At 39.7% G+C, this 72,089-nt stretch overlaps 3 protein-coding genes across 6 annotated transcripts; all 3 read right to left on the bottom strand.

The window, feature by feature from the left end:
• Nucleotides 1–773: 773 nt before the first annotated feature.
• Nucleotides 774–3,110, bottom strand: LOC306759533 (gamma-interferon-inducible lysosomal thiol reductase-like; the record flags this gene model as incomplete). Its single annotated transcript, XM_079245201.1, has 7 exons — nucleotides 774–839; nucleotides 915–983; nucleotides 1,176–1,328; nucleotides 1,754–1,846; nucleotides 1,932–2,003; nucleotides 2,098–2,286; nucleotides 2,970–3,110. The coding sequence occupies 7 exons, from the start codon at nucleotides 3,108–3,110 to the stop codon at nucleotides 774–776; spliced, it is 783 nt and encodes a 260-aa protein (XP_079101327.1).
• An 8,016-nt stretch (nucleotides 3,111–11,126) lies between these two features.
• On the bottom strand, nucleotides 11,127–24,632 carry LOC306759532 (phosphatidylinositol 3-kinase regulatory subunit gamma-like; the record flags this gene model as incomplete). Its single annotated transcript, XM_079245200.1, has 11 exons — nucleotides 11,127–11,316; nucleotides 11,427–11,588; nucleotides 12,565–12,636; nucleotides 15,309–15,485; nucleotides 15,571–15,713; nucleotides 15,795–15,917; nucleotides 16,311–16,491; nucleotides 17,255–17,353; nucleotides 17,509–17,611; nucleotides 18,225–18,365; nucleotides 24,383–24,632. The coding sequence occupies 11 exons, from the start codon at nucleotides 24,630–24,632 to the stop codon at nucleotides 11,127–11,129; spliced, it is 1,641 nt and encodes a 546-aa protein (XP_079101326.1).
• Nucleotides 24,633–34,094: 9,462 nt separating this feature from the next.
• On the bottom strand, nucleotides 34,095–71,854 carry kank3 (KN motif and ankyrin repeat domains 3). 4 transcript variants are annotated; one of them, XM_079245065.1, is made up of 12 exons: nucleotides 71,818–71,854; nucleotides 51,071–51,145; nucleotides 49,952–50,038; nucleotides 47,829–49,607; nucleotides 47,632–47,740; nucleotides 47,182–47,421; nucleotides 45,628–45,718; nucleotides 44,978–45,197; nucleotides 44,341–44,483; nucleotides 41,121–41,321; nucleotides 39,582–39,683; nucleotides 34,095–34,923 (listed from the first exon to the last, which is right to left on the bottom strand). In XM_079245065.1, the coding sequence occupies exons 3-12, from the start codon at nucleotides 49,986–49,988 to the stop codon at nucleotides 34,861–34,863; spliced, it is 2,985 nt and encodes a 994-aa protein (XP_079101191.1). In that variant the 5' UTR covers nucleotides 49,989–50,038; nucleotides 51,071–51,145; nucleotides 71,818–71,854; the 3' UTR covers nucleotides 34,095–34,860. The 4 variants fall into 4 exon arrangements, with proteins under 4 accessions (XP_079101191.1, XP_079101188.1, XP_079101189.1 ...); XM_079245062.1 differs by lacking the exon at nucleotides 34,095–34,923 and having other exon boundaries at nucleotides 38,824–39,683; XM_079245063.1 differs by lacking the exons at nucleotides 34,095–34,923; nucleotides 71,818–71,854 and adding an exon at nucleotides 58,873–58,926 and having other exon boundaries at nucleotides 38,824–39,683.
• Between the last annotated feature and the right edge of the window lie 235 nt (nucleotides 71,855–72,089).

Below are 72,089 nucleotides of genomic sequence, written 5' to 3'. Positions count from 1 at the left end.
TAAACTAGCCCATCATTTTTCATGATTTCTAAATGTTTAAAGCTGGAATACCTGGAAGTTTCATTCCTTCCCATCAGTGAGTTGTCCTGTCCAACATGTGTCTGCCATAACGCCATGTTAACTTGTGAATCTGGTCAGTAAACTGATTCATCAGCCCAGTTAGCTTTCAGCATTCAGGCTTCAGACATGTTTAAACCACTTTTCCCTGCCAGACAAGTCAGCATGTTAAATTCAGCACTGCGGCTCATCAGGAAGACAGCGCCACATTGTGACAAACATGTGGAAGCGCAGGAGACTCCCAGCTTTTGCTCCATGTTGTCCTGATGTTGCCTTCATTACTGTCCATGCAACCCCCTCCCCAGCCTCTGTGTTGTGCAAATGTATAATATTTATTGAAATGTGTATGTTGAGACAAAGTACTGTAACATAGGACATTTGATTTGTTCCTGAGCCTAAAAATCAAGTATACTTTACAAGTATGTGTACACCTGCCACTCCGTTTGTCAGAGCATTTTTTTTTATTATTTTGCATTTTAGGCCAAAAGAATCTTGGGAGTTTCAAATGGGAAAATGCCAATAAATGGGGAAAACTAAAAAGTTTCAGCCCACATTCTTAAATTTTACAAAGTAAATGTCAGCCAAGAGCCTCATTTGACAAGATTTAATTCAGTTTGACATTTTAAGAAAAAAAAATAATGACTTTGCAAAAAGCTTTGCATGATTCTGTAAACAGTAACATTTAGCAGATTTCCTGTAAGGCAGATGTTGCAACTTCATGGTGAGCAGAAGCTTCTGCTTAGTTGAACTGGAGCGCCAGTACAGGCTGGAGGCTTCACCCCCTGTAAGGCAAGGAAAGTGTATTTATACAGCACAATGAAACCAAAGTGCTTCACACACACAGCTCTAGACCTCACCTTGTAAAGCTCACAAACCAAATGGAAGAGAGAAGACATTGCCTTTGCTTCATTTTCTTCTGAGTATTCCTGCAAAACATCCATAATGGTATGGTTATACCCCCCTTTTAAATTCCAGTGGATGTCATTCAATTCAAACTGAGCAGATTTAAATTTTCTAGATGGACCTAAAATTAGACGGCAAAATGCATTTTTGCACAGTAGCAATAAAACAGTTGAATACACCAACCTAAAGTGGATAGTCATGCATTTGTGTCTTACCCCATCAAAAGTAACCCATGGGACATGCGTGTGGGCAGGGTTCAGTGCTCTGGTCATGACAGCATTGGCGTGCATCAGCTTGTATCCCAAACGCCCATTTACACAAGAGTCAACACTGGACCAGGACACAGAGGGGGCATACAGCTGGAGACACTAGAGACAGGACGGAAACGAGTCCATTTGACCAAAAAAAGAAAAACAAAAAAAACAAACAGGTAATGTACTGGCAGGTACATTATGTTACTTAGAACTTGACAGGATCTCAGACATTACAATCTTAATGAAACCACCTGCTCCATGATGCTGGCATCAGGACGCCTCATTACAGCTGCTGCAGGACTGGTTGTCCCCTTTAATCACCACCATGTTTATATTTTACTGTCCTTCTGCATAAATCAGTTTACCAGTAAAACTGGCAACTACACTTCATCTTTACTGAAATTTGGTCGTTCGTCTCTCTCCCCACCCCCCTTAAATTTGCATGTTAAGCAGCCACAGGGACACTCAGTTTCTCCCTCCAGGATTCATTTTGTGTATTTAAGTTACTTTTGGAACATGATTAAACTTGTGATACTTACAGGCTGTGCGGCATTGAGAACATGTGCCGATGACTCCATGCAGTTGATGATTTGAAAAGCAAGAGAGGTTCCCACCAAGTGGATGACACATGCCTGCAGAAGTGGGACATTTATATCACTTTCAGCATTTCTAAAAATGTAGTAAAGTGCTTATAATTAGATATATGAAAGTGCAAACCTCAATCATGTTTCCTCTGCATTCTGGAGCTCCATGCTGACAGACGAAGGGAGAGTTTGCTGAGAGAAGTTCCTGCAAGAACAAATGAAACAGCTTTGGGGACCACAAAAAAAAAAGAAAAAAAAAAAAGAAAAAAAAAAAAAAGCAAAAGTGATGATCAATGAACCTTAGCATTCCCATAAGGCACCAGTGTGAGAGACATGATGTCCTGCAGCATCATCCAGGTGGGAAACAACTGCTGGGTGATGAATACTCTGCAGTCTGGACACAGACTCTCGTAGTACAGAGCAACAGATACTGGAGCAACAGTCTGGTTTGGCTTGATGGCATTGAGCTCCATACACTGCTTCTGAACCTAGACAAAATGAAATAAGCCACTAGTCAATGTCAATTCTGGTGGTTGGGAGGAATGAAGACTGCCACACACACACAAAATAAAAAAGTTTGCAAATGAATCACCGGGGAGGAGGGATACATCTGTCCATTTTTCCCCACCAAAAGGTTTTAATAGGTTTGATGCTGATGATTATTTTAGATGCATTTACCCTCAGCTCATCTTTAAATTGATTATGTTTGAGCGATTTGACCCAGAAGCACTCTGCTGGTCACATGAAAAACCTCTGGTGCTCAATTTCTGGAGCATGACTCTCATTTAGGCCCAGAGTAAAAGAAACTGAACTCAGCTGGAAAAACAAACAGTTCCCAGTGATATTAAACCATTTCTGTAGGATATATTTTCTACAGTGAGCTGTAGGGACCACATTTCCCTACTTCTCCAAGAATTAAAAGAAATTTGCAGTGTAAACTAGAAAATCAGTCCCAACTGTCCCCCCCCCCAGTGATGTAAGAAACATTAAAAAGGACAATTAACAATTTTTAAAGTCAGTAACTGCATTAAATTCCTCCAGTTAAAGTTATTAAACCCTCTACATGAAGTCCAAGCTTACTTTGGCTTGTTTAACTTAATTCAGCTTTAGTTAATCCTGGTTATTCCAGTGGCGAATAACCACTGGATCTGTGTGGAGTCCACGCACCCACCTTGCATTCCACCGCTATTTCCAGCGACCGACACCACTGCGATGGGGGGTACCGACAGGCCGGCTTGGGGTGAGACGTCCCGGAAGCCCACCGGTCAGCGAACACGAGGAAAAGCACAGCTAGAAGTCCCGACAGCTTCATGTTGGACCCGAAGAGAAACCTAAACCCAAATCCACACGACACAGAGAAGTACCAGCGGGAAGGGCTGCTGCTCCTCCCCGGAGGAGCCTCATATCAGAGGAGCAATCAGCTGATTAACCCCAGCTGTGGAACACCCCCCCCCCCCCGCGACACGCACGCGCTCAAACTAAACTGCGTCTGCGTTGAGCATTGTGAGGAGGGATTACACTAGTCTTATTTTATTCCTGTAAAATCCTCTAAAGTCGCATAAATATATCAACAGATAGGTGAAAATATGAGGAATAACTTCCTGTTGTTAGAAGCTGGGGTGTAAAATGGCAGCTGTTATTATCCCACAAACCTCCTATGAAATATGTTTAAATTACTTCAGATTTGAGGCAAACATTTTGAAGATATGCTGCTATAACAGCAGCTGAGTTTGTGGTGACATTTTGATGAAAATGGGTAGGAAAGAACCCACTTTTATGGTCAAATCTGAAGGCTAGTTTGCCGATTTTTTTTAGTATTTTTTTTTAAAACACTTTTTAGATGTGTTATTTAAGAGGAAAGTAGTAAATATGTCATTTTGAGCTACTAGAAGAACATATCTAGATAGAACAGAGCTATTCAACTTCCCAGGAAAGTCCAGAGGTCTGCAGCTCTACAGGTTTTCAATGTATCCCTGCTTCAACACACCTGACCCAAAATGAATGGATCCAACAGCCAATGAAGTTCTGCACAATGACACATTAATCTGAGTCAGGTGTGTTGATGCTGGGATATGTAATGGGATACATGAGTATAGCCTGGTCCTGTGATGGACTGATGAGTCACCAGTGGTGACCTGTCCAGGGTGAACCCTGCCTCTCACCCAATGGTTGCTGGGAAAGGCTCCAGCTCCCCCATGACCCTTAACTGAACTAAGCAGTAAAGAAAGTGAAAGCATAATAAATGAAAGTACAGCCTATGCTGCTGTTTCAGCTTCTCAGAGAGGGCCACGTCCTCCATGCTTGCACCCACCTGTCTGAAAACTGCTTGTGCAGAACCTGATACGATGTGGAGATCTGCTTCATTTGCATCGGGTGTGTTGATGCAGGGATGCAACCAGATCCTGTAAGACACTGGCCCAAAGTACCAAACCTGAAGATACCTGGTCCAGAGCTTCACCATCCACTCCCAAAATAATATTTTTAAGCACATGAAAGGTTGTGCCATTTTGCTCTGAAAATTCTTCAGTTAAATCACAAGTTTCTGATAAATTAGTCCAAATTTTGTCTTGTCCAGCATTTAAGCAAGCAGAATGATTATCTGGATGCTGTGTTCTGCTGAGCAAATTTACTTGGCCAACTAGTAAATTTGGAGACTTTTTACATTTCTTCAGTTCCCTTCTTTGCTGTTTGAGGAAAATGGGCAACTGGAACCCTTCCCATCTCTAACTTTTTCATAAACCTTTTGAAAAACTTTACTATATGCAAACATTCAGGTCATTTTACTCTACAACAGCTTGTGGATATCTCCATTGGTGGTGTTTTACCTCTAATCTTCAACCGTGGATGACCCTTACCGCATTGTTTGTGCCGAGTCGGACGCACCATTCTATCAGACAGGATGCATCTCTAGTTAAAAAAAAAAAAAAAAGACAGGATGCATCTCTGAAAGTACTAGTAACACTATAACTGTGTTTGAGTGTGTTTAATGTTGCAAGGTTGGTTTTGCTTTGCTGCAACAGGTTGCAAAACTTCAGCTTTTTACTTGTGAGAACAGTTTCTCCCTCTTTGTCCTTTCTGACTGCATTGATGCCTTTTCCAGTATGAACGTGTCCAGTAGTTGAAAGCCTGTTAGAACGGGGTTGGCCAGCTCTGCATTTGTGGAGAAGAAGCTCAAGATGCTGGGGTAGAAGCACATCCCTTTGCTCTAATCCAGACCATTTTACTGCACATCTGAACACGTGTGATATGTGTAAAGTGATGCATGGTCTGTCTGCAGACTTTGAACTGTATTAATCCCTGTGTGTAGCGTTTGATCAGCTACTATAAAAGAACAGAAAAGACAATAAGGTTAATAAATAATACACACACTCATTTAGCCATAATCTCAAATTGATTTATTTGGGATCTGAAAGTGCATACTTGAACAATAATGTTCTGATGTGGGGTAAAGTCAGGTTTTACATCAAAACAATGTCTGAAACCAGTTTTCTTCAGATGAATTCTAAAAAGAAACAAGCTAATCTTAATTGAACAAGCTGAATAATATTGCATAATCAATACAGTAAACATTTACAGTAATAAGGTTAGTTTTTTTGTTTTTTTTTAACAACAACAGGCTTTTACAGCTAAATGCTTCTGATTAAATTAAAAAGACAAGTCCAGACAACCACAGGGGAGCGGGGGGGCTTACAAAGTCTTGGAAACATAATTTCAACAGATATGAAGTTGAATGTGATGCAGAGATGAGAAGAGGTATTTGATTATACGCACAGCTTTAAGTCCCTGGATCTTAAATATTTCAAAATCTTTACTGATCTTCTCATCTGACTGAGTCTTGGAAGGAAAAAAAAAAACTGCTAGACAGCCATGACGTTGTGGCAAGGAAGCACTACGTTACTTCCTGAAGCTCACAATTACATCAAACTCAAAACCTTTCCACGTGCCTCCTGCTGTCCAATCCAACACCGCAACATGCTAACATCCAGCACACCTTTCACTTTAACCAATCACTTCACTTCATCTGTTTCCTTTCATCTAAACACTCTACAGCGTCCTGTTTGCCAGGTTAAACTCTGAACTTCATTAGTTCTGCAACGGCACAAAATGTACGTTGTGCAAATGTTTTTGTACTCCAAGCAGCTTTTTTAAAGACTTTTTACAAAATCTGATGCAGGCAAATATGACACAATCCATGATGATATGTCCCCTTTAAACATGAAGCAGTCATGTTTCATCGGGTCTTCGTGGATTGATGCTTTCTGATTTGCTCTAATACTAAAGTGAATGCCTCTCATCGTAGTTTTAGTTGTTGACAGATTGAGGCTGAAAAGCTAAAGACTGAAGATGTTTCAGGCCATGCTCAACAAATATTGAGACACGAGTTTTGTAACGTATGAAGGTGGAAGTTACAAAAACATCTTTCACAACAAGTCCTTTTACATTTTCTGCAGAACCATACAACGCCAACGTACTTCAAAAGGACGAGGATCTGTGTAAAAAAAAAAAAAAACGTATTCCTCTTCTCCAGATTACACCTGGGATCGTTGCTATGGTACCCACCACCACATAGTTACACCAGAATTGACTTTTCCTACTATTTCTCTCAATAAATCCTTCCTGTGATCTGCAATTTCAAGCTTCTGAATGAATCTAAATCCCATAAACTGACTCAAGACTGTCAGCTAAAGTTCTGGCAGTATGTTTAATACGAAACCTGACTGATTCATTCTTCCATGCCACAGATCAATCGTATCTAGCACTAAAGTTCATCACTTCTCAGTCACTCAAAGACAACAATTTGTCTTCACTTTTCCCACTTCTTAGTGGAAGTAGCACATCCTACAGAAACTGTACTTTTATTCAGAAGTCAAAAGTCAAAATAGAAACAGCAATTATTTACTCTTCTTGTCATTTCAGTCATAAAAATAGCATCTTAGATATCAAGCCTGCAGGCTAGCCAGTACCTGGGGAGGTGTGAAGGTAAATGTGTGTTAAACAGATGTGATTATCTCTTTCTGTCGCTGCATATTGATCTAAACAGCATCTTTGTCCTGGTAGAAGTTTTTAAATCATTATGCAGGAGGTTATAGAGAATTAGTTGAACATAGAACTTCATAAGCAAAATGCTGCTGTGAATCCTGTGGTGCCAGTTTTTTATTCCTTAAAACAGTATTCAGTTCATTTTCATTCATTAGTGTTTTCAGTATTTTTCCGTGTCTGTATCATTTCAGTTTGCACAGTGCTAAAACATTAAAGTTACAGCAAGCAACAACATCTACAGAAAAGACCAAATTATGCACACATATTTAGAGATGTCTGACTTTACAGCCATCATCTTATTAAAGGTGCCACACACTAAAAACAGGTTTTATTTTGTAATTTTTAAAAAATCTGTGCTACAACATATCAATCTCATGAGCAACTTTTCCATATTTACAAACATGACATGTTCACCTGCTGTAATATCAGGATGAATGTACATGAGGAAAGTAGTATCTCTACCTCACATGAGATACTTATGTGCAAATGCTATGCTTTAAACTTAAATCCTACAAAATGCTAATCCTGGTAATCGAATCTGTTTTTGTGCGCATCAAACCCGTATAACTTAAAAAAATTTATATATAGAGAGATTCCCACAACTGAATATGTCATGTTCCATCTGCAAATTTGTAATATTAAACTAGTTCATATTATATATATATATATATATATATATATATATATATATATATATATATATATATATATATATATATATACATATATATATATAAATATATATATACATATTTATATATCTAGACTAGTGTGCATAATGTCCAAAAATAAAAAGCTAACTTGGATGATGGACAGACACCTTCATTTTAGTTTTACCCGAGTTAGAAGTTGTACTTGTACTGCTTTGTGGTTGTTGTGGCGCACTCTGTCCACAATCTGTGCTATGCAGCTCTTGACATTTTACTACTGTGCAACACTTTGCTGTAGACTGACATGTTTACAGGCACAACAAACAAGAACATTTGCTCTGTTATCACAGCTCGACTCGTACTGTGTGTCTCTCTCAGGTGAATTCAGATGCGTACAAGAAACACTACAGCAATGAGTGCCAAGCACCAACCACAGAGATCAAGAAAAAGAAATAAATTTGTACAGAATGTGGCTAACCATTGAAGAGAGGTAAAATATCTTATATAGCTGGTGGTGCAATTGTAGTACTAAAACTGATATCCAAACAGTACCAAGCCTAACAATACTTAAAAGATCTGTCACACAATGATAGCATGCAGAAATCAAACTTTTCACAGCAACAAAGCTGATATCTGAAAACTATGTGTCCAACCCCCGTCATGGCGGGTAACAGTCTGACAACGCTAACAACACCAAGTGTATGTACACGAATGACAATCAAGCACATGTTTGACCGTTAAGAGAAGTGCATTAAATGACCCATCACTTTACAAAAAAATTTCACCAAACCATCAACTACTTTTAAATATGCTACATAATAGTGTCTTAATTAATGGGCAAGACAAACTGGAAATGCTATATTCACGATTTTACTTAGTCTTTCCCTCTATTTAAAAAAAACAAAACATTTGATCGACTATAATCCGAAAGCACCACCTCATCTCCAGTCTGCACAATCAAAAGTCCCTGGATCGCAAACCTGCAACCTACCCACAGCTTGAGGTCCTGGGATAGGCCTGAAATGTAAACAGTTTCAATTAAACATTAACAGAAATGTCCATTTTCAAATAAGATATTTAGCATAATAGACACAGTGTTTCATATATTGTTTTTTATTATTATTATACCTTACACTGAGGTTGGTGATCATTTTAAAGGTGTTTGGTCGATTCGTGTCTGACGTAATCGGAACAAGGGATGTCACAGAGACACTAAATTAAAACCATTTTCAATGTAGAAAGTAACTGAATACAGAGTTATTGGCATCCAGTGATGGTAACGATGTGCTGCTTTGAGCAGCTTTTCTGAATACTGTTTATAAAATGGTGCCAGAAGAGGCTCGCAGCAGAAAATATACTTTATGGATGATACCAACATCTCTGGTTGTGTATAATAAGAAGTTCGTAACTAAAGTCCTGATGCATGTTGATCTGCAATAGTTTTAAATATCCCACTACTTAATAATGCCAGCTGATCCACATCATATAACTGGTGTGAAGCACACACAAAAAACTGTATTTTAGGATTTCGTATGGCACCAAAGCGTTGGTTCTTGTGACATCCCCGCTGTTCCTTTTACATATTATTCTGAATTTGATGTTATGCTTTTGTGACATGGCTAAATCCTATTTTTGTTCTAATTCAGGGTCATTGAAAATTTAACCTTGTGCCTCATGTTAATGAATCAACATCAAGCTTCTTATTTCAAGTCTGACATGAATTCACATCAATTTCATGCTCATTTTTACGAATAATAATTCACAAAATGCTCTTTGTTTAGGTGCATTTGGGTTTTGTAATTGAAACTACGCCTCAACACAACCTGCTGAGTTTATCAGACCACTGTCTGGAAGAGAATTATGATGGCTGGAACGAAACACTTAAAGGCACCATGAGACAATTTCCCACAGAAATGGAAACCTACAGTGCAAGCTCAAATATAATCGGTCCATTTCAGGGTCCAGAAACATGAAAAATCAGGATCCCTGTCTTCAGCCAAAAGGTTTTTTATTTTAGAAATAAAATGGTTGTTAATCTAAATCAGATTTATATTGAGACATTAACATAAGTAAGTTGCTGTGTTTGGATGCTATGTTGCAGCTTGCATGGACACAGCGATGAAGATGCTTTCAGAGGTCAGACAGGACTTTCTCACATGTAGAATCCAGTTTCAAATCCTCTAAAATCTCTTTACTGAATCCAGTTATACTGGGATGTCACAAGTAACAAGCAGAGTAACTGTAGCCTAAAAATCCGGCTCACATCTTTAATCTTATTCCCTTACTGGAAACAACTTCATCACCATTATTAAAAACAACCTGGTCTCATGGTAAAAACCTTCACATCCAACCTGCAAATAGGATGAGTAGCATAAGATGTCAATGCTCGCTTTACGTTACTTTCATAAATGACTTTTGTCTATAAAGCATTAAATAAGTGAGGTATTTCTTCAGCCAAGAACAAACTGAAGCCAGCTGGGATAAGACCACCCTATCAGGTTATTTAGTTTTGGATAAAGTGCTCAAGTGTCTCTTCACATCTCACACCGGTCACAATGCACATGTCCGGGGTAGTGTGGAGTCTCGAAGTGAGCTTAGATTCCCCAGAACCAACTCCAGCACCACTACCGCCCCAGTCACACACATGATACACTCTGGAGAGATTCAAGCTAGACTGGAACAGAAAGCTTATCATGTGAACTTGGCTGGAAGAGCAAAGTTGTTGTTTCTGTGAGATTCATGAACATGAATAGTTTGGAAATAAACCAGATTTAAGTGTTGAAACTATTCCCAACTTGTTTGGTTTCTTAATGATAATTTATTCTGTTTTTCTTTTCAGAAAAGAAAAAAGGAGCTTTGCAAATATAGTGGATTACTTTACTTTGCTTGGTAACAAATAAAAAAGTTATAAATGCAAGTAAACAGAGAGCCGAACTATAATAAGAAGGTTTGTAATCTGCGTTATGAAACTGGGATACTGTGGACCCTGGTGGGATTTCTTTTTCTTTTGTTCATTTGTTTGATTTTGTTTTAAAAACGATTCAACTCCAACAAGTTGAAAGAAACCTGTAGCTGAATGTGGTCATGAGGCAAAATCTCAGCACTACCTCAGATCTGCTACAAAAGGCTAAAATGACTGTTTAAATTAGTAAAAGCTAAGTACGTAATCCAAACTGTGCTTGCCATGATTTATGTGCAGATGGCAAGTAAATAGGATTTTAAACAATAGGAATAATCTCTTTAAAAAGAAATAAGATTAGAGCTGAGCTCCAGTTTGGCTTTTGCAGCAGACTAATAGTCTGTTGATCACATTACTTGGGGCTGGTTCAGTGGGAACAACATCAAACAACTGGGTTTGGATCCCCGTTCACCTGAATCGGTTCATAAGCTGGTGCTGAGAGCCAAAAAAAAAGGGAACTATGGCATTTGGTTAACAGAGCAAATCAACCTCTAGTTGATTTAGTCGTGTTGATTACAGCTGATCAAGTGTCCAAAATCTCTGAAAGTTGTTCAATAGTTTTAGTTGGGGGATTGTTGAAATCTTGCCATTGAAACACTAACCAGTACTTTGTTTCAGCTTGGTAGCTGTATCCATCCACAGTGCTGAAAGCGCCGTCATGTTGGTGTGCTGGTGTGTCTCAGCTGGGCTGCTGGCTGAGAGCGGGCCAGGCCAGAGTTACATTCAGCTGCTGGTTGTGTTGGATCAGGGATGTGTGGCGGTAGTGGAGAACAAGCTCTCTGAGCGATGAGTACAAGTTGTAGGGCTCAGCAAAGCCGTATCCTGTGGACGTCCTGTAGATCACACAGTGTTTCACATCCCCATCCACACTGCATGGGAGGAAACTTGTCACTTTGGGTTCCCAGTTAGCATTTTAAACATCCAAAATAAACCTAAGGCCATAAGATGTTCAGATAAGCCAAGGTGAAGATATACTCACACAACAGAGCAGGCAAAGGAGCCTCTCTGAGTCTGGCTGTCTCTGATTAAGAAGGTGCCGTCCCTTCTCCCCCTCAGCAGCTCCTCCGCCTCTTTTCGTTTCATACCACCCACGTACCAGCTCCTCTCCTCCTGGTGAACATCTTCCTCTAAGGTGTACGGGCTAGCATACAGACAGGTAAACTTAGCTAAAGGAGAAACATTTTCATTTTGACAGGAGTACATGAATTTATTTAGTTGCCACGTTGCTAGATTCACATTAAAACCATCTCAGCAGCTCTACTCACTTTGACTTCATCTGTTACGCCAACTGATCAAATTATCAATCAAATATCAAAATCAGAATCAAAATATTCAGCCTAAAGCGGCCCACCTTGATCCCATCATGAGAATTTCAAATGACTCTGAGGAGACTGGAAAAAGCCTCTATGAAATGCTTTTTTTAGTGCTTTTTCCCATATATAACCTGCTTTTTGCCTCTTTATATCCTCCTGACTACGAGTAGTTCAAATTTGTCCTCTGTGGAGGACCTTTGTAAACCTAAATATTTTCATCTCCCTAAATGCTACTGAACTAACACTTTTGGTCTTTAAAGAGGACATTTTGTGCTTTTAAATGGTACCTCATTTGTGTGTGTGTGTGTGTGTGTGTAGGGGGGGGGGGGGGGGGGGGGGGGGGGGGGGGGGGGGGGCTTTGTGAACTTTCCTTCTCTCTTCAAGAAAAATGGCCTCCATTGCAACAAGCATGTTTTATGGGAAGAGCAAAAGTACATAATACTTTTCTTTGTGCTGATTTTTACTTGAAATTTTGTAGTTATATTTTCATTGAATATCTTATAAACACATTAAATCGTTTCTTAGATAAATATAACTATATTTTACCACAATACTTAAAGGTTTAAGCAATGTCCTCCGTAGTGGACATTTGTAGTTACACATTTTTTTTCCTGGTAGTCAGGGGGATATGAACGTGTTGGAGCTGATTGTAACTGTGTAACTAACGTTTGTGTCAGGTCTGCCTTGTCTTAATGGAACTGCCTGTTTCAATAAAGCCAATGACCATATATACCAACAAAAAGATGTACTATGTTACATTTTTAGTTGTTGTTTGGTTGACTAGAGCAAGAAAAGGATACTTACTCTTCTTCTTCATCCCTTAAACCCAACCAGTCATTAATCTGGCTCTGCCTTGTGCCTTGCTGGGTGAGCCACCTGAAACATGGGAAAGGTACAGTCAGATAGTCTGCATTGTGGGGAATATTTACAGATTATTTTGTCATTTATCTTTTGAATCCCTCTGTTTGGTTAAACAAACATGTTAAACAACATGCCAGACGGGCCTGACGGCTTCAACAGTCTGAGATGGAGGAACGTACAACCATCATCAGGAACAAGAAAAGGGAGAACATTGTGAGAAGAATCTCTACTTCTTTTTTTAATCATATAATTGTTTTCCTTCATTTGCAACAGCAGATGTCGTTGTCAAAAAATAGGGTTGTATGTAATCCCGTCAGAAGCAACCAATAACAACCTGGTGAACAACAGCGAGCTCCTGATAAAAGCCCATACCAAAGATACTGGAGATCAGCAGCTGTGGCAAAACGATGGGGAACAGCTGATTGCTTTGCCTATGTTTATAACTCAGCTGTGCCGCTGGTATGTGACTGTTTTTCAGCTCAAAACGTTATCTCATCGCAGATGGAATTCATCTGGGGGGGTCGTGTTAACACATCTGAGTTGCACTGAAGCTTGGGACACGATCAGTCATCTGATATGCAGAATAGTTTTGAGACAATTCAAAAAATGACATCTAGATACGCTCTTGATGAAGTGCAATGCATTTCAGCGACAAACACTTAACACCTTGCAGTTGCTGCCTTGTCCTGCTTTTTGGTCCAAGCTGGGACTGAAATTTCTTTCATTTTAAATTTGAGGTCAAAAGGAAACAAAAAAGACACTTAAAACTTGGTAGTTTCAGGCCTAAAACTGTGCATGAGATAGCAGGAAATGCACATTGACATTCATTTTGCCTGATTTCTAAACCTGTGCCTGTATTTGCTCATAAGTCTCAATCAATGTAGAAGTCGTCAAATTTAGATCTATAGATATAAACATAAAACATGTAGATATTTCTCATTAATCAATGCATCTAAAATCATCTTTTCCACAAACAGAAATGGCAGTGAAAGCAACGGCAAAGAAGAAGCACAGTTTTACAAACACAGTACTATCTTGGTTATTTTTGCTTTGCAAGGAACTGAACTGCTGAATTTTTGGGGATTGGAAACGTGAGTGATGAGCTCTTTAAGGCCAGAATAAAAGACCCTGCAGAGGCAAAAACAAACAAACAAAAATCACCTTAGATTAAACCAAGATGCCAAAAATCCTCTCAGATTGTTTTAAGTCCATGAAAAACCTTCTGAAACTTCCAACAAGCACGAGCCATTTATCCTCATCACAGAAAATGTAGATTATCTGAAAATACTTTTTCTGTACAATTTGCCAAGTCCTCCAAAAACACTACAGCAGCACCGCTAAAGATATTTACTAAAGATATTTACAGCATGCACATCTAAATAATAAAAAAACTATTGGTAAAAAACTAAATCTGACTTAAATATAAATATGTATATACATATATATATATATATATGTAAATTCTCATACGTAAAAACTTATTTTTTCCCCTACTTAGAACTATGTTGCCTTCACTTCTGCATTTGAAGCTTAAAAAGCTCTGAACCCTCTCACAAACATGGTCTGAAAAACACGAGATGCACATTGTCACCATACAGTCTTTGTTTTTAATTCCTCTTTGTGTGGGACAATGTGTGAGCGTGGGCTTTGTGCACACACGTTTACGTATCTGACTCCTGACGTAATATCTCACAGTGAATTGGGTCAGGTGGTAAAAAGTCAGTAAAGCATGAGGTATAGAAGGAGGATCACAGGGAGCCTCAGTTAAAGAAGGCAACGTGAAACAGATTCAACAGTGTTCGCCAACGGGAATTTTTTTTTTTTTTTGTTATGTAAAATGAAGTCATGGAAAAAATGTAGAAGTGCTGCAGAAGTTGTCCACATTTCATGAAAAGAACTACTTTTCCTCTTCCCTCTGATGGTGAATATCCTGCATCAGCACCATAATATACACTTAATACATTTTCAATATGAAGACGTACATTTTCGGTACAAATAAACAGGTTGGATTTAGTTTAAAGGTACAATTAAAAGTTCAAATTCTAAATTAATATTTTCTTTTAATTTCATAAGTCAGACTTCAGGGAGTTAAATAGTCAATTACAATTTGTTCAATGTAAACACCTTGCTAGGATGATGCTAAACCAGACGTGTGTGACGAAGTTGTACAATAATAATCGATAAGTAGCTGTTTGGAGTATCATCCATATTATCTGCAAGACTCTGGCAAAGACACTAAACCCAGATCTGACTTCAGTTGGATTTCGGTAAGCACATGTGTTGAGGGTTAACCTGTGGAGTTTGTCTTCTCTTTAAAAGTTAGCTCAAAAAGCAGAACAACTGATGAAGAGGCAGATTAATATGCAGCATTGATAACCTAAATCCTTTCAGTTTGCATCCTCAGTCCTCAGGCATAAAACCTTTAAATAAAGAAAGTTTGTACTCTCTTAATCCTATGATCTTGAAAAAAGAAAACTTTATTCATTTAACTGCTTTTGCTTGGCTAACCTCTGATCTGAGACTTCTTCGGCTCAAACTGGTCAATGGAGAGTTTCTCCTTGTGGTTTAAAAGTCTAAAAGGAGCAAAAACCAACACAGGCCCTAATCTTGTAGCACAGTCGTAAAAATGACGCAGTAAAAACTTCTGTTTCAGCTATTTTTTTATACAAGAGATGAGGTAAACTTACAAAAGGTATTGATCTCTGATCTTCCGGAGCTGCACAAGATCCGGCTTCATGGTGTTCAGTTTCCTGTCAGCCTCCATGTGAGCCAGCATCTTCTTCCTCAGCTCTTCCTCTAACTTCTTCTTGCTGTCATGGATCTCCTCCACTCTTGACTGCAGCTCATCTGAGTTGCTTTGAATCCTGTGGACAAAGCATGAGACAAAATGAGGAATTCAGAGTGAGCTGCACGACTTAACAGGGACAATAAGTCATTTAAAAAACATACTTATCAGTCTTTGTGCTGCTGTCCAATGTGAGGAACATGTCGATGTACTCCTTGCTGTACCGCTCTTGGGTTTCACACTCCTCTTCGAAGATTCGAATGATTTCGCTGAAAGCTTCAATTGCTGTCCGCTTGCTCTGGAGTTCCTGAATCGGCGAGAAGCCATAGCACGATTCAGCAGTCATACAACACGTGTTTGTTTAACTTGATCATTAGACGGCTGTTACCTGGGAAGTTTGGTTCAGCTCCTCAAAAAGGCGGTCATACTCTTGGCTCTTCTCTTTGTATTGATCCTGAAATATTCGCAGCTGCTCTCCAGCCGCATTAATGTCAGCCTCCATCACAACTTGCTGCTATGGTTTTTTTTTGTTTTTTTTAAAGATAAAAGTTAAAGTATGAAAGAGGTTCAGGACCAATAAAAATCCATTGAAAACTGTTTAAAAATCCTGTGATGTATTGATCAGTAAAAGGTCTGTAATGGATCTGCCACATTAGTCGTAACAGCTTTCTCAGCTGTTGTCCCATATAATAATTCTCATGTAGAAAAACTCATTTCCACCTTCAAACTTTGAAAGAGAATTTAAAAACTGCATTAATAATACCAAGCGCCGAAAAAAAAAAAAAAATTTTTTTTTTTTATAACAGCATAAAAAGTCACCAGAATGCATAATATTTTGCAGTTGTAACACAGCACACACAGAGACACACAGACACACACACACACACAGCCCTTGTAAACCTACCTGCTGGTATCTGGACACTGGGTAAAGTAATTGTGTGTCCAGTTTGGAGTTGTACTGGCCTAATGACCTCTTCTGGTAATGCCAAATCAGGTCCACTACAGAAGGGAAGGTCAGTGGCTCAGAAAAGCCACACTTTCCCCCACGATGGAAGATTTTTATTAATCTGTTGTAGCCATCTTTTCTGCAAGTCAAGACCAATAGAAAGTAATGTGAGTAGCTCCGTTCCACCACCGGGATCCAAATCGCTTTACAGAACTTCAGACAGGAGAGTTTTTACTTTTTAATGCAGCGTGTGAAGTTAAGCTCGGAAAGATCTCAACAGCTCAGACTGCAATAATTATGTTCATGGTTTGTTTGCCATGTCAGACAAATGTGATTTGGATGAGTGGAAAAACACAAGTGAAACTTATCCTGTGTGGATTGGGTGTAGCGTTTCCAACTGCTGGGGTCTGTGCCAAATTCTAATCAACAAAGCTTTATTTATGAACCATCTGTTCTGATTCTAGTCAAACCAGACAGAAACCACTACATGTCTGAAGTTGTATGTTTAACTAGGAAAAACTACTTCAGGGCTTTGAAATTAAATTACCGACCTCTGGTTACCACATCAATTTGATCTGAGTAAAACACAGTCAAGACAGCAAATATTTGTATCAGCAGCACAGAGCTGTTAGCGATGACAATCCCTTTACCTTGTTTTTGTTATCATTTAACCCCTTTTTTTTTACATCAGGGGTCCTTTAATCATAGCATCCAGATTCACATTCAGATTCTTTATTGTTATTGTAAAACACAATGAAACTTCAGACAGTTAAAATCACAGATACACACACACAGCTATTAGGTGAGAGGTAGGGTACACCCTGGAAAGGTTGCCAACACAGACACACAACCACTCAACATTCACCCAAATTTAAACAAACAAATAAAATAAAAGTATTTACCGTAGCGTGAGAGTGTATTCCCCTTTAATCCCACTGGAAGACTCTCGGACCAGAAACGTGCCATCGGGAGTGTTTCTCATCACCTCATTTACTTCCTCTCTAGATGAAAAGACATGAGGCGAGGTCAGACAGACATCCAGCGCTGAAGTGCAAAAACTTTTAAAAAATTAAAAACTTTACATATAAACTTGAAATTATGTTGGTTTTTAATAAACAATAAATAATTCAAAGATGATGATGTGATTCATTTGTACCTGGAGATGCTCCCCCAGTACCACTCGGCTTCCGACAGCTCTTCATCGGTGTGGCACTCGCAGGCTGCCATAGTTTTGGTTGTACTGTTCTCTGGTTGAGTTTCTGAACACACAAGTTGGTACAATTTTAAGTCACAAAATGGTAAATGCCAAGAAAATAACTCTTGTATCTCCAATTATTTTCCTCTTTTAATGTTATCCATGTTATAATATTATCTATGTTATAATGATATCCATGCTATAATGTTATCGATGTTATGTTATTTAAGTTATAATGTTATCCATATTACGATATTATCTCTGTTATAATGTTATTCATGTTATAATATTATCTATGTTATAATTTTATCCATGTTATAATGTTATCCATATCATAATATCATCTAAGTTATAATGTTATCCATGTTATAATTTTATCCATGTTATAATTTTATCCATGTTATAATGTTATCCATGTTATAATTTTATCCATGTTATAATGTTATCCATGTTATAATTTTATCCATGTTATAATTTTATCCATGGATCAATAGTTTTTGCCATTCAGTATTTTCTCTCCATTCATGTATTACTGCACATGATTCATAAAAGTAAGAAACTATAGTTGAAGTAATGACCCAGAGTATGCAGTTGTGTTGTACTGCACAGACAATCCTAACAAGCTACGTTGTCAAAGTCAAACGGCCTTTTGCAAACAAAACAACGTTTCAGAGTACCTCCTCTGTCGCTGCTGTTCGGTTTCGGTGCAGGAAATACATCATCTTCCTCACCATTGGAGGAGAGGTCCCGCCTGAATCCTGTCCGTGTGTGGGACTGCATCTCAGTGTTGTTTTGTCCCTTCTCCGTCTCCAGCAACTCTAAAACATCCATCACACAACCAGCCAGCGTTACCCACTGCGCCCGTTCAGCTCAGTCTGCGTGTGACCATCTGCACTTTGAGACTGTCAGCATTCACTGCTGGCCTCCCAACAAAACTCTAGAGGGAGATATTGTGTTGCTTAGTGTTGCACCATGCAGGAGACTCTGTCCAGACTAGTGTGCTGACAGGTGACAGAGTCTGAGTGCCTAAAATACCAGAAGTGGCACTCCTCAACGCTCAGGCACACTCAGCCAACTCCGAGCTGCGACCTCGCCTTGCCTCGCCTCGCCTAACAAACAACAGCTGCCCACAGAGAGATGCCAGGTCAGCTTGAAGGACTACGGTTGATGTGTGTGTTGGTTTATTACACCTGTGTGTCTGTGCGTGTGTTAACGATTCGTTAGGGAAGCAGAGGAAAGGTGAGAGCCTGTCAGTCAGGCATTTCCTGAAATGATTATATTTATCAGAATTGTTTGCATTTAGCAGTATGTAAACACATGCTGTTACACGCATGCAGGGAGCGGCGTGCTGTTAACAGTTGATGTAAATCGTCCCTTCAGCACTTGTGACGGCATGCCTGGAGATGTTTTACATTGCTGCTGCGGACAGAGCCGTATGCTGAAGGAATCACACCTATGCAGTTGTAACATAAGAAAGCGGCTAAATACATGAACCCTGCGTCTTCGGTCCTGTCAAAACTTTACTGATATAAAATTCTAAATAAGACCTGCATCTAATAAGTCGTGAATCCAGACAGATAACTAAAACATCAACTGGTTTCCATTATAGTGATGTTCTGTAAAGCTTCATTAGTGAGTTAACAAATAATCAGCATTTATGGTTATTTTTTTGGAGCATCTGTTACATTATTTAATTTAGTTATTTTTATTAACTTAATCTTTATTTTAATATGTCACATTAAGGTTGGACAAACTGATTTCCAAAATATGCTGATACTAAAATTATGGAAAATTTGCCACAATTCCAGATACCTCTTTAGAGAAGTACTGTGCAGCATCCCGAAAGTAAAAAGGTTATTAAGTGCAGTTTCGCAGCCTTGAGACGCTGCTGGGTAACAACAGTTCCGGAAATGTACATCGTAATTATCATTGTGTCATCAAATGAGCCAGAAACACAAAGTCACAGGTTCATAAAGTTGCATAGCTCTACTTTAAAAGGCGGAATAATGTTGGAATTAATCATTTATTTTACAAGGCGTCGTCGTGATGTATCACAGTAAACCTTCCAAACAATCCAGTGAAACATTAAACAGCGTATCACAGCGCAATCGCTGCTTAACATATCCAGTTATTCTGACCGCAGACGTTTCAAGTTTAACTTCTGCTAATAATTATATTATTAAATGTTTGGCCTGTTAGCTGTGTTGTCTGTCATCTGTCTCTCCGTTCTGTCTTCAGCTGTTTTGCATTTTATCTATAAGTTCAATTTGTTATTTGTCAGCATCCAGGTAATGTTACCTTTTCATTGAGTCTTTCCAGTAAAGTAGTACTAGAGCAGTGTTTTTCAACCTTTTTTGAGCCAAGGTACACTTTTTTTCCACTGAAAAAAATCACAAGGCACACCACAAACAAGTTTCTAAAGCCTATATTACTAATATAAAAATTATCTTGACAAAGTGTCTTGAAATAAATCAGATAAACACAAAAAAAAGTATTTTTTATGACCTTTCACCTGGGCCGGGGCCTGTTGAATGAACACAGAGCTGCTTTTCAGACCAGTTAGGTGAAACTGGATTATTTCTCAGGGCACTCCTGATTATCTCCCACGGCACACTAGTGTGCCACGGCACAGTGGTTGAGAAACACTGTACTGGAGCATCAAAATGCATGACTTAAAGAGAATATTACCTGGGTGAACATGTAACGTTAACTAGTCATTTTTTAGACAGTGAGAGAGATCTGACTGTGTTAAACCTCTGTCAAAAAGCCTCCTCTAACCTCCTCTTTTCCATAGAAGACCTTACTGGTAATCTGCTGGGTTTTTAAAAGAAATCTATTTCAATTAAACAATCTAAAACAGAGAAAACAAAGCCTGTAATCCAGTAATTAGTACCTGGTCACAGGACTTACTATCAGCACCCGACATAACTTTGTTACACAAAGTGTCCTGTGTGATCTGCATCGCCCCGACTCGTACCACTAATTAACTTTCAGTAATGGATTAGCCTTGAATCAGTGGGAATAAAACCCTTGCTGACAACTCTCTGAAGAACATCTGTCATGACATCTTACATGTGTTTTATCTTACCTTTACAGACTCTCTAAACATGCTTTGGTCTTTTTCTACTCAACCGCTCATCAATGTTGACTCAGCTGACTCTCATCTGACCCGATCACAAGCTCATGAATCAAATGAAATTGCCCAAATGAATATGCTGACTTCTTGGATCTAAACCTTTAATTTCTCATTCTGTAGTACTGATACATGCTGATCAGGCTTTTAGAAAATCAACATGTTTGTGTTTGTAAGTTTGGCCTGCTTCCAGCATCCAGGAAATGACAAAGCCTTCATACAACCAATCCCAGTATGGTCCGGAACAGAGCGAGACCTTGTTTGGGACATCCATTATGTCTTTACTGGTTCCAGTAAGGGTGAAATGCTACTTTTCCTAAACTAGTTTTTACCAGCAAACTGGGGGATAAAGTTTTTTCAGCTTAACTGTAATCAGTATTTATTGATTTATTTATCGACTCATTTGGCCCCAACATCTCAGCACAATTTCTGCCATCTGCCGGTTCCTTGTAGGTCTGGGCGATTAATCGGATTTTAATCTCAACTACAATCTGGGTTTTCAACGATGATAAAAATAAAAGGGTGTGATTATTTTTCTCTTTGCAGTTTCCTCTCCTGCTGTCTTCAGCTGCTAATCGAGCGTCTCTGGCGTTGCAGCGCTGTGCTGTAAACTCCTCCCACAGCCGCTTTGCTTTCATTCAGACACTGTTGCCAACTTGGCGACTTTCTCACTAAATCTGGAGACTTTTTTTGTTAAAAGCAACTAGCGACAAATCTAGCAACTTTTACTGGAGTTATTAGAGACTTTTCTGGTGTTTTGGCGCCTGACTTGAAGGCACATATTGTCCTGCAGTTACTGTAAGGAAGGAGCAGCGGGAGCCTCTCCCGTCCTAAAGCACTCCCAGGCGGCCGGTCTCAGTCGGCTCCGGCTGCAGGTCGATGTAGAATAACTGCAGTAGGTTGTGGAAGTTCACCTAAACATAGTTTATACCATTGTCAGTGACAACTGGCTGCATTATTTTCGTACACATAGTTCGGCAAGTTAAACACTGTAATACCCCTCCTTTACGGGGCGTTACCATAGCAACGTGTTAATCAGCTGGTTCAGATCAGCCGTCTTTTAACAGGTGAATAAGAGAAACACACTGAAGCCTGACAGCGGTTGTTTGCATAAAACGTACATCGAGTCCAAAGTAAAATAGTTCCTATATAAGCGGTAAAAGCAGTAAAAGCGGATTAAGCGACTCGAAACTGTTCATTAGACGGTTATAATGCACGACACGGAGTCAAGAACACCACGACGTGCAACGTTGTTTAAAAATACTGGATAGTTGTGTTAAATAACCGCGATCTCAATTTCAGTCAAAATAATTGTGATTATTATTTTTGTTATAATCGAGCAGCTCTAGTTCCTTGTTGGCACAAATCGCACCTTCCGCAAAGCGACCTTCATATTTCATTTGACTTTGTAGAGACGCTTTTCTTAATTCAGTCTTAATTCTTAGTTTCCCCGTAAGTGAAGTAGGTTTTGAGTCCATCTTTACCAGGGATATTCGAACAACGCTGGACAGGTGTTGTGAATTTGACCGTTTTCTTGAGCAGGCACGCGATCAGGAATTTAAGTTTTCACTGTTTTCCAGCAAAGAAGCACCAGCAAGCAGCCAGGATTTGTGTGATTGGCCGCGCATAATGAAGGCCACGTCCTGCCACGAGTATGCAACGCATACTGGCTCTGCTCCTTTACTGTTTGGGTGATGACCCGGGGAAAAATGATAACCAGTGGCAGAGGAGCAGTTTGCCGATTAAATGAAGAGGTTTAAAGTTACTAAAAAATTTAATAGTTAAGCCATTGTTTTGTACACATTTCTTCAAGGTTTGTTTGCTCCACCCATGTGGTTAAAAGAGGCGTTCTCTCCAAACAAATCTGATTTAATCTGATCTAAACAGGCCACCCAGCTGATTCTAAAGGGAGTGAAAACTCCTCCCAATCAGCTCGCTGCCGAGTCACCGGGGCAGAATATGGTGCAGACCCACTTTTTCTCTGGTCGGATGTCTGATGACACCAAAAGATGTGGACTCTTGTGGACATGAAGGGTCTATGCTAGTTCTGTCCCCCTGCTTCACACAATGATTTTCTCTCCCAGTAAGGTTGGCTGGTTTAGCTACAAACTACCATGTCTTTAGACCAAAGTGAAAAGGATTCAGAAGCCTCATCTTCTGACACAGATCCAAAGAAATTTTCAGTATTAATTTTGTTTGCTTCATCATCATTTGCTTCTTCAGATTGGCATCTTTACACAACATTTTACCTAATGTTTAAAGATAATTCGCGCTGGTGCAACAGCCTCTTTTGCCCTCTGGATGTAATTGTGCGCAGACATGCATGATATATGCATAAATTACAGAAACAGGCCATTAATTATTGAATCGTAGCATAGAGAAGAGATGGGGATTTGGGGATTCTCTTCAGATTAAACTCGCACTTGCAGTTTAAGACTCATGAACAATCTCTTATTCTAATTTCCTAATGTTTTCTTTCTTTGTTTTGTTTCTTTTTTAAATAACCTTCTCTGTTTTAGATCTCTTGTCGGCGTCGTGTGCTGCCAATTTCCCCCAGAAGCAACAATAACATGTCACACAAACTCAGATGCATCCTCACACACAATCATTTAAACAATCATTAAAATCTTAATAAAAGGAACAAATAATAGAGCAGCAAACTGCAACATCTGTGATATTGTAGCTAAGATGTGGCTAACATCTCTGTTAGCCATTAACTTACCACCACAGTGGTGCAAACGTTAACTGGTAAAATCATTTTAACTCCATCAGATTGGCTCCACTGAATGTGTGCCGAAGAAGAATGATTTTTGTTGTTTTTTTAATTAAAACAAAAAAAATTCTGTTCTCGTCTCACACAGTTATTTAAGACCTTTAAATTAAAGTAAATCTTTTTTAAACATAAGTAATAATCAACTGTGGATCACGTTTACCTGCTGCATACACCAGATTTAAATTATAATTAAGTTATTAATAGACTAGTGTAGAACTTGACAACAATCTGTCATTTAAATTAGGTGTGTTACAGTAGGGAAACCTCTGCAGGACAGATGATCCCTGCATGAGCGTGCGGCATATTCACCCTCCTATGCGTTCAGGAAGAATGCCATGAACTGCAGTATTAGCTTAGAAAATTTCTCTGTGGCTCCAGATGGATTTCTGTACAAAGTAAAAACTCCCGATTAGTTATGAAAAGAGCATATTTACTAATCTGAATAAATTTCCATGTTCATCCACAGATTTCAGTAAAGCAGAGAAATTGCCCAGAGACTGACGGCGCTTTTAAACTAAAGATCCAGTTACAAGATGCTGGAAGATAAAATTCATCTGATATTTACAATGCGCTCCTCCAACCAGACCAGACTGCAGCGTCACACGGCAGATTACTCATTACAACCCATAAGATTTGAGACTCAATTTTAACTTGCAAAAATGAATTTGTGAACATGTCTGCTGCAAATGCATGTCCTTTTTTTTCTTCTTTCAAGCATCTTTTAATCTTATATTCTCACAGACAGAAGGGTCGCTTGAAAGCAGGTTTGTTCGTTTTTTATTTGTCCTTTTTTAAAGAGAGGACTTTATAGCAGTCAGATGCTTTTGTTGAAAATTTATTTGATATTGTTTCATCTGTTTGGTAGAACTCACTAAATCCATTCGAGAAAAAAAAAAAAAAAAAAGCTTAGAGGAGCACCTTAATCTTACCTTTATCTGCTGGTGGAGGCTCAGGCCTTGTATCCATGGACATTTCTGCCTGTTGGCGTGATTGGTTAAGTAGCGATGACATCATGGCAGGAAATGCAGGACAGGGCTCAGGATTATCCCCGATGTGTGAAGAGTTCTCCTCCGTGACCACAGCCTCGTCCCTGAGGTGGAGGGACGCTAGCGATGACGTTGGGAGATCAACTGGCTGAAGCTGCTCCTCTGTCCAAAGCTGGGAACTCTTAGCTGCCATTTTTACATCACTGACCGTAAAGTCCAGCTCGGTTTTATTGAGAGGGTGAAGCAGAATGTCGTGCCGCAGTGCAGTTGATCACATAATATCAGCTTACAGTGAAACTCATGGTTAAGGATGGAAAGAGAGCGGACATCATGGCTACCCAGTGTTGTTGACGCAGAATGTTTTCCTCAAACCGAACCCCTGTTTTAACGGCATCACACAGGAGGGCAATGACATTGCCGGTAGATCCCGTGTTTGCACTTGGCTGCGTATATCAGGGAGTTTCTGTGCTCGAGTACTGGTTTGCTTCAGTAATTTGCTTAAAGGGATTCATATTAGAGAGATGTCCAGAAAAATCACATTTGAGTTTTCAAGGTCCTGATTCCTTGACACTTTGGTAACAGTTGTTGAGTTGGATGTTTCTGATTTCCTCTTTAGGAATCCATGCATCACTTCCTCTTGGGAAACCTAAATCACAGAAGGAACAAACAGCAAACATTACTGAAATTATCATGATCATTTAGCAACTCTCCCTTTTTATATGAACATATTGTCACTTTCCTGTTAATACTTTATTTATGGCACCTTCACATTCCAGACTTCCTGTTCACTTTGATGCACAGTAATGTCGTGTTACAGCGAGCCTTGAAGCAGTGCAAGAACAAGTGCAGAGAGCATGCAAAAGTGCACTAAATATTCAGATCCTTGCTGTTGAATAATGAAGTAAAATGAGAAATCTAAAGTCTTTACTCCTTTGATCTGGTCCAAAAAGGGTTTGAGAAAAAACATCCGCACAAGAAACTGATGTTAACAAAATAAAAATCTATGTGGTAATGCACAATGAAAACATGGCAGGATGTAGAAAGTCTTTATGTTGCTGTTTTTTATTTTGTTGTGTCACACAGAAGAAAGTAGCACAGCTCCCGTTTCTAGGACTAGATCTACAATAAAAGTCTGTTACAACATGATTTATTCAGAATTTACTGAGAATTTTCCCAAACTTTCTCTAATAAATAAAATAATAAATTTAAAAAATGGATTAAAAAATCTTTAAGTCACATACAAACTCTTAATGATCACAACACGCAGTCATTAATAAAAGCAGACTGGAAGATATGTTTTGTAAAATGCAAAAAACAACAGACTTCAGACTAAATTAATCTTTTAGTGAAAACATGAAATATGGACTGAAAGGAATAAAAGAACTGACTGTGGTCACATCACAGCAAAGTCTACTCCGATTGTTCTGCTGGCGATCTGGACCAGCCTCTGTTTGTGTGCCAGTCTCCAGACTCCCCCATGAAGAGATCCCCACCCAGAGCTGGAGCACCTCTGCAGCCCTCTCTCCCCCTCGTACAGAAAGCATGTCTGCCTTTAACATCGCTGCTAAAACACGTATTTTTAAATATTACAATAAAGTTATATTTAATATAAAAGAAAATTGTGCGATTGTGATTAATTCAGACTTGATAAGAGATTTGGAAACTTCATGTCACTGAATGCGTCATAAGCTGAAACATTACATTTGTTTTAGATAATAACAGAGACAATGTTTAGTTTTGTTTTACATGTACTTATATACAGCGATCTATTCGGTTCTTTACCAGAAACAGAAACTAATTATTTCTGTCAATAATAAATCGTTAAATTGACAGAACACAAATCAGAAAATGTTGTAAATTAAAAATTTCTCATTTTGAACATTTTCCTCTGGTTTCAGCTTCTCAAACGCCAGAACGAAACGAAACATAACGACAGCGAAGAATCTTCAGCTTTGGACTTCCGATTAGAGGAATTAAGACATTTTGAAACGTCGACGTGGCTTTTCAGAAATTCTGAACCATTTTTTGCTTCAGATTTATTTTTTATCATGTAACTTATTGATAGCTTTTTTTTTTTTTTTTAATGGATCGATGAATCAGTGAAAATGTACATTTTTTAAATGTATCATCAGCGTCACCTTGTTATTGATCTTTGACGTATTTTTATTGAAATTGTAATAAATTTTCACCTCTTATTTGACACGAAGCTTTTTTTCAAGCATTGTCACCCTTTTAAACTAAAGAATAAGAAATGAATGAATGTGATGTTATCACACTTGGGGACTTCTGAGACTTCTCCCTGGTCCTGGTGATGATTGTACATACACATAGAAATATAATGACTGCAGAGTATTATATCATGCATTGCTTTATATGATGAGGAATTCACAGGGGGCTGCGGCTAAATCCGCCTCTCCCAAGCGACGGATTAGTCAGCGGTTTATTCTTCTCTCTTCTGTACAACATAACATGTCACTGAAGAGGCTTGATCATGGATCTCATTTGGTTGCCTTACAAGAATCAAAATGACCAAAACTTTGTGTTTAACAAAATCTTATTTTAATCCAAGTTATAATAGTTATATGAAACATAATCAACTGAATCCAATCCAAAGGCTCAACTGCGGAAGAGGAAAATGTATTTTAAACTGCAAGCGGAAAAAAACATAAAATAACGTTAGTGTAACTTTAGAAACATAATTCTCATATTCTGTCTCTAAATCTGAACGTCGAACAGTTTTTAGCATCAAATTCATTTATAAAATCTAAAAACAATCTACAAATAAATAGTAATATGTAACAAATGTAGTTCTTGTATAAACAATGGTTTTAGGATATTTGCAATTATCCAGTTGAAACAACAGAATATAGAGCTGTGTAAATTCATTGGTTTTTACCTTGATGGTCAAAAGTCGAAGGGTAGGAAATGGCGTCTATACAAAAATACTTCTAATGGTGGATAGCCATTAAGTCGCAATGGATCAACGTTGGTCAATCGCGTTGAGTAGAAGGTGATCTTTTCCCAGTATAAAATGCCAAAACTAGCACATAAGCCGAGTGTGTTTGTATTTTCATATGCATGTCCGAACAACATTTTCCATCTGGGACGATGCAGTTGGGTCATCTCTCAACACAAGTTGATCCTTACATACTGATGCTCGTCATCGGTATCGGTATACAAGGCTGTAACGTTCAGAGATCAGAAAACAAGTCTACTCAGTTACAAATCTCAAGGTGTGTTGTGCGTCCACAAGCAAAATCCCTGAAACTGATTCGAACCGTCGTACGTTCTCATAATGCTGCAGCGCTCGTCTGAAAATGTCAGATACTTCTACAGAGTTTATGACACTTGGTCATCAATTCCACCTTCCTCTCACAATGCATATAAAACACTGTTTCTGTTTTGTCCTTTTGGAGAAGTTTAGTCCCACCAATCATTGCAGCAAACCAAAAACCAATAACGGGACAACTGATGTGCGCCATATTTTCCCAACGCCTCCAAGCTTCCCATCATCCTGCAACTAAGCTTCGAATGACGAAGTGATATGGAGGCTGAACGGGCACAGAACTTTCAAAATGGCAACTTCTGGTGTAGGCATCATCCGGCCGACCTGGAAAAATGAAACATCATCGGGAAACTTAGCTGATTAGGACGCTGCGCACCTACCTGGGCTAAGACAGAAGGGACCAGGCGGCATGGGAAGCCAGCATCTCGTTGACATCCATGAAGCGGCTAAGAGACGTGGCTGGACGCACACGTGGCTCAGCTCAAACCAACCACCGGTCTCGGTCCTCACGCCATTCCGTATCCCTCCACCCCCCAACACCCTCCACTCCTCCTATCCCGTATAGTCTCTCCTCCTGTGTCCTCCATCTTTTACAGATAGTCTCGTCCTGGTTGTTCCCCGTCCCCTCGGAGTGCCACCTTTTCCCACGCTGTCATTCCTCCAGGTCTCTGGTCTTCTCCTCACAGATGCATGACATATCCTCTTGAGAATAAAACCAAGTCCAAGTCATTGTCCACTTTCCTCTTACTTTTAAATTAAAGGCACATGAAAAACTCCACTGTTCTGTGAGGTGCAACCTTAAGAAGAAAAACTATTGTAATATTTCTTAAAAGAATAAAAAACAGCTATAAATGCTATGTATATTTTAAAGCTGACACAGGTAAAGGAGAAGGAGAGGTAAGAGCAGCACTACTCTTCACACTGCAACTCTTTTTCACAGTTTCAGAGCACAGTGTGGATGCACAGTGGGGGTACAGAAGCATGAGAATGAGTCGGTGGGTAAAAAAACCTCCTATATAAATAAATAAAGAAAGGATGCCACTGTTGCTATACAGAGCGAGAGGCTTAGTAGTCTCCTGAAATCCTATTGGCCGGCCTGTTGCCATGTGCTCAGCAGTCAGCAGAGATGCTGCTAACAAATCAAGGAAATGTTCTAATATTAGACTGTATGTTTCTAGGCAGCAGGAGCCCCTGACCTCTCAACTCCGCCAGCGTTACGTTCCACTTCACAGATCAGCATAATGAAAGAAGTGGTGTGGAAGTAACTGCTTAAAAAAATGCTCCGGCACTGTGGACAAAACAGCGAACCCAGCCCCCCTACACCCCAACCACCTCCGCGGTATCCCAACCCGTGAGATCGCTGCAACAAACACGGAGGAGGGAAAAGAGTCATCCTCACCGTGGAATAAGATGTTGCCTGTCAATGCACTTATTTATTTATTTAATAAAAAAATACGTGAAGCTAAATGTAAAGACAGTGTGTGTTGTAATAAAGCAGCTCCATGCATTAAAAATGAAACTGTTCTTGGTGAAGAGGGGAAATACATTAATAAATGGAATAAAAACATTGAGCGGGATGATATTATTATCAGTAAAACACTGTTTAATCCTATGAAAAATAAGCTGTCATTCACTATCAGCTGCCATGCATATAGCTTACTGTCTGTTTGACTTTTTTCTGATAAAATGTTGAATAATTACACTTCTGGATTGAGGCCAGGCCGTCTGTATTCAACTAATGTTGGGAGCTGAGTGTTGTTTTTTTGTCAAATGTCAGGTATTTTATAGTACTTCGCATGTGATGTTGATGACTCATCCATGCAAGTTCATTTTATTTCCATGTGTTTAGCCTATCATAATAGTATGTAATCACAACTCTTGGAGGGTTTTTATTTAGCCATTTAATTTTATAGAAAGAAAGAAAAAAGAGATATCTATTTTATGTAATAGCTGAACATTCTGTAATAATGTAATTATTGGCTTTTCTTTATATTTAGATCAGGTAAAATAATTATGGGATCACCTTGTAATTTACATTTCTAAAGCAAATATAATTATGCAAATTATGTTTAGAGAGATCTAAGATACAAAAATTCACAATTAAACCATGAACTGTCTACCTGTCTATCCCTGCTATTTCTGCCTTGCACAGTCTAGGGATACATTAGGTTCTGTTAAAGCTTTAAAGCACAATGCAAAAGTAAATTTGGTTACAAATTACACTCTTAAAAGTGTTTTATTACTAATGTAAACAGCTTGAGCGCTCACTCTTCAACACACTAGTGACAGCAGAACACTTGGCTGCAAATCATATTCAGATACACTAAATTTTCCCCGTTGCACTGCAGATAAGTCAGCAGATTAACACTCCAGTCAAAAGTCACGCTGTAATTCCTGCATGATGCATGAGCTCAATAAACCCCATTTCTCCCCCGTTGCATTATTAATGTGTTTATTTTTTATTTATTTTATTTATATATTGAAACAGCAAATGTTAAGAACTGGTGCATGTACGACCAACATCTGACCAATGGTTGAAAGTTAACACTGGAAGGTGATGCCTTCAGGGTCAAATAGGAGAGGAGAGGGGTGTATTATAGAACACTTAGTGGAAGCTGAATTTTTAATGTGGAATATTAAACATTAAAGTCGTGGTAAAGCATTATTAGTTCATTTCTACCTCAAGTTAAGTAACTTATTTGACTGATGGAATTTGGTGTTGATAGCAAAGCAAATGCAAGAGAAATCAATTCAACCCTCTTTTGAGCAAATGCAACATAATATGAACTTTGTGTTAGATGATGATGAAGATGAGGAAGATAGATCTTTCTACTCTAAGCCGGGACTGGCCACCATAAACCTGAAAGGCCCATTATATGACATATTTTTTAAACCCAGGGGCCCTTAAACAAGGTGACATGGTTGTGTTTCCTTTTTAGAGGGTTTAAATTCAAAGCAACTTAAGACAACCCCCTCCCCACCCCAACCTTTTCCAGTTTGGTTGGATGTTTTCTAAGTTTGTTCCCAGTTAACTGTCTGGCATTGGGAGTAAATGGTGAATAATGACCAGATGTGTTTCTTCCTCTGTTACCACTGACCTGTCTGTCCAACAAATATCAGTAACTACTTTATACACAGTAACTACAGAAGCAACAATTACACTAAAGATGAAAATATTGGGTTCAGTTTTTTTTTGGTTTTTTTTGTTAAAGTGCTTTTTTTTTTCATTTATTTTTATCAAACATCCAGAAATATTCTAACTCAAATTTAAATTTGTGAAAATGTCGTTCATAACTAAGTCTTGCTTTTAAATGTTGGGAGTTTGCAACACACCTGATACACAGCAGACTTTTAGCAGACTGGCAGGCCTCACATCAAACTCTGCACAAGTCTGCTATCTACCCACTGATTTGACCCAGGTGCGTTGCAGCAGGGAAACTCCCAGCAACTGTAGAACTGCAGCTCACGTGGACCAGTTTCCCCCCATCCTGTAGAGTTTAAGACAAAATTTTGGGTATGAAAATAAATAGGCTTTAATTAAATTAAGCCGTCTAATTTTTATTTTTTAATCCTTTTTTTAAACCAAGTTTCTTTAAATTTGCTCCATAATTGACCATTCTGACGTTTTTCGCTGCATGTTGTATGTTTGTACTTTTATACAGGTACCTTTATGGAGTCATTTTAAAAAAATGGCGACCATCCGTAAACTTCAGGTTGTAAATAATGATTGTCTACTATTCTTCTGGGGAAACCAACATGGCACAGTGCTCGTGAACTTTTCTGTAATGCACAGTTCATCACATTTCATGCTCTTATGAGACGATTGATGTTTAAATGTGTATGTCGTCGTCTTGATGGATCTGGTAATAAAATGTTCCCCCAGCCTTCTTTCAGAACCATTAGATACCAGTCTGCTATGTGGAAGCACTGGTACACATGTCTCTTTTACATATGTTTGTATGTCTGGACTTTTTTATGGACCTAGAGTCTGAATAAAAAAAAGTAAGAAATATTGATCTCGGTTCCATCTCTAATTAAAGGTCAAAACCTCCGACTGGTTTCAGCTGTTATGATGTTTTGTTGTTTCTGTTTTTTAAAGTTTGACATATCTGTGTTGTAATTTTGTATTTACAGTTGCTGCAATACTTACAGAGCGACATCTGTAGCAGAGAGGATGCAGAGTTCTGCACGCGCTGCACGCGCCTCGCAGGGAGGGGGGGGGGGGGGGGGAGTGGACCGAACCACTGTGTGCCATCAGAGGGGGCAACGGGACATATTCTGCCTGTCTATCCCCGCTATTTCTGCCTTTTTCTTAGTCTGTTTCATCTGAAACTTCCGCATTATTTCCATTTTCTTTTAATGAACCCAAAAAGTTCCGACTTTGATGCAACTAAGGACTGATATTAACATCCCTCATGCTTGTTTATCAGCAGATAAAATTATCCAAATAATAACTAAAATATCATCTTTCTTCTAATTTTATATCTAATACATGAACATTTTCTCTGGCAGAAGTCATACTGTATAACATGTAGCTAATAAATAATGAATAAAATAAGATCAAATAGTTTAAAAAGATTTGTAATTTCAAGGTAGAAAAGGACAGGATGTGCAATGAGAGCCATTGCAGGTGGAAGTCAAGCTCTCTCTGTGGGGGAGAAGGTGTTTTTCTGTTTTTATGGACCCTGAACCTGCCAGAGGAGGGGGGAGGGGGGTGTCATCCCTGATCTTTTCAGCTCTGTTTCAGCCGGAGAGAGAAGATGTGCTCCAGGGCAGGAAGAAAGGTAGAGATGATCTGCTGTGGGTCCTCCATCTCTGAGGTGCAGCTGGAGAACCACTGGTACAAGCTGGCAAGGAATTTCTGTGGAAGCTCGGCTTTTCTGAGGATCAGCAGCAGAAATTAGTCACTGCTTGACCTTCTACTCCCCACCGGCTCCTCCTAAAGGTTTACACCTACCAAGGTACACTCCCCACCAGTTCCACCAGCTCTCCACTGACCGCCTAACTAGCCAGTGTATTGTAGTGTTTCCTGAAGTCGGTGACAAGCTCCTTTGTCTTGTTGGTTTTTAGCAAATCATTGTTCCGAGACCAGGATGTGAGGGCCTGGATCTCCTCTCTGCCTTATTGTTGTTGGTTATCTCCTCTGCCACATCTGTCTCATCTGCAAACATGTTTATATAGTTTGTGCTATGAGTGGGAGTGCAGTCATACAGAAGAGTGGGCTGACTACACAGCCTCGGGGCTGCCAGTGTTGAGCATGATGTTCGAGGAGATTAAGGCTTCAGGTTTTACGTGCTGTTCTGTTGGAGAGGAAATCCCTAATCCAGCTACTGAGATGATACTCAGCATTCTCTACAGTCTTGTTGGATGACTTTTTCTTATTTTATTTTATTTATTTAGCATTTTTTTATTGACAAAATAAAATGAGACAGAATTTGCCGTCCTGATCACTTATTGTCTTATAATGCAGTTTGATTATTTTTTTTATTTATTTATTTATTTATCCTAATTTTTTTTTTTTTTTTTAGCCCCTTTAGTCTTGCACAGGAGATTATTTCTTAATTCAAGAAGTTCACTGGTGTGTTTTAAGCAAGATGTCTTTGAAATTGCATTTGTGTTGTTTGGGAGGACTTCATATTAATTACCAAATAGGAGTTACCCACTTAAAACATCAGGAAAAGATCTGATGGCTATCCATCAGAATTTTTAGTTAGAAACAAAACAATGCCCATTCTTAAAAAAACTTATAAATATGTATATCTATATATCTATATATATATAGATATATAGATATATATTTCCAACACATGAATAAACGTTACACTGACTATACAGACTCCTCCAGTATGTGTGATGCGATACGCGGTCAACAAAAATTGGACTACCTCCCAGCTCACCCCACTTCCTCATCCATTCATCTAAACACCAGTGAGTTGGTACCTTTCAAACTTTGTGACACACACATACACACACCCACTAACACGCCCACTACGCCAATGCTGATGCTGAGCGTCCTGTGCAACTTCATGAATATCCACACATACTATTATGGCTCCTACAGTGTATATTATTATATATATATATATATATATATATATATATATATATATATATATATATATATATATATATATATATATATATATATATATATATATATACACATATATACACATATACATATATATATATATATATATATATATACATATATATATATATATACACATATATATATATACATATATATATATATATATATATACATATATATATTTATATATATAGATATATATAGATAGATAGATAGATATTAAGATTTAAAATGAATGACAAACAACACAAATCAAGATTAAAATGAATGTTTATTACAGGCAAAGGATATATATATATAGAACATGTAAATATTCATATAAATATACAGTGTTAGTCAGAATTTTTGACACCCCTGATTTTTAAGCGCATAATGTGTGGATTAATTCTTATTCATTTCTAAATATATCAGAAAATACTGGGGTGTCATGACTCTTTCCAGCACTGTACAGTACAAAGACAGTTAGGACATGTAAGAGATGTGTGTGTGTGTGTGTGTGTGTGTGTGTTTTACACATGTAGACAGTGTGCTGGGATAAGCTGTAACTTCCCCATGACCCTGACTTGTATTAAGCCATGTAGCAAATAAAAAGGAAGATGGAAAGGGAGGACGGGAGAGCAACACACACCAGCAACATTGTACGATCTCAGTGGAAGTGATGTTCAACCACAAGGATGAGCTGGTCCAGGAAGGTGGAGTATGAACAATGTTTGTGAACTTATTTGATTTGCATAATTTGCTGGTGTGTGTCCTATTAACAGTAATACGTTGGTTGTGTGCAAATAATAAATGTTGGGCTTTTTTTTTTTCCCGTCACAGAGAAAACAAGAACATGAGGCCGACGCAACGCAACAGATAAGCAAATAATATAACCATCAACAACTTTTATGGAAAAATAGTATTCTCATATTAACAATACTTATAAATGCAGAACTTATAGCATTATATAAATACATATGAATCCAGGTAAATTCCAGTGGAGCTTTTCACAGCTCAGATCCAGTTCTGTTTGCTGGTCTCTGGCCTCCTCGGTGAGCAGTCTCAGTCGGCAGGCCAGGACTTGTGGGGGCTTGTGGGGCTCCTCGGTTGAGCCTTTGGACTCCCCTGAAAAGCACCATATTAATGAGAGAAGAAATAATAATTCTGTAAAAAAAATTATGGGTCAGATTAAATATAAATAAACAACAAACTCCTCCGTCAAGCCACGTTTTTCATGTAAAAAAGTGTTCACATGAGGTCAATTCTCCTCATTTAGGTTTTTGTGAAATATGGCCAACTGTATGTTGGAAATGAGGTACGTTTTCATTGGCTAAAATACCTGCAGAGGGGGAAGAGACTGATAGATCTGCAGTGCAGCCCAACACCACCAGTGAGACTTCAGAAGTGAAACATTATGCAACACTTTTAGCAGATTTGTTGTGATTAACACAGTTAGAGTTCAATTCCCTTTTATGATCCAGTTTTTCTATCAAAACATCTGCTCAGATTGTTTTTATACATTTTTAACAGAATAAGAATAATTTAGATGTATTACCTTTTACTGGTAATATTCAGCATGACTGAAATTTTCCCTCGTAAAAACGTAATAAATGGATGGAATAAAAACTTTGAGGTGATGTTTTTATGGCCATTTTATTTTCAACTCTCTTCCTATTTTTTTGGCCTCGGATGTAAAATTTCACACACATAATGAAATGATTATATCTCTGTAACCACAAGGTTTATTTGAATACTTTTCCTAGTCCTAGTAAATAGAGATTTAAAGGTGGAGTATGTAAGATTTACAATATTTTCAAAATAAATTAACTAATAAAATAACTACAATCACAGTTAGAAAGTTTTTTGAACATGTAGGTTCCAGTCTGTTCATATTTGATGCGTTATTAAATTACAAGTTTAATTAATAACAAATGACAAAAAGCACATTTTTTTACTGGTAGGCAAACATTTAAGAAGGGTCTTTGTCATTAATTAAACCTGTAATTTAATAACACATCAAATATGGACAGACTGGAACCTACATGTTTAAAAAAAAACTATCTAATTATGATTGTAGTTATTTTTTTAGTTAATTTATTTTGAAAATATTGACAATCTTACATACTCCACCTTTAAGCAGAGTAATTATCATTATGTGTGTCATTAGTGAAGAATAGATGAAAATGGCACACAGCACAACAGGAGCAGCGGCTCTACTCTGATCTTCTCCCGGATGACCAAGCTCATCATCTCTCAGGGAGAGCCCGGCCACCCTGCAGAGGAAACTCATTTCAGCCGCCTGTATGTGATAGTTTGTTCTTTCGGTCATGACCTACAGCTCATGACCATAGGTGAGGGTAGGAACGTAGATCGACTGGTAAATCGAGAGCTTTGGCTTCTGGCTCAGCTCCTTCTTCACCACGACACACCGGCACAGACTCCGCATTACTGCAGACGCCGCACCGATCCGTCTGTGAAAGTTAAAGGGTTAAATAAAAACTACACACATCACAACAAAAAAGTCACTTCTGGCACTTTTCTTTTTTCATATCAGCTACAGAAAAACCCAAATTTCCTCCAGTCTTTCATGCGACTGCTCATCACAACATCCAGCTTTCTACTGGAGGTACACGGAGGCTGCAGAAATCACACGTTCATACATCATCACATCGACAATCCAGAGGTTTTACTCAGGGCCATTGTTGTAGACAACTGTGTTCTCATGTCACTGCTCTGGAACATCTGGAACATTTTACAACAGTATTATCTGTTAAGTTGCTCGGGATGATTGAAGTTTGGCCTTTCTGAACATAAAACTCATTTCTATTAACCAGTTTCTTGCATTTTAGTCATATTAAAATGTGTACAGGAACTTATTCTGGAAATGTAAATTACCATCTTCTTTTTCTACTTCATCTGGGAAAAACTCGGTCATTTTATCACTTTTTACTTTTGGTTAAGTTGGTATGTTTATAGATTTTTTAAATTTGTGTTTTATTGCGTTTTTATTGTGTACCTGTTTTCCCCATAACATGTTCTCTCATAGACTAACCAGATATTGTGCATATTGATACTACTTCTTACTTGAGGGAATTGCTTACTTTGCACAACCGAGGCAGATCTCTGAGATCAGCTGATCAGCTCCTCTTGCATTGTCCCAGGTCCAGATTAAAGGCACGAGGAGATGGAGCCTTTTCTGTGGCAGGCCCAAAACTTTGGAACAATTTCCCTTTTCACAGACCAGCTGCGACTTCAGTTGACAGTTCTAAGTCTTTGCTTAAAACATATTTCTTTGCATAAGCGTTCAACTCATGCTAAAAGAGACTCTTTATCAACTTAAGTCCAAATTGTTCACTGATTTTTAAATTCGTGGTTACAATAGTGTGTGTTGCGGCAAATATCAATTATATGAGGGCCACTGTGGGCTAAACTCGGGGCTCTTTGTCCGACGCGCGTTCCAAAAAACTCCTATTTACTTCTGTATTAGCAGCGACACATTTATTCTTTCAATTAAGTTCCACGATTATTTCCAACACATGAATAAACGTTACACTGACTATACAGACTCCTCCAGTATGTGTGATGCGATACGCGGTCAACAAAAATTGGACTACCTCCCAGCTCACCCCACTTCCTCATCCATTCATCTAAACACCAGTGAGTTGGTACCTTTCAAACTTTGTGACACACACATACACACACCCACTAACACGCCCACTACGCCAATGCTGATGCTGAGCGTCCTGTGCAACTTCATGAATATCCACACATACTATTATGGCTCCTACAGTGTGTTACTGTACTGTTTTCTGTGTGTGTTCTTTTATATTGTTCAGCACCTTGGGAGCAGTGTTACTGTTTGGAAATGTATTATATAAATAAAGTTTACCTTGACCTTGATATTATCAGTATCCGTACTTTTAATTTGATTTGAACTTTGTTCAGCACTTTTTGTCAACAGAAGCGGTGTTAAATAAAAGGATGTTGTATTAAATAAAAGGTGTTTGTGTTAAATAAAAGGAGGTTGTGTTAAATAAAAGGATGTTGTGTTAAATAAAAGGAGGTTGTGTTAAATAAAAGGATGTTGTGTTAAATAAAAGGAGGTTGTGTTAAATAAAAGGAGGTTGTGTTAAATAAAAGGATGTTGTGTTAAATAAAAGGAGGTTGTGTTAAATAAAAGGTGTTTGTGTTAAATAAAAGGATGTTGTGTTAAATAAAAGGAGGTTGTGTTAAATAAAAGGAGGTTGTGTTAAATAAAAGGTATTTGTGTTAAATAAAAGGTGTTTGTGTTTTATAAAAGGAGGTTGTGTTAAATAAAAGGAGGTTGTGTTAAATAAAAGGATGTTGTGTTAAATAAAAGGTGTTTGTGTTAAATAAAAGGTGTTTGTGTTTTATAAAAGGAGGTTGTGTTAAATAAAAGGAGGTTGTGTTAAATAAAAGGATGTTGTGTTAAATAAAAGGTGTTTGTGTTAAATAAAAGGTGTTTGTGTTAAATAAAAGGAGGTTGTGTTAAATAAAAAGAGGTTGTGTTAAATTAAAGGAGGTTGTGTTAAATAAAAGGATGTTGTGTTAAAAAAAAAGGTGTTTGTGTTAAATAAAAGGTGTTTGTGTTAAATAAAAGGAGGTTGTGTTAAATAAAAAGAGGTTGTGTTAAATTAAAGGAGGTTGTGTTAAATAAAAGGATGTTGTGTTAAATAAAATGATGTTGTGTTAAATAAAAGGTGTTTGTGTTATATAAAAGGAGGTTGTGTTAAATAAAAGGTGTTTGTGTTAAATAAAAGGTGTTTGTGTTATATAAAAGGAGGTTGTGTTAAATAAAAAGAGGTTGTGTTAAATTAAAGGAGGTTGTGTTAAATAAAAGGATGTTTTGTTAAATAAAATGATGTTGTGTTAAATAAAAGGTGTTTGTGTTAAATAAAAGGAGGTTGTGTTAAATAAAAGGTGTTTGTGTTAAATAAAAGGAGGTTGTGTTAAATAAAAGGTGTTTGTGTTATATAAAAGGAGGTTGTGTTAAATAAAAGGTGTTTGTGTTATATAAAAGGAGGTTGTGTTAAATAAAAGGTGTTTGTGTTAAATAAAAGGAGGTTGTGTTAAATAAAAGGTGTTTGTGTTATATAAAAGGAGGTTGTGTTAAATAAAAGGTGTTTGTGTTATATAAAAGGAGGTTGTGTTAAATAAAAAAGGAGGTTGTGTTAAATGTGCTTTACAAATAAAATCTAAATTGTATTGAATATTTTCTAGGCGTCAAAACAAAGCAGCCAAATAAAAGTTCTCTAACCACGGTGGAGACAACACTTCTGGCATCATTCCTGCCAGAAGTTTACAGGAGCTCCATCACACCTGAAGGGGGCAGCAGACCTCCATTAATCACTGCTGCCCACACCCAAACAGCAGCTCAGGCTTTTCTGTGGAATTTATCTGCACTTTTAATATGAGACGCTGCTCTCTGTCCTGACTAAAAAGTGAGTGTGATCAGCTCCAGTCTCAGCCTGCTTGCAAGTAAACTTTCCCAGATGATTAAAAGCTTGTGACTTTTTATGTACACAACCGTGTAAAAAGTGAACTCTTGAGTTCCCGGGTCGATATTTTCACTCCGTCAACATTATCAAACATCAATCTGGAAAGTCTCCAATCTAAATGACATTTCATATTGATTTAAGATGGGGCAAATGTTTGGCCTTTTAACCCAAACTGGTTAAACTGTAGCTTAAACTTGTTCACTTTGAATCAATAATTGTGCCTGAATGTGCACAGGCGGAGGCTGGATGGGGAAATAGACTTACCATAGCAGTCTGGGTCTTAGCGTAGTTCATATGGGCATAGAGAAGCACAGCTGTGTCATTGTGGGCCGCCTCCAGTGCAATAGACAGAGCATTACTTCCATCCTGCAGACATCAGAGGAAGGCGGTAGAGACAGTAAAAGTCAGCTCATTGACCACGAAAACCTGAGAGTTCAAACCAGAACAAAGAGCTTTAGAGTCTGAGATGGACCGCGTGATTGACATTATGCACGGCTGTTCATTTCTCCGGCCTATCATGCATTTGTGATTAGCAAGTCAAAAACCAAAGTGGACATTCTTTGCTCCTGAATCTTTACAATTTCTTCGCCTTTGTCATTTTGAGTCCTTTTAAAAACACTTTTAGGACCCAGATTATGTAAGATTCTTTGTTTTGATGCATTAAAGGCGAAATATCCTTCTGGTTTATGACATGTTTAGAATCCAAAGTTAAATTACAGACCATAAGCTGTTGGTTGCTACTGCTGTGGCAGACACAAGGACTCGTTTCAGTTTCGTGTCATTTTGGGGGGAATTTTATATACATCTGTCTGTTAAGCAGAGAAAACAAAAGAAAAACAGGTTTATGTTTGTAATTGTGTTTTTTAATCAGTTCTTTTTTCTAAAATATCTTTCCATGAAGTAAAAAATGTTCAGCTTTGGCATCAAACTACATCATACATAATTAAATCTTACATTCAAGTATTGTCACAAAGTTCTGTTTTCTTAGTAGATTGGAGAGATGGGCGCTTCCCACCCCCCTACACCCCCCTGCACCCCCCCCCCCCCCCCCCCCATGTCCAGCTGTGCTGAAACACAATCCAGGAGCAGCCTCAGACAAATGGCCGGCTCATTCTGGCACAGATGTGAACACTCAAATATCTGCCTGCATGACTTGTTCAAGCATCCAGAACAATCCACTGTAAAATCACAAGACTGAAAAAATAAATAAATAAAAGGAAACAAAGTGAAGAGTTTGGTTCCATGCCAAGATTTTATGCAGGAAAATGCTTGTTCTGTTGGTGTTGTGATGATGAATCCTTTACATCCTGGATCCTCTGGAGGTTTTGTTTTGTTTGGAGCTTTTCCCTACAAGCAGACAACTTCACAAACAGCCGTTGCTGCCGGGTCGGTCGCTGAAATATGCAGAGATCTGCAAAAAGCTGCAAGGCACTGAAATCACTGAGTCTGTGTACGGAGGGGCTTTTTGATTCCTCCCCTGGGACATTAGAGTAGCGCGATGATTGTTTCCTGCACACAGCACCGACTCGAGTCAAAGGCAGATGACACTAATCTGATTGTGAGTCTTCAGCTATCAGCTTGTCTCACTTAGTGAGAAAACGTCTTTAAAAAGAGGGTGACAAGAAGAGGAAACTGCACAGACTAGTTTCCCATGAGGAGCCGTTTCCTGAGCTGAATCCCAGACATGAAAAAAACGCTCTGAGATGTGTTGAGCAGATTCGGCAGCTGGACTGCAGCATTTGGTTCATTTGGAGGGAAACTGGAGGCGAATCAGCTAAAAGGCTGTAATTGTAAATGGCTTACGTTATCTACGATGGAGATGTCACACCCAGGCTGTTCCAGGAGTAGTTTTACAATCTCAGCACGGCCGTGTTCGCTGGCACACATCAGGGCTGTAGATCCCTCGTCGTCTTGGACGTTTACGTCGGCGCCACACTCCAGCAGGGCTCGCACCATCTCCTGCCGCCCGTGGCTCACTGCTAACATCAATGCTGTCTGACCCGCCTGCAAAAGTAAAGAGGGAGAAATTTGATCCATTATCAGGGCTGTTATCTCCATTATCATCTCCATTATCACCGGTATTAAAAACTGAAGGTTAGATTCCTAAATATGTGCATCCAGAATTAATTCCTGTTCTTCTCTTCTTTTGCATGTAAAAAGCAAAGATCCCTCCTGTTTTCCATCAGATTTTTCTTTACATTTAGCCTTTTAGCTAAATACTTACCAACACACTGAATTAACTTTCATGCAAAACACCCTTGGAGTGCAGTGGTAAAGCGGTAGGGCAATAGATCAGAAGGTCATGGGTTCAACTCCCTGCTGGTACAGCTTTACAGCACATTAGATACTTGTAATTCTTCTCCTGATCATTAACTTTAGGGCAGCTGTAGCTCAGGAGGGAGAGCAATTGGAAAGTTGGGAGATCAATTCCAGGCTTCCCCTGACTACGTGCCGAAGTGTCCTTGGACAAGACACTCTACCCCACAGGTGTCAAACTCCAGTCCTCCAGGGCCAGTATCCTGTAGGTTTTTGTTGTCTCCATGCTCCAACACACCTGACTGAAATTAACAAGTAGGTTGACAAGAAGCTGCTGGATCCATTTGATTTGAGTCAGGTGTGCTGGTAGAGGGAAACAACAAAGACCTGCCAGATACCGGCCCTCGAGGACTGGAGTTTGACACCCCTGCTCTACCTCAAGCTGCCTCTCGATGTGCCTATTGAGGAACGAGTGTGTAAGTCGCTTTGGTTCAAAGCGTCTTCTAAATGACTGTTGAGTAGAATAGAATATGAGGGATGTTGCCTATGGCAGGATTGTCCGAAGTCGGTCCTCAAGGGCCGATGTCCTGCAGGTTTTCCATGCATCCCTTTTCCGACACACCTGACTCACATTAATCAGATCCAACAGCCAATGAAGTTTTGTTCAGTGACTGATTCATTTTAATCAGGTGTGTTGGAACAGGGATACATGGAAAACCTGCCCTGGAAGACTGGAGCTGGACACCCCTGGTCTATAGTGTCATGTGTAGCAACACTTTCATTCTTATGACACAGTTAGACTTGACTCGTCCACTTTAGATGATTTTCCTCCAATGCCTTTTCAGAATCACCAACCCCATTTCTGCTCTTTCACCCAGACTGCCAGTAATCACCCCATCGTCCACTCATCTCTCACTTCCTCTTTAACAGACACTCAACAGTTTTCGGCAGTAAATTAAATTTCACTCTTAATTTAATTTTGTGTCATCAGTTACAGATGTGGAGTCACACAGCAGCAATTTTAACGTGTAAAAGGGATGTTTCATTATTTCCCTCTGAGATTAAATGTGCAACATCTCAACCTACTTTCTTTCCGTTCGTTTGCTGACTAGATGCTGCAGAAATACACGCAGTGAATAATGCTTTAAATAAAGTCTAATGGTCTTACAAGTGCTTTTTCACATTGATATTTCGTAAATAAATGCCTAAGCCACACAAAAACATAAAATAAAGATTTTGATTCCAGAATATAAAATTGCTCTGCATGCATCGTTTTTTTTTTTCCCCACAGCAACAATAACAAGTACCAGTAATTGGATTTATAGCAAGTGATGCCATAAATTCAGTCCCATGACTTGGCGGTGCAAGATCCCGTCAGGCGCCACATACACCACACAACCTGATTAAATCAACCACAGAAGATAAAACCACTCAAATCTACAGCCGCTCCTCAACGACCAGTGTCTGACGTTAGGGTACACATCTGCTTAATCAAGTCTAACCTATAACTATTTATTCCTCAAGTCAGTTTTGCTTCACCACAACGTAACGTCACACGTCTCCAATTAAATAAACAAGAAACGTTCTTTCTGATTTACTGGTTCTCTGAAACCGGAAAGAACATGAAGTCACTCAAAACTCTTTGTTGTGACAAAACTGAAAAGAGGGGAAGAGGACTCTGTCTTCAGCTGTTTTCTGAAACCAAACATGCTGCAGATGCTTCATGTCCATGTCAAATCACGAATGTAATTATGTTTATTTGTTCACGTCAATATGGAAATTATAACATGGAGCTGGTGAAGGTCAACAGCGTCATAACAAATACTCCTCACTGATTCAGGATCATCTCTAAACTGTTTTTTATTTGTTCTTTCTGCAGAGTGAAGAGTAAAAAAGCTGACAAGTCAGCATTTAAAAGTACAAAAAAAGCCTCAGAGTGGGAGGTAGAGCCCAAAACAAAGATGGCTGGCTGTGTCTGAGACAAAGGACAAATCTAAGAGCAGACAGAAGAAACTTTGCAGCCAACATGCTGCCTTGTTGCAGAGAGGAATTTATCATTATTATAATCAAAATATTCTGTTTTTATGTGCAAAGGAAGATTTGCCAGGAACAACCAACAAAAGCTGCATGGATGATATTTATAATAACTAAAGGTAAATCATTTTAATAAATATTTTGATTCTGTGTGAAAAGATATTTATAAACAACACAATAAAACATTTGGGAACCAGCAGAGGAACAATTTAACCAAGTTTATATTCAGTAATGTTACTAAACGGAACATGCATTAAACTAGAAAGATTAAATTAACTTACTGACCTCAAATTCAGTTTGCTCCTAATTATTACGATTTACCCTGTAAGAGTTAAATGACTCCACTCAGACTAAAGTCATTTAACAAAACTTGCAGAACCAAAGTGGACTCTAAATAATGACACATTCTGGTCTGACTACACGTTCACAGAAGCTATTTTGTGCTCTTTGACATTCACTTTTCTTCGTGGTTCTTTTTTCTTAACATAAAGAATCATTTCTTCACATATTAAATCAAGTGATCACTTGATCGCAGTGTAAAATATAAATGGAACAAATCCCATCAGGTTTCCTTTTGTGGTCTTGAGCAGCTCACACACGCCACAGCTGAGGAGCTACAGTAACATGACTATGGGAGCCCGGAAGGCTGAAAGTTGCATGTGACAGAAGAAAAAAAAAAGCATAAGTGGTGCGTTCAGGTAAAGAGATGTGTGTTGAACAAACAACAACTTACCTGACTAGCTTTGGCGTTCACATTCCCCTGACTGAAGAGCTTTTTCACCACAGCCATGTCCTCTTCCTCCTTAACGGTCGAGAGAGCCGCCAGCATGATGGCCGTGTATCCCGCCTTGTTTTGCTTATCCACACAGCACACACCTGTAAAATCACACTTTACTGTCCACTGATTAAGCATAAAATGGGAAGAATCATTCTAATCTTCCCAGCATATTCTAAATAAACACATTTATGGTGAGTTTGCTAATAATTAAACAAGTGCCAATAAATACCATCACAATCACGATCATCACATATTAACTCAAGTTAACATTCATCAAGTTATTTTTAAAAAAATTGGCACTAGTTTATCTAAAAACTGCAAATGCTAGAGGAAAGACTAAATAAATATCACCAAAGCTATTAATAATAACAGCATCTTGTCTCACCAGACTCCACCTAACGAAATGTAAACTGCTAAAGTGGCGACATGTTCAATCATTTCATCCTCGAAGCGGAAACATTTTGCGTTATCGTTTCCTCCAGCATGATAAGTCAAGCTTAATTATTGGAAATGATCAAGCTGGATTGATCATTATTGAATTAGGTGTGAAAGCTGTTTGGGTTGTTTTGTTCTCTTGTTGCTGTTCACCGACCCGTGTCCAGCAGCAGGCTGACCACACCGAAGTTGGAGTGGGAGACGCTGTAGTGAAGAGCTGTGTTGCCGTTGCCGTCGGTCATGTTGACAACGTGCCGCAGCAGCACCGAAGACACCTCAGAGAACGCCATCAAGTAGTCGGAGACCCGCGGCGGCTGAGCCATCTTTGCACTGGAGATTCTGAACCACTCCAGCTGGACAGTGTGGGTGCTGGAGAGCTGAAGGTGAGGGAGTGAAGACATGCGTGATTATGCAGTGAAAACAAGCAGGAGAAACAGCACCTGAAGCAAATCTGCCTCCATGCAACAAGAGTTATCATCGTATGTCTGCATAGTGTATTCCAAACAAAGTCAGACCGAACTGGTCTCACGTCTACGTTAAAGGAAACTCCTTCATTCTGTTGTCAAACTACAACTCAAGCTCACTTCCTGAGCGTTCTTTGTTCGACTCCTCTGTTACTGTTACATAAAGCTCCCATTGTTTGTACTGGGATGAAAAACATATCTCTACACAATAGAATGCAATCCCTCTTTCTTTCAGAAACATTCAGTAATTATGGCCTGAAAATGCAGTGATTTATTTTGCTTTATCGCAGTGTTGCCGTGTCATTGTGACAAAGTTACTGAAAGAAAAAAGGCAGGGACGCACCACTTCCTTACTCTTCAGGGTTTGGACGTCTTCGTTGAGGTGATTCTTCAGTATGAGGCAGGCTTCGCGCATTTTTGAGCTAAACTCAAATCTGTGACAAACAGAATCAAACATCACATGAACGTGGATTTTGTACCTGATAGGGACAGATTGATTAATCACACAGCAAAAGTTTCACCCATTCATCCATCTTCTGCTGCTTATCTGGGGTCAGGTCGCGGGGGCAGCAGCCTAAGCAGGGAAGCCCAGACTTCCCTCTCCCCAGCCACATTTGCCAACTCTGCGGGGGGGATCCCGAGGCGTTCCCAGGCCAGCCGAGAGATGTAATCCCTCCAGCGTGTCCTGGGTCTCCCCCGGGGTCTCCTCCCAGAAGGATGTGCCTGTAACACCTCACCAGGGAGGTCCAGGAGGCATCCCAACCAGATGCCAGAACCACCTCAACTGGTTCAATGATTGTGCAAGAATAAGCGATGATAATCTGATGTGCTCATGCACAAACAGCGGAAAGTTTTGTTTTTTAAGCTGTTTGTGCATTTTATTACCTGTAATGATTTTGTGATGCTGCAGCAGCCAAGCAACACATATGCAGGTGTTCAGTGTCTACAGGTTGGTGGGAATTTCCACGTGAGCAATATGACGCATTTTATAATAAACCTAAATATTATGAAAAAAGGTTCCACACATATTTTAAAAAATGAAATATTTCATTACCACACCACACAAGGCATAATAAGATGACTAGTAATACAGTCATTTTACGTTGTTTATCAGAGTCCAGATCATGGAAGCAGCAGGTTCTAAACCCAGATATCCCTCTCCACCAGTAACACTCTCCTTTAAAAAGTACAAGGTGTCCCCAGGCCAGAAGGGATGTATAATCCCTAAAGTGGGTACTGGGTCCTCCCCAGAGTCTCCTTCCAGCAGGACACGGCCAGAAAACCTACGAGAAGAGGCAGCCAGGAGGCATCCTAATTGATACTTGATTCATCTTAGAGTTGGAGGGGCTGAATTTAACTCCGACGGTTTCACAGTCAGCTGCGAACTGCTCCACTGCTGAAAGATCTCAGTTCAATGAATCCAGCAGAACCACATTATCTACAAAAAAAACCTGGGACTCATCTTGTCCATAAACACCACAAACAGGACTGGTGACGAAGGCCAGTGTTGGAGTCCAACAGGAACTATGAAATTACGACTTTATGCCTCTAATGTTAGCACAGCTCTTGCTTTGGGCTTACTGGGATATCTAAACCCACATCAGCAACTCTGGCATTCCCTTCTTCTTTCCTTTCCTGAGCTGTTGTGATAAAACTGAGCATTGTGGAGAATAATTTTTAACCCCACATAATGTATTTTATGTATAAATAAAAGTATGTGAAGTCATCTGTGAGGACTGGTCTTGGTCATGAAAAGCCAATGGGTGTTAACCCAAAGTTGGGCCAACGTCGATTTACAGCATTACGCTTCAATAAGAAAAACCATATCCACCCATTTTCTGCTCCTTCGAAGTTTTCATTACCTAAATGTGTTTTCTTCTACTTTGCAATAACCTACTTTTCTTTCACAGCATCAGATGAATAATTCGCAGCTCTCAGCGTTTCCTCGTCAGTGTCACTCTCATCCAGGTTGACGTTCCTCTCCTCCTCTGAGGTTTCCTCCTCCAAAGCTGCCTCATCCTCTTCCGTGCTGTCCAAGCACTCGCCTTCTCCACTTTCTCCAGAAGAACTCCCATCTTCCTCCTCTTCCTCCTCCTCCTCCTCCTCCTCCTCTTCCTCGCTGGAGGTAGATTCATATCTGAAAGAGACGAGTATGTATGTAAACGCGAACATCTGTTGTAGCTGACATTTTTGCTCAAGTAGAACAATTAAAGGCAGGATTTTCTTTCTTTTGTGTCAAGTCAGTGACCTGGTCAGGTTTTGTTCCCGACCTCTAGACTATGTGTCGTCCTTGTTTTATTTTTGCTCTGGTAAAAATAAAAAATGGGTTCGTGTTACTGTTACACACCCTCCATTCAGAATACCAACAAACTGGAGGCTCTTCTTGCCAGCAGTCCGATTCTCGCTGGAGTTGCTGCCATCCTTCCTCTTCATGATTGATTTCAGCATACCTGTTGCTAAAATGGAGGCAAACGGTTCACATCATAGTTCTTTTTAACCTTCATTTAGCTCTAAAAATGTGCAGGGAAAGCAGGTGTTACTCACTAGTTTTGGTGTTGCTGGCTTCTGTCTCCTCTCCTTGGTCTCCCTCTTTTTTCTCAGCTGCACCAACCACCTCTTCATCTGGGGCGACCTTGTATTCAGCAATGGTCAGCTGTCTCTTCTTTGGTACTGCCACTTTCTGCTCCTCAGCCTTTTCATTAGCTAGGTTCTCCCACTGGCACCCGGTGCTGACCAGTTCCACAGAAGCTGGTTCTGATGCAGTCTCTGCAGCGTCAGTCTGGGTGCCTTGTTCTGACTGATCTGCTTTCCAGCCGACACATGCGTCCGTCACCTGTGGACGACACGAAACCGCAACGTGCTTCGACGCAGAAGATAACGTCTCAACTTGGGCGTTTTTCACGTCCGGTTTGGCAAGAACCTCCTTCTCAAATGTGACTTTCGAGGTCTTTTCCTCCATCTGAGATCTGAGGATTCCCAGGTCGTGGTCAGCTTCATTCAGCCGATCTTCTAGAGCCACGATGGATTCCTGCTGGAATTTAATGGTGTCCTGTAAGGTGTCTATCTCCCGCTGCGCCTCTGTGGTCAGCCCAAGTAGGGACTCCATGACCCAAACCTCAGCGTCCTCTGTCTCCACACTGACTTGTACAGCCTGTTCGTGAACCAGAGGGCCTTCTGTTCCTGTGAATTTCTCACAAACTTTCACCTCAGTGCCTACGCATGAGTCTTTTACGCCGTGGCGGTAGTAGAAAACGACAGAAGCCATTGGCGCGTCGTCCCCAACAGCCACTGATTTCTTTTCAACTACTTTTTCTGGAGGGTTTACTCCAACTTTAGAGAATGGTTGGGGAGCTTTCTGTTCCTTTACCTCAAACTTTTCTGTCAGTCTTTTCAGTTCAGTGGATTTTCCAAGACCCTTGTTTCCAGTTGTGTTTGGTGAAGGCAGACAGCTGTGCTCGGGTTGGAGGGTCTCGGTAGTTTGGGTAGAAGACTCTGTAGACTGCTGCTTCTGCTGCACAACCTCCATGGCTGCTTTCTTCTCCTCTAGAGCCAGCAGAAGCATGTCTTTCTCTGCACGGAGATTGGCCACCTCTTTCTCAAGCGCAGGAACACCCTTCACTCTTTCCTCCATCTCTTTCAGCTGCTTCAAGGCAGTAGCCATCTGCTCTCTAACCGTCTGCAGCTGGCTGGGTGGGATTGGGGTCACAGTGGTGCCAGCAGCTGGTGTGCTACGCCCAGAGTTCTGAGGACTGGGTTTAGTCCAGCTACTCTGCACAACTTGAAGAGATGGAGAGGGTGCGAGCTGCTTGGGAGGATCTGCCAGCTGAATGCGTCCCCCATTCTGGTGCTGGTGGGTTTGTTCTTGCTGTAGCCGCCGGCTGGTTTCCAGAAGAGTTCGCTCGACCCTTGGGTTGCGTTGTGGTGGAGGTGGCGGTACCTTGGCCCCAGTGGACAGGGGGGATGCACTGAGGAAGGTTATGGGAGAAAGTGAAAGTCCCTCACAGGGAGCTGAGCCAAGACGGTTACGAGGCGGCGGGGGTGGAGGAGCTCTGCCATCTTCACTGGCAGGGGATGCAAGAGATTCTGTGGATGTCCAGCCGCTTGTACGTCCTCCCACACTTGTACTCCTCTGGGAAAGTTTGAGCCCTCTGCAAGGACGCCGGGAGCTGACAGGTGCCCGGCGGAGGTTGTGCCCACTCTCTATCTCCTCTACATACTTAAGGAAGTCCAGGTCCAGCTGGAAGCCATAAGGCGTCTGGACAGAGTACGATCCTGTCTGGTCAGCTTCCTCCTGACTGGAGTAAAGGAATGGAGAGCCTAAATCTGAAAAATGAAAAAAGAAGCTGATTACAGGTGAAAGATGTTCTTTGACCAAACATTTCCTTCAGACTCAGCTATTACTTCCCTTCAACGATCAGAACACATGCAAGATAATTTAATATTTACCACATTGCTTGTATCTGTATTGTCTGTAAAGTAGTTTTTTGGCACTTTGGTGAACTTTATTACACTTATGTCCAAAAAATTGCACAAGTTACTTTACTCAGCTTCACTGATGGCTTGAGTAGCGTAAATGTCGACATTTTCAGCATCACAACCTTTTGCTGTCAGGTTGAATCAGGAGTATTTTGACATATTAAGAGATTAGATTAGAAGTAGGTTCTTACCAGGCAGCTTTGAATTAACTTGCACAGACTGGGTCATTTTTCAGGACTGAAACCTCTCAGTTTTCACAGCTTCAGATCAGCAACTGGCTTTTTATAAAACAAACAAACAAACAAACAAGATGAGTGCATTTGTCATTTTGATTAAAAAAAATAAAATAAATAAAAAACAAGAGTTCAACTCGTACAAAAAGAAACAAAAAACTTCAGAGAATAATGTTATTGAAGCCATCTTTTTTTTTCCAACTTATTTTTTATTAGATTTTGCAATGCCCAACAAATACAAATATGCAACATCCACATGTCTGCAGCTAAATGTTTGCGAAGTGAGGTAAACTTGAAAATAAAACACAAAACAAATAGTGAAAAAATAAATAAATAAAAAATATATTGAAGCAATCTTAATGGAAGAAAAGAGTATTTCCTCTCAACAACCCAAAAGGCTCCATTGACTTGATTTAATGGCGGATATGGATGCTTCTTTACAGGAGTTGTAAACCAAGTGCAGAGAGGCTTGAAGAACTTTGTTTTATGGCTCATTAGCATACCTGGCAGGCGGTGACGGGACTCAAAGGAACGGGCACCCCCTTGTTTTCTTTAGAAAAGTTTTGTTACATACATCCCATGTTTGCTTTTCCACCTCAAGAAGTTTAAAGGACATTTGGCTTGACATCATTCACACTTAAAACCACATGGCAGCTGCTCCATTAACAACATCATTGTACCATCCGTCTTGTTAAAAAAAAAAAAAAAAAAAAAAAAAAAAAAAAAACACAGGTTCTTCCAATCCATAAATCCTGCCACCTCACATCTTCACTAAAAGAAACGGACAATTACCCTCTTTTTTCAGACATAATATCCACTAAGCTCAGAAAATCTGACTGAAGCTAAAATGTACCCTAGTGCGATGCCGACACTGAACTGAATACTGAAAAATAAATGCGGAACTTAACAATTAAAAAGGTCAGATTTCATCTAAATTTGTATTTTTGTTCCTTTTTATTAATCTTTGTGATTTTTAAAACACTTGGAAGAAACAAAAGCTTTTTTGCCCACTTGGCAGGGATTTATTTGTTAAACGCATCCTGGCCTGCAGGAAAAGGGCTTTGTTGAGACCTTTACCTCCTTCAGCCGCTCTGGGAGAGATTCAAGCAGCTGGAGCTCCGGCTGGTTCCCTCCTTCCTGCACCACACAGCCCTGTGAACGAGAGAAATGCTGACTATAAGGATTACAATACTCTGCAGGCAAACTTTCACATCATAGCCAAAGAAAACCCTCAATTAATTGACAGAGAAATTAGACAAAAGTACATTTTTACACTGGTAATGATAGTTATGATGCATGAAGGATTTGTTTTGCAGCATTATTTACAGTATTATTTCAGAAATGGTCCCCCAGAAGACAGATGAGGAGCACAGAAGCAGTTCTGGGGGTTTTCACTTTATTTGGGGTGACTTTATAACCCAGAATGTGTGTGAAAACATGTACACCTCTCAGATACGGCACCTCTTACCTCCCACACAACACAAATAGTCAGATACATGCAGTCATTTTGTTTCATACATACACACGTGTTTCCCAGCAGCCTCAAGCACATTCCTAACACACGCTGTTGAAACATGCCAGACGTCCCTCACTGACTACTGATAACCTGTAAACACACACACACACACACGCATCATTTGTTAGCTCAGACAAGGACTTTATAGTGAACGAGAATCCCTCTATCATCACACAGGCAGGAAACTAATTGCAGTAATCCAGATCATACACCGTTTGTTGACAATTTATTGGTTGGAATGTGCAACATTCTCAGCTGTGAGAAACTTTTCTCTGTCTGACACCAGAGTTTCTGCTTTGCATCTTGTTATCAGCCAGTGTTCTGTTCCTTTTCAGCATCCAGTCAGCTCCCACTCTCAGGTCCACCCACAGTAAACATGATGCACACAAGGTGCACAGGAACCTTTCTGGGAAATGGCTTTAGTCATTGTAGAAAGAAGGTCTTTGAGGTTTTGTGTGTAGTTTTCTTCACAGTCAAACACAAAGTTTGCTGAGTTTCTAAACAAGAGCGATGACTCTACAGAAGATGATTCACTGAACAGTTTTAGCAACATGTAATCCTGGGTTTCACTGGTTTCGTTTGTAGAAGAAGAGATTTGGAGTGTTTGTGTCATCTGGGTACAATCATCTTAGCTGCACTGATATTTAAATCTAGCAGAAGGTTTTGTTTAGTTTTTTTTTCTGGTAGAAAATGGTAATGGCGTCCAGACGCATCTAAATACAGTCAAATATTTGTTAGGGTTGCTTAATCTTTGGTTGAACAGCTCTGAGCTGTTTTTACTGATGAAACTGATCCAGTTTGTTGCAAGTTTCCCTGTTTTTTTTTTCTCATTTGACTCATCTCAACCAAATTACAGAACAATAAATGCAGGTGCTTTTCCTGCTGTTAAACACAGTGATGGCAGCGTAATCCTGTGGGCAGTTTCAGACCGGTTAGACCTGATAGAAGAAAAGATGCTTGCAGAAAAAGGTCAAACGGGATAATCTGGAGCCTGGCAACATAGATCGTCATGATCAGAATGCAGCTGCTACACAAGGTTAGACATTTACCGAAACACAGATAAGGATGGGATACAAAGAAACTATGCAAACAGATGGCTGCTGCAGGAGGAACCACTCAGGGGAAACAAAGGACAAAATGCAGAAAACTAAACAACAACCTCCGTAATTCATGAATTGTTTATTTCCTGACAAACATCAGTTATCAGCATCAACACAACTCTCAAGTCTCCTGTTCTTCTTCCCACCGTGGCTTTTATTTGTTCTGTTTTTCTCTCGCTCCCTCTTTCTGTCAACCCTCCTCCCCTCACATGACTTCTTTCTCATTTCACCCAGAAGTACCCTCAAAACACTTGCGCACACACACTTCCCTCAGCTCTTCACAAGTGTTGCTGTTTTTCTCTCGGATTTGATGACAGCAAATTACAGACTGCATGGCGAAGCTGCATTCCTTCTCTCTGCACCCCGAGCCCTCACCAGCTGAGAGCAACCAACAAACACCCCAGTTGTGAAAATGATGCTCGCACAAACCAAGGGCACAATTACAAAAGTGGCCATAAAGAAGAGAGTGTAGCAGAAAAAGAGCTTTAAACACACTGAACTATCTGGAAAGATGCTTTTAAAAATGGCCCAAAAAAACTAGAAAAAGTAGGATTTGTAAGAAAAAGGTTTTGATCTAAATGATCTTTTAGCAGATTTGTCCTATTTGCTTTTCAACCAACGCTTTAATGCAATAAAAAAAAAGGCATTCTGGGACAAGTTGAGGTTTTTATCATATTTTAGTGGTTGAAAAGTAATAAATTAGGACAAAAACTGGAAGGCCAGATAAGAATCTAAGCATCTATCCATGTATGAAAGGCATTATTACCATGATGACCCATCATCATGTGGTCCTTCTCTGTAAGGTCATGTCTGTTACCCTCTCACAGCCAATCGCATGTGATTTTCCGCTTCAAATGTCTGCATAAGGCTGTACACACACACACACACACACACACACACATCATATCACATGCTCATATACAGACTAGGGCGATGTTCCTATTACACTTTTCCAATAATCAGTCCATCACCATAATCTAATAAAAAGCTGACTGAGATCTGCTGTGAACAGATAAGATTTACCGGTATTCCACTTTTTTTTCCTTTTTAAAGTTTGACTGTACAGTTTTGTTTCCATGGTAACAAACTAGATTAATATGACATTACTTACAGTAAAGCCTGCATTGCTGTCATCCTTTCAGCAGCTGGAAAGCTTCTGCAACAAAATTGAACTGCAGATTTCAGTATATCTGCTGCATATCTGGGGGGCCTCAGTGAGCTTTACACACACCAGTGTCTGGATCTCTCACAAAAAATCCTTTTTGTCACTTGGTGTTTTGTGTTGTCTAACGTCTAATGTGTCAGCCAAAAAACCACCACACATGTTGGATCAGTTGAGATCTGGGGACTGAAAAGATCAAAGCATGTAACTCGCATCATATCGTCCTTATTTCCTCATTCAGTGACCGCCGGTCCCTTGCAGATGGTGGCACTGTGACTTTTTCTCTCAGCAAAGACAGGGCGAGGAAAGTCAGAGCTCATTATCACAGTTTGTTCACATTGATCAAATAAAGTCTTGTGGTGACACTTTTTTCTCCTCATCAATTTCTCCTCAGCTGCAGCAAAATGCCCAAGAAGTTTTTATTTCTTTCAGTAGGAAACTAAGGATATAGTTCAATTTTCATCTCAACAACTTCACCAGAAGGTTTTCTCACCCGGATGTCATCTGGATTTTTACGGGAAGAATTAACAAATTCACCTTAACAGAAGAAATACATTTGAGTTTCCTTATGAACACCTGCACATCAAACCGTATAAATATTTAGAGTTTTATTTATGAATGAAGAATAAAGATGGAGGTGAAACAAGGCACGCGTACACCTGAAATCCCACCTTAAAACCTCCTCATGGCACTGAAGTGTCACACAGTGTGGAGTCTGAACAGAGAGTTTACAAGGAAAGGAAGGCGGCTGTAGCTCAGGAGAAAGAACAGTCGTCTTTCCACTCAAGAGATGGGGGACTGATTCCAGGCTTCCCCTGACTGCGTGCCGAAGTCTCCTTGGGCAACACACTGAACCCCAAGCTGCCCCCTGATGTGCCTATCAGGGTAGATGTGTATGTCACTTTGGATAAAAGCGACTGCTAAATGACTATAGAATAATGAATTTTTGTTAATTTAAAATAAAAAAATAAATTAAAAAAAAAAATATATATATATATATATATATATATATGTATATAAATATAATCTATTTATATTTTTTTACTCTGGAACAAAGTTGTCAAACTGGTTAAAAATGATTCCCAGAAAACGGCACATTCAAGTTATCAGTCAGTGGAATTACAAGCATTTACTGACCAGATCTGCTTTAGAAGCACTTATTTTAATAAAAATGACTACAAGGGCTTCAGTGAGTAAAAGTAACCGCCTTTTTCCACCAACAGAAGAAAAGAAAGTACAGAATTATTTATTACTGATGTATTTTCCCCCGCAGGCAGAGCAGGAACACGTGAAACTAAGTGGAGAAGTTTCCTATCATCCCAGCAGAGACTTGGTAGAATGTTGTTAATGAAAAGGAAACCCGTGGTTTGTTTTGCATTCAGCTGGTCTCATGGAAAAGGAAATGTTGCACTGGTGCAAAGCTTGGGGCCATGTTTTAAAAAGGTGACCTCATCCCCAACACCACCCTTTCTCCCGGAGAAGACGAGAGAAACAGAAAGAGATACATGATCTGACTGACAAGGAGGGGAGGGAGTGAAGGCTGACATCCTCTCTCTGACAGCAACCTTCACAATCTGACTGCTTTACATGAGAAAAAAACCCATTCAGAAATCTGAGCACACACATTCAGACAATCAGACGCAAACCATGAACACGCCTCCAACCCTGTGTGCATACCATGCTCTCGTTCACTGGAAATTTAACTGTGAATTATGCCGTTTTAAACTAACATCTTTGCACACATCAGTTAGTGTATTTTTTCTGTCCTGTTTAGATTCAGTGTGACCGACACCATGCAGTCAGTGTAGCCCAGTAGCTGCTCAGAAACATGAACAAATTAGCTTAAAAATTCCCCAAATGAGACTTTGTTATCCTAATAATTCATTTTGGCTCTTTAAAATTAAAGCATTGAGGTTGAAATACAAGCAGCAGCTTCTTGTAGTATTATTAGTATCAAATTCAACATACCATCAAGGTGGCAATTTGTCTAAATGTCAACAAATATGAAAGTGAACATCAGGTTCTCCTGCACAATCAAATTTGTCTGAAGGATCGTTGCACAGTGGGAGAACTGAAAACCTACTTTAGACTAATCCATAAACTGAAAGATGGGATGTAAAGTTTGCTTCTGAAACATGATACCAATGTGAAAGTGCCCTGATGTGCTGTACCAGATACATTAGGGTTGGCTCCAAAACATCTCTTACCACAATTCCTTGTGTTCAGACCCAGAACGTTTGCAAGCTCATTTACTCCACTGTGAAAAAGAAACAGCCACACAAACAAAATAACAAATGTTGTGCAGGAAAGATGCGAGACAATGAATATTTTCAAAGTTCAGATGCAAGTTTGCGTAATAGATACGTTTACCGAAGCTGAGCCATGTGATGGCATAGATCCTCATACATTATCCAAAAGAAGATTAAGCTTTGAATTTAAGCAACACCCGTCAGCTCAGTCCTCCAATACCGCTAACTATCTTGCTGTTGGGACATGCTTCAACATGGCCAAGCAGACAAAAGTATGGAAAATCTTAGAAGCTTTAAACTTCTTTTTGTGTGGATGGCTGAAAGGTTCGGGAATCTTAAAGTTAACATCCCTGCTTTTTGCAGATGATGTGATGGTGTTGGCTTCCTCGAATTAAAGCTCTTGCAGGTGAGGGCGAAGCGGTTGACACAAAAAAAATCAGACCCTCGAAAGCTCATTATTCCTTCACAGTCATAACTAGGTACAGTATGTCCACTTCACACATCACTGCTCTCACTTCCATGTATCCTTGTATGCTGGCATAGTTGTTCGGCCATACATCCACCAGAGGGCAATGTAGAGTTCAGAGTTCATCGGCGAGTTCTAACGTCTGTTTCAGACAACATGGTGATGGTGGAAGAAATCGTAATAGCGTATGTTTTCAGACAGATGTAAAAAAGAGTTAACCATTAAATATGTAGGGACTTCTTTTTCTTTATTCCTTTGCTGTTTGCTCATCAGCTACATTGCTCAACGCTGCTCCCAGTGGCTTCCAGTGGTAATGCTTCCTTTGCTGCTTTAGGAGACGCCTCAACAAGAACCGTGGAAACGAACTAAGTTGCACTCATAAAAGACACAAGAAGGATCCGTCTTTAGCAGAGACCATAAATGGGCCCTCAGTCTGAGGTGATGGTTCGCAACTGGGAAAGGGTGGAAGGCTCCATGTGGATTGGGAGTCAGTCATTGCCTCAAGTGGAGGAGTTTAAATATCTCAAAATCTTGTTCAAAAGAAACTTTAAGATGCAAAAAGAGATGGACAGATGGATCGGGGTCTCAGATATAATGAGGATGTTGCACAGCTTCATTATGGTGAGAAGAAAATGGATGGATAGATAGATGGATAGATGGACGGATGGATGGATGGATAGATGGATGGAGGGACGGACGGACGGATGGACGGATGGATGGATGGATGGACGGATGGACGGACGGATGGATGGACGGATGGATGGATGGATGGATGGAGGGACGGACGGACAGACAGATGGATGGACGGATGGATGGATGGATGGATGGATGGACGGATGGACGGACGGATGGATGGACGGATGGATGGATGGATGGATGGAGGGACGGACGGACAGACAGATGGATGGATGGATGGACGGACAGATGGATAGATGGATGGATGAATGGACGGATGGATGGACGGACGGATGGATGGATGGATAGAGGGACGGACGGATGGATGGATGGATGGATGGATGGGCAGATGGATGGATGGACGGATGGATGGATGAATGGACGGATGGATGGACAGATGGACGGATGGATGGATGGATGGATGGATAGACAGATGGATGGATGGATGGATGAATGGACGGATGGATGGACGGATGGACGGATGGATGGATGGATGGATGGATGGATGAATGGATGGACGGATGGATGGATGGATGGATGGACGGATGGATAGATGGATGGATGGATGGATGGATGGATGGATGGAGGGAGGGACGGACGGACGGACGGATGGATGGATGGATGAATGGACGGATGGATAGATGGATGGATGGATGGATGGATGGAGGGAGGGACGGACGGACGGATGGATGGATGGATGGACGGATGGATAGATGGATGGATGGATGGATGGATGGAGGGAGGGACGGACGGACGGATGGATGGATGGATGGACGGATGGACGGATAGATGGACGGATGGATGGATGGATGGGCATGGTTTCACTTCGCTCATATTAATAAAAACAAAAGGTTTGCAAGTCTTTTTTCAATCAACAACTTTTCATAAATACTTCATTCTCCATTTTTTTCACATTTTGACAAAGAACCATGAGGTAAAATTTATTGGTTACACAGTTTGAACTACTGGAACAGCCAGTCCAGTGACATACAAGAACATGTTTATCACACAGTTTCCAGTACACAGAGAGCAGGGTTTACCACCACTTCATGTCAACGTAACTATAACCATAACTACAGCAACACTCACCAGAAATTTCTCTCTGCCAAATCCAGTATGACAGCATTACATGATAATTCACTGTCCTACTCAAATAGATTATTATATTTAATTAAATAGACCCCCATTCCACGAGGGTCTCACAACTCTCAGACGAACACAAGAAAAAAAGGAGACCTTACTGTTCCACACCTTTGGTAAAACTCTTCAGAAGCTCAAGAGGCAGTTCTGTCATTTCCAGAACTGTTTGTAAAATCAACTTTGAAGTAAGATTTCCTCATAAACACAGTTTCCAAGGCCGAGAATGAACCTATTTATTTTAAGAGACATTTGCTGAGAAGAAATGAAAACCAAACCAGACTGTTCATTTTTTTTAACTTTTTGTTCCACTCTCAGTTAATCTTAGTCATAAAACCAGATGTTAATCCCGACTTAATCTCATCTACAGACAAGAAAACTTCTTTCATGTTTTCACTGTCATGAGGGCTTCAAGCAAACCCACACACATGCACACACACTCACACAGGGCGACCTTGCTGCTGCTAGGGATAAATCTGCTGTTTCCTGAAGGGAAGCCTACAACTCCCCCAATAAACCCCCCCCCATCACTACATGAACACAAACACATGCTCACACACATATCTCCATCTACCCGTTAGAGACCTCCCATTGTCTGCCTGTAGGAACTGGTGTGGGAGGGGGGGGGGGTCCTGCCAGGAAGCCCATCGAGCCGTCCTGAAAGCTGCTTCCTGGAGCCAGCAGGAAAACAGAGGAGAAGACAAGCAAAAACTGAGAGCTGAACAAATACTGCGACACAAACACACACACACACACACACACACACACACACACACAGTCATCCTGCAGCCATCCAGCATCACACGACACGTCACGCTGCACTTAGATAACATACCGCCACATTTGGCAAAGGCTCAGGCATTAATGGGTTTGCACTGAAGCTCACATACAATGTTACTTTTATATAGAAACTTCAGCAAGAAATCTAATTTCCTGTCGCCCATCTTCATAAATCCCACACTGACAGCACATCACTAACATCTCGCATGTCTCTCTGTAGACAAGAAAAAAAAAAGTGCAATCAGGTTGACTTCAAACATCATGTGTCCTGTCGTCCCTCCCTCTTCCTTCCAGATTCTCCTGCAAACACAAGCAGCCACATTCAGCCTCCACAATGAGGCATTATGCCTCTTTAGTGGCGACGCTGTTTTCGAGCGTCGCCACTAAAGAGGCCTCGTTGTTTTCTTCAAATCAACCCCCCTCTCTCCAACTTAACCCTCCCAAACTGTGTCCAGGTTCAAAATGTCACAAAGTGAATTCAATAAAGTTGCAGGGGAAGTCCACAGCCTGGAGAGAGTGGAGATGAAGAGGCAGTGTTAGGTGTTGGAGCAGCTCCCACAGTGGATGTGAAGCTGTTGGGAAGCAGCTGAGTGAAGGATAAAGAGAGGCCCATCTGAAGGGATGGCAGTACTCATACTGAAAAATCCCACCCAGACTCCACTTCCGTCAGACTTCTTCAAGCTGTGAAGTATCTACTGAATACTTGAATATCGGTTTTAGGTTTTACAAAGATTAATACTGAAAAAAAAAAAAAACTGAAAGCATCATAAGTTATAACTAAACAGCAGTGTGTGATGTGCTCATCGTCTCCGATCACATTTATTTAGCTCTCCATAGTCACAATTCTGACAGTATAGTATATAAAGCTTAGGGCAGTGACGATATGCTTTTGTCCCGATTCGATTCTGATTTTTTGGGTGCCGATTCGATTTAAATTGCAATTCTCAAAATTCTTCAATATTGATGATTTTTGTAATTAAAAACAAAAATTTTTTATAAAACTTTTTTTAGCTTTCTCGATTTTAGTTAGGAAAAAACAACACAGTAGCCAGATCATCATTCTGCTGCTATAATGCCCAAGAAGACAAGTAAACAGTTCAATAAAATTAATGAAAATGACAAAGATTTTATAGTGGATTAATTTTTTTTATTTGAAAAAAAAAAATCAATTTTTAAAAAAAAATCAATTTTTAACAAAAAATCGATTTTAAAATTGTGAAGAAAAAAATCCCGATTTCCGATTTTTCTATTCGATTTTCCCACCCCTAATAAAGCTATAGCAGGTAATCTTGCTCAGAGACTTTTTATTTATTCTGAGTGAAGCGGTTCCTCGTCCTGATAATAGTCTAAACATTTTGTAATCATAAACAATAAGAAATATAGTTAGACGCCTCAGTTTACTGTAAATCTGTAAAAACTCTGACCAATTAAATCGTTCGGACCGATTTTAAGTTTTTCATTTCTTATATTTCGTAAACGTCTTCTCCCGGCTCCCCTCCACACTAGTTGCTAGTTTATATTTAATATTAAAACTAATAAATCATATCTGTCATCCTAATTGAGATTTATGCAGCTGGATATAAACAGCGTGTTAGGATGAAGATACAAAGTAGTGAAGAAGAAACTCACAAGATAAGCTTTATTTATATAGCGCTTTTCATAGACACAAGGTTACAAAGTGCTTCACAACAATAGAAACATAGAAAACCTGCAACGTTTGGAAAAAACACAACAGTATAAAGACACAGCAGTGTCACCGAGTCTTTTTGGAGTTAAAATATTTGCCTGAACAAACATGTTTTTAAGAGGAAGGCAAACATGGCTGACAAAATGCAGGAAGGATTATTTGCCTCCTCCTGGTAAACAGCCCAGAAAGAGAAAATTGTTGGTGGAAAAAGCTGCGAACATAAAACCCTTGAATCACGCAAGGAGCAAAACCAGAGGGGGAGGAGCCAAGACAGGCCACGCCACACCACTTTCACACATCTTGCTAGCTCGCCAACATTACCTGCCCCAGCTGTAAATGCAAGTTAACTCCTCAACCAAGCATTCTTGTCACCTTAACCGTAGAGAGGATGTATATTCTGGTGTCTGGCTGCACTCATCCCACAAAGCTCACTGATCTCTGTGAATGCAGATACAATAAAACACCAGTATCGGCCCAGCATCTTGAACCGCACAGTTTGCATCCAGTCGATCTGAGCGCCCCTCCCTAAAACCAACCTCACAAATGAAATTTTCCTCAATTAGCCGAATCCCAGTTTCCTTTACGTCACGTTGAATTTGGGACCAAACACACCTTGTTTTTCTCCTGCTGTGGTGAAACAAACTCTTGTTTCCCCGACATGACAAACTGACCCCGCGCCGTTAAATACCAGAACATTTCCATCTGAACCGTACTTGTTTGTCTCTCGCATTTCCTTTTTTTCCTCTAATCACCCAACTCTTTCTGTTCTCCTGCAGAGCAAAAAAAGGAAAATAAACCAACTTCAGAAACGTCAAAGAGATGACCTACATATCTGCTCCACAGATTTTCCTTTAAACAGGAGACTGCGAGCCATTTGTCTCCTTCACAACAGTAGCTGCTGGAGCCTCCAGATGTTTGATTCTCATAACTACAGAACAGGAACAGATGTCAGCCTGCTTTACGCCCAGAAACAAACCGATATGCTGCATGAGTCTATTATCATGTTATTTCCATGGCTGTTGGAAATTACACTGGTTCTGTGTCTCTTTGATGGAGAGGGTTGGGGTAATGACAAGGCAGAGGACGCATCTAGCTCTTTGAAATGCTTTGAAATGTCTCATGGAGAGCACACCTTCGTCTCCACTGAGCTGCTCCTTTGGAAAATACATGTTTGTGGGCTTTAATTCAGTTTTCCATAATGCAGTGATTCTGTTAGCCCCCCAGATCAGCCGCAGCCAATAGTCACAGTAAGATGTACTTTTATGTTTGCCAGGCATGACGAAATTTCATGGAACATGTCGCTTCCCTGTGGTGGACGGAGTTAATCTGCCAGGTGATTTCATCCGGAGTGAAAAAAGGAAACTCCCTTAGCAAGCTGCTCTTACTCTGCCAGCTGCATTTTCTACTAAATCTATTCTGTTGTTTCTCTTTGTTTCATCTTATTTATCTTGTATTTGCCAAACATCTTTCCACCTTTACTGGTAAAAAAATCACATTTAAAAATAAGTTCAGTAGTTTGTGTCGGATCATTCTGGGGTTTATCCTCAACAATGTGACACTCGCTTTGACACGGTTTCGTGCGCCTCTGTCAGTGTGGTTGTTCTCATGTCTGTGTGTTTTGTATCTTTAGTTCTGCTGTCCTGTTTCAGTTTGTAATCTTTCCTGTTCAGCTCCCTTGTGTCTTGTTTCATGTCTAGCCTTTGTTCCCGTTCATGAGATTCACCTGGACTCATTAGTTAATTCATTACACTTGTGTCTTGTTTGGTTTCTCTGGATTTATCCCCATTGGTTTCTGTTTCCAGTTCTAGTCCAGTGTGTGTGTGTGTGTGTGTGTGTGTGTGTGTGTGTGTGTGTGTGCGCGTGTGCGTGTGCTTGTGCTTGTGCTTGTGCTTGTGTTTAGGTCTGGTCGCCTCCTCTGTCTGCTTCCCCAGTTTTGTTTTTTGGAATAAACGTCGTGACTCTGCATCTCTGGCTCCCGTCTCCTGCACTTGGGTCCTCATTTCCACACCATTGTGACACTTATGAGTTGAGTTGGGAGTTACTGGTAGTTCTGTTTTTGGTTTTGCTTCTTTAGACTAGCTGTTTATTTTGACTGGGACTTCCTCCTTCCTTTTGGTTTAGACTAGTTAATATTTATTTCCATTAAAGCAACGTTGTAATGTAGCTGCTTGGTGGTGGTCTTATTTGTTATGACTTGTTCTTTGAGCATTTATTTAATTCTGGGACTTTAAAATTGGAAACTTAAAAACAAACACTGAGGGTGGAAATTTGAATTGAATTGAATTTGAATTTCTTATTTCTCAGATTGTTATGATTAAAATCTCAATGATAAAAAATGAGCAACACAACCTGCCTACACACAAGTGAAATTAACCACCACATTAACCATTAATCACCATATTTCCTAACTAGAGTCTTTACTGGTCAGTTGGAAAGTTTACAGACATCAGTTCTTATTAAATGTTGCTCGTTCCAACATCTATTGTCCTCCATTGTTTCACCACACAGTTAATTGTTTACTAATTATTTTTAAATTAAGTCACGTTTAATGTCAACTTCCAATAATGCAACATTGCTCCCATGTTCCCCTCTTTTTCTCCAAGTTTCTGTCCATGGATTCATCCAAACATCCAAAGCTCCATTTCCACCATACGACAACAATACGGCAGTTTCATCCTTACATTGAGGATCCTAAGGCTGGGCAATATGGCGATGTATACCGCTTGAACGGTAGAAAATGTCAGTCCTTTCATGTGAGGCTCTATTGTTTACGCCACCATAAGGTGCTTTACTGCAGTATTTTACTTGCTTTACAGCACGCTGGAGAAAGACGGTAGCAGACGTGTTTCAGAGCAGGATAATTCACTAAAAGATGACCAGCCAACCCAAACTGATGAGCTTGTTCATAAAAGAGGGGAAATTTCTGTCACATGGATGCGGTTTGGATATAAAAAGACCATCATGGAACTGACAACAGACTATCTCACAGTCCCAACAACGGACTCCGACACAACTAACTCATTTTATCACCTGCGCAGGAATCAGGATAAAGAATACAGAATGAAGAATCGAGTCAACGAGCAAAAGCAGCGTCAAGTGGTGGCGAAAGCACTCATGATAAACTCCAGACGTAAACGCTGCAACAGGCTTTTCCCTGTGAAAAGGTCATACAGCCAAAGTTCCTGTAGATGGAAGAAGATCACTGCTGCTGTTGCCAAGCCCATCTGACACATACCTGATGACTGACACAAAATTACACAAACAATTTTATATCATTAAGTATATCGGCATGGGGACGTAAAATGAGCCTTATCATGATATGAGATTTCGGTCATATCGCCCAGCCTCAGAGGATCCCATCTGGAGAAATCCTCATTTTGACAGAGGAATAAAATGGGGGTTCTTTCAGTGTACATGCACCCCAACAAAAAGCTCAGTGTGGACTTGGTATGGACATTACGGAGAGTTTGTATTGTTGTTGTTGGTGGAGGCCGGTGTGTTGAAGTGCTAGGAAACACTTTCCTGACAGGAGCCCTGAAAGACTAGGATGGCTCATTCAGATGCTTAAAAACATCCCAATCAAACATAAAAACTGATTTGGATCAGAGGAAAACTGCGGACTGATGGTACATGCGGCTTTGCAACATGGGTCCAGTATCAGCTCGAGGAATGACCCCTAAAACAAAACTAATATTGGATCAGTTTGGCCCAAACTGCATAAAATCATCAGAAGTAGGCATAAAACAAGACCAGGTTTTAAAATAAAAAGACCCAGAGAGGGTGAAATATAAAAACAGAACATAAGGGCTGGTTTTATCGTCTGCAGCAGCAGCGGGAACTGAACAAGCAGCCCTGTTTAACCTTTTTCTTTGTGACTTCATAGGACAGGAGTACATTTCCACAGCCAACTCTGTGCTGAACAGAACATTTATTCCATTATGGGACACTGAACAGAGGTGACCTCTGTGCTCTGATGGCTTCGGGAAACCAGGTTCCTGTTATTCTGGAGTCTGGAAACGTTCCTCGCACATCAGACTGGAGGGAGGACGACATCCTGGCAGCAACAAGAAACTTCAACCACAACTTACGTCTTTCTCTTTTTCTTATGGCGTCACCGCCGCGACCTGGAACAACTCCTCGAGCGCCTACTTTCAGAGTGACCTTTTTCAGTTTTCAAATCACAAAAATGAGAAGGAATCCAGACATGATGTTCAGCATCTGGCTGACTCAAGAAATTTCCAAGATTCAGACAAACTTGGCAGCGTTTGGTTAGTTGGGCATATAGAGCGACTTGCATTGGTTCCCGTGCTGCCCTGACAGATCTTTGGATGATGTGGATATTTTTAGCCTGTTTTTTTCCACAAACAGCAGAGATAGCAAAAGAAGGAGCATCTGATTAGTACAGAGCAGCAGACCTCGCTGACACTTCCTTAAATATGACTTTCATATTTTACCCTGTTCGTTCAAGCATGTTTATTTGACCCAATTTTAAAATGAACACTTCATTTCTTGTAAGTTTATAATGACAATAAAGTCTCTTAATCTCAATTATCTAATGTCAACACTGTTATGATATCTTAGAAACAGCTTTAGAAGTTTCTTGGAGCAGGATCTGGAGGTCTCAGCCATGTAGTCCGAACACGACATGATATCTTTCACTGTTTGCTGTTTCACTGATGCTAATCGAGCTCAGACTGAAACCCACAGTCACTTTTTAAAGACTTACTGTATGAAGCACAGACGTGACCTCAGCCATTTGCTTTTAAGAATTTTTTAAAGACATTTTAGCCGAAATGAAGCCAGAACAAACAGCTGAGCTTCACTTCCATTTCAAGGCTCATGTGCAACGCTTGAGCTGAATTAACATCCAGTCGGCATGCAGCATGCAGACCTACAGCCAATTAGAATAACACAGCATGTGACAGAGCACTGATTTATGTATATAAATACAGCTAATCTGCCATAGCCTATCAAACCTGCCCAGATATGGGTATAATAACAGCCTACTGGGTCTGCATGGGCGAGGGGAGGCACATGTTTTCCTCCTGGTCAATCCGCCACTTAGCCTGAGTTTCCCTAAAGGCAGGATTCTGGTAGCCCTTCAATAAATACACACGAATAACAATGAATTGTGCGCTGCGGTAAAACAGTCAGAAAATTTGGAGGATGAAGTTTCAAAAGCACCCGTCTAGTAAGAGAACAACGTGTTTAGGCCCAACTGGTAGGAAGACCAAGTTTACATGACCCAGTTAGACAAACAAACAAGAAACTGAACTGTCGCTATTTCCTCCCACAGAATGAATAACTCCTTCTAACCCCACACAAAATAATTCCAAAGTTTAGGTCTGATTTATTTAGAATATGTTGACATTATTTCTAAATCTGAACAATTTTGAGAATCAGAAGTCAGCGCTGAAGAAATATACTGACTTCAGTTACCGCTCTGTCATACAGTCGTATTATCAGGAGCAACAAATAATCCTGAAATAACTAAATTTGTTCCTGTTATTTATAGGAAAGTAGACAGCACAGTTCAGGACATGTTATTGTGACATAAGGATCATCGTGATCAATCTGATCAATCAGCAAACCGGTTAACTGGAAAGATTAAATGCTTCTTTGAGACAATCTGCATCAAACCAATTCTGTCACACGGCTGGTCAACAAGGAAAATAAATTTAAAAAATGTCAGTGATGCTGCTGCTAATTTTACACATTAAGTGAACAAAAATCTAGTTTGAATGACATTTACAACCCTGTAAAGCTGTTTTATTAAATGAGATAAACAAAACATACATTTTTTTTACATATTTTAGTGGATTTCATGGGCTGGAAAACCAAAAAAAAGATTTTTTTTTTGCTGCTTCATGTGAACTGTTAGATAATAATAAATCCTTTGATTGGAGTCAAGCTGTCTCCTTAGAAAACGTGGTGTTTTGCAAAGCTATTTGTGACCTTATCTGGGCTCACCTCCTGTAAAAGAATGTGTGTTAACCCGTTTAAGTCTGTGATAAGGGGGCCAGAGCTTCAGACGAGAACTGAGGCAGATGACCTTTCAGCCTGTAATTAGCCAGTAAAACAGCAGGACAACGCTGCTCTGATATCCTGAGATCACCACTGATCCTCTTCCCTCTAATCACCAAGATGATCTTATTAATCTAAATAATAAATAAATCTGTAACCTTCTGGCATGATCGTGGTTATTAGTTGCTACTTTTAAGCTATCTGGGGTTTTCTGGATCCGGCGCGTTTCGTATGACGAGTCTTTACATGACTAGAGTGATGTCTGGACAGCATCGTATAAAATGTCAAAAGGAGAAATCACAGCCGAGTGAATTTTCTTTGCAGCGAATGACGTAAAAACAAGCACAGACACGAGAATATTCAGCATGATAAAGTTAAACTGATTTACTTTAATCCCAACAAAACCACTAAACTGTCTTCTTAAACTGTCCCACATTGTGAGACGGCAATAAAATTCTAACTTTGTCTGAGTACAGCTGGAACTCTGAACAACAGCTCCCAAGAATGATCCATACAGTGTAACAGCAGTGCTCCTGATCCCGAGTCTACCAACTTCACAGAGGAAATCTTCAAATCTTTGCCATCAGAAAACCTGCAGAACCTGCAGGCTTTTAGCTTTTTGGCTCCAACAGAGGACCTGAAGGTGCAGAACCTGCAGGCTCTCTGCTGGAGCAGCAGCTTGTAAATGAAGCAAAAAGCACGAAGCAAAAACATGCTTCTTTCTATTGACAAATCCTGGAAGGTTGATTGTCATGAAAGCCTGCAGTGATCAGGCTGCATCCAGCCATGACGCTCTGCTGCAGCTTTGGAAGGTAAATAAACCAGAGGCTTTGGAAACTGAGCCGTGAAATCAGAGAAACCAAATCAGTCTTTGAAGAGCAAATAGAGCCATACATGATGATACACTTCAATCATGAGATTTCTTTCTTTTCTTTTTCCATCAATAAAGGCACCATCCAAAGAGCATGTTGTTTTGTTTCTCATCTGCCTGCAAACAATTCCTGTTTAAACGACCACTGGACCTACAGTTGTTGATGACATAGTTTCTGTCATCCAGTGTTATTGTCTTTTCTACAAAGTTAAAATGGATTTACTGCATCAGTAAATCAGAGATGCAAGTAAATCAGTACATTTCTGGTGGATTTTTTTTTTTTTAAATACCCAATATAAGTAAGTAAGAATGATAATAATGTATTAAAGGTACACAACATTAATTCTTTGCTGGTGGATTTGGAAAAAAAAACTGAACCAGGAACTTGAAGCAGAATTAAACAATTTATTAAGAAAAATCTGAACTGACTATGAAAGTTGGCATATATGCACCTGTACGTAATAAAATTTCTTCACACAACAGTGCAGACTCATCTGGATAAAACTGGCACAAAAGAACCAAAGTGACGGATCTTCCTCACATATCTAACACATATCACCCAGTGCATGTTGGACAAGCTCTGCCATGGACTGGTGACTTGTCCAGGTGTTTCCTGCTGCTCGGCTGGCAGCTCTGGGACAGGCTGAAGCTGCACAGCGGCCCTGCGTTGCTCAGTCAACAACAGCTCAGAAGAAAGAAGTTAAAACTCCCAACAGAAGGACATCAGACAGGTGCACACAGCTTCACTATGAGCTGAGGCTTCATGATAAGTTTTAAGTAAAAAACATGTTACATTTCCTCAAAGGTTGAAAAATTCATCCATCAATTTGTTATTAATGGATAAACTGTCCGTCTAGAAACACCGAAGAAGCATGTGGGGAGGAATTCAGAGCATCTGGTGAAAAATCCATAGAAGTCCAAAAGACCACATGAATCTGCAGAATCTTTGGTTACGTCCAAATGTGAAGATGGTTAAAAAAAAAAGTGCCAGCAGAAATGATTTTATATATGAAATCCAACTCACATACTGATTCCAAAGCTGATTTTGGGATTTATTAACATTATAAACAACTGTCTCCATGATTATTAAAGCTCTGAGATGAATATTACTAAAAATCCAAGTTTTCTTTGTGTAATGTGAAAAGATGGCAGACTCTCAGAACTATCCTCCAATAAAATGTGGCCCGAGCATGTAAACAAACAAAAGAGATGAGGGAGTTCAAGCTTTCACTTGAAGCCCATTGGGGTTTTTCCAGGAACCCTCTGAGTCCTATCTTCATATCGCTGCAGCGCACTGAGCAACTCGCAGTCTGGCTAATTTTAAAACCACTTGTAATAAAGCTAAAAATACGACAGCATGTAGTTTATCAAGCAGCAGGACTCATGAGCACAAACACAGATTTAATTTAGCTCTAATGAAATAAACTCAGCTCCATCAGCTCCGAGGTGTAAATAAGGAGTCAGAAAGGAGGCAAGTTTGTCCTAAAAAATGTCAGAAAGTATCAGAGTGTTACAGTAACCTGCTGACATCGCTAACTAATCTTACACAGAAGCTATTTTTGAGGCGCCAGCAGAAAGTCAAACCACAGGGTCCAGTTGCAGAAAGATAGTTTCCCCTGAGAGAGCTTCAGAAAGTAGTTAAGAGATTAACAGGAGGATGACTTCAGCTCCGGGTTTCTGCTCTTCACCTGCATCGCTTTCATCATCATTCATCATTTATTCAGTTTAGATAAGAACATTACAATCTGTTTATTACAAAATGTTTACATGATTTATTGAAATTTATTTAAATGATTCTCATCCAGGTTTCTCATGTCACTCTCATTGCATCTAATAATGAAGAAAAAAAAAAAAAAAGGGGGGGTGGAGCGCCTAAGGGGAAAACTTATTTTCTCCATTAGTGATTTTATTTTTCCCAGGTTGATTTGAAGGTCTTCCTTCACTTTGAAAGTCCATTGCAACGTATCAAAGGTTTTATTACATAATTATGATCATGGCTGCAACCTCACAGCAGTTTCTGAGTGGCGTTTGCAAAATCTCCATCTGCATGTCCTGTAATGAACTGGTGACCTTTCCAGGGTACGCCCGGCCCCCCTGTGACCCTGACTTACATTAACAGAGAGTTAAAAAAAAAAAAAAACAGATGGACGATTGTGTTTACAAAATTATCGTTATCTTCTGCATATTATCAGTCCAACAGTGGCCTTTAAACAATCAATCACATTTATATGTATGGTAAAGAGTAAGATTTCAGACTGGGGACAGAAAGTTCAGCAGCAGCTGATCTCATGTCCATCAGCCTGACTTAAAAATGCACAAAATCAAGACAAAACAGCCCAAAACAGAAAAAGAGTGTCAGATATGGCAACAGATCCTTCCATCCATACATGAAGCAACTGAGCCCATCCCATCCTCTCACCACAAGAAGATTTATGGTCATGTTGTTTTAGTCCGGTCAGCTGAAGACTTGGTTTGATTACATTCTTGTTAGTTCGTCACCTGATTTGTCGTGACATCATTTGTGGCAAAAATAGTCAGAGCTACTTTAGAGTTTATTCATAATCACCAGATCTGACCGTTGCCTCAATACCAACGTGTTTTCTGCTTTAGCACCACATCAACAAGCAACAAGTCATTTCTGGAACACTCCACAACTCTTCAGTAAGAGAATGTCCCACATTTCCAGCTATAAAAATACAACTTAAACCAAAACCTAAAACCAAACCAACTCTGCAAACACTTAACATGTTAACATTGTTTAAAATCTTAATGTCTTTCTTTGTGTTTTATTCTTTTTTTTCTGCACAAACTCTTTATTTATTTCTTCTATTCTATTCTACAGTCATTAGCAGACGCTTTTATCCAAAGCGACTTACATATGAGAGTGACATATGTGACTTACATTGTATCGTGTCTTCGTCCTTCATCTGCAAAGGGACTACGAATGCAAATGAGCTTGTTAGCTATAACTTGACATGTTTACATTTGCTGCTATCGATTCATATTCATTAATATCCACTGCCCCTATCAAATAACTAATAAATAAATAAGTTCAACTGGACACAACTCTCCAACATCCTTCAGTCATCTTTAATTCTCCAAACTAGTGACGTATTGTAAGGACCAATTTCCTCTGTAGTTTTGCTACTGGGATAACGTTCAAATTGTAAAATACTATCTCCAAATGAATGAGCAAGAAAATCATGTATGTGTTACAACAAACAGGCCCTACAGAGTCATATATCATCATCACAGTGGTATTTAGCCTAACACACCCTTACTAACACAGCCATTTGGGACGTTTCTTGAATTTAATGCAACTTAACACCCAAAGCTGTGGCTCTAGGTCATCCATCATCATCATCATCATCATCATCATCATCATGCAAAGGATGATGAAGCCAATAACGCCACATTGAAACAAGAGTCTTAGAAAACCTCCAGCATAGCTGTGGAAACCCACCACATGATAAAATATGTGTGATGCATCATGAGGTTAAACTCGAACAACAACAGTGACATTAACAACATGCAGCTTCAAATCACAAAGTCATTTCCCAAAAACAGCCTCAATATCAAATATAATATCTAATTTATCAAATAATAAAGCCATCTCAAAGAAAAAATATGTTCTTCTTTATTTACGCAACATTTGATTAGTTTAGGATTCGCATCCACAACAATAACAGTAGATGTTGAGGTTAAAAAATGTGATTAAAGACACAACAAAACATCATTTTTAAAACAAAGAAAGGGCTTCAGCAGGCGGTGCTACAAGACAGAAAATAGTTCCATTTATTAGACAGTTAATCCTAATGGGAGGAAATCCCCTGATCTAAAAACCAGAGATGACAACCAGAAACAGCATTTTAAATGCAAACCCCATGAAATTTGCAAAGATTACATTTAAAGACATAAACAATGAAGATCTATTGATTTTAAATGTTAAACCAATAACAGGTTATTTAAAAACATTTTGCAGTCATTAGACAAGCAGCAGAGAGCTTCTACATGAGCTCTAACTTTAGTGACTTTACTGCAGTCAGCTGTAAAATAAAACTGTTTTCCCCACCAGACCGGTAATAATGATGATCAGACTGATCAGAGAATATAAAGGTTTATCAATGCAATAATCAGTCTCCGCAGACTTCTCTTACCTTCTGGCTTCGCTCAGTCCAGTCACACTGAGACTAGTCATAACTTTACCAGAAGGTAAGGAAAGTTTGGGAGGAGAGGGGAGAAAAAGTCCTCCTACCGCCCCCCCCCACCCACGACTCCTGCAGGAGAGTAGAGTTACCGACAAATGAAGCCACTTCCTGTTTAGGATTTCAAAACAAAACCTGATGGTTGATTGTCATTCATTATTCATTATTCATTATTCATTCATTCATTCATTCATTTTCTCAGCTGCTTAGTTCCATTAAGGGTT

Source organism: Telmatherina bonti, assembly GCF_933228915.1.
Source record: "Telmatherina bonti genome assembly, chromosome: 8".
NCBI classification, from domain to species: Eukaryota; Metazoa; Chordata; class Actinopteri; order Atheriniformes; family Telmatherinidae; genus Telmatherina; species Telmatherina bonti.
Note: the sequence above shows the minus strand (reverse complement) of the source record. Positions and strands in the feature narration are given on the sequence as shown.

Coding starts and splice junctions, on each gene's coding strand:
- kank3 (XM_079245062.1), bottom strand. CDS start 49,988: ATGACCCAGTCTGTGCAAGTTAATTCAAAGCTGCCTG. Junction 47,741..47,828: donor AGCCAGCAACACCAAAACTA/GTGAGTAACACC, acceptor CCTCCATTTTAG/CAACAGGTATGCTGAAATCA. Junction 41,322..44,340: donor TGAACGCCAAAGCTAGTCAG/GTAAGTTGTTGT, acceptor TTACTTTTGCAG/GCGGGTCAGACAGCATTGAT.